Source organism: Muntiacus reevesi, chromosome 2 (assembly GCF_963930625.1).
Source record: "Muntiacus reevesi chromosome 2, mMunRee1.1, whole genome shotgun sequence".
Taxonomy (NCBI): Eukaryota; Metazoa; Chordata; class Mammalia; order Artiodactyla; family Cervidae; genus Muntiacus; species Muntiacus reevesi.
In genome coordinates, this window is record NC_089250.1 from 161725164 (window position 1) to 161797252 (window position 72089).

The following is a 72089-nucleotide window of genomic DNA, read 5'->3' on the forward strand; positions in this document are numbered from 1 at the left end:
AGATATTTTTTCCCAGTTTGCTTTTTATGTTTTGACTTCGAGAATTTAAAATTGTGCCTGTGAAAATAACCCAGGTCTCCCCCATTGCAGGCGGATTCTTTACCAGCTGAGCTACATGGGAAGCCTAGTATTTATTTTTACAGGGTCAATTGTATACATTTTTTTTTTTTTAGTTTTACTTTTCCTATTCAGCTTGAGAAGAGACTTTCTAATTCTAGAAAGATAAGATCATTCTAAATCAAGAATGATTGCAACCTTGATTTTTTTCTAGTTACTTTTAGTGACTTCAAGTCTTTAAGTAGTTAATTTACCTGAACATGTTTTGATAGAAGGTAGAGGTTTACCTGAAACTTTTTTCTATCTATCATAATCTTTCCTCCCCCCGTGGTTGTAAGAACTTTGAAGATAGGGAGCTGGAAGGAGGGAACTAACATTAAATTGGGGAGCTATTTTCCAGATGTGTGATGTTTGCTGTATAGATTTCTGACCTAGCTGCACAAGGTAGATGTGAGCTTCAGCTTGCAGACGAGGAGACAAGGCAAGAGGTAGGATGTTTGTAAACGTAGTAATGTGAGTTCACTTAATAAACTCATTCTCTCGGCCCTGAGCCCCTGCTCTTTCCAAAGCATTCAGCTGTTTCATCTGTGCTTCCTTCCTTTCAGCCCCTGTGTGTCAGAGTACCCAAGTATTCTGCCCGGTAGTGGGGCCACAGTCACTTAATAATGCTAAAGCTGACCTGCTAAGCCATTTAAAAAATGAAATTCTCAAGTTAAGAAGTTTACAGAAAAGTAGTATTTTGGTGGAGGAAACAAAGATGTATTTATAGCCTCCCTTTCTATCCCTAAAACCTGGCTGAGTCCTTCAAACATATTTTTCTTGCCTTCTAAACTTGATGTTGCCAAAGACAAGTGCAGTAATTGGTAGCAGAGAGTTTGAATTTTAAGTACTTAACATGGAATGAAGGTTACCATGTAGAAAATGAGGATAATTATTATTTCAGATGGTAAAATACATTCAAAGTCATAAATGTTTGGCAATTCTAGGATGGCAACCATTATTATTTTATTGTTACAACACAATTTGCTACATTGAGTTGAGGCCCAGCACTTAGGGTGATGCTATTAAAGAGTGATGTTTTGTTCAATAGTTGTGCTTTGTGTGTATTTTTTGTGTAACAACAGTATTTGATCATAATGCTTTTTTCTAAACTGTGAGCTAAAGGTGAGCAAGCACTTGAGTATACTTTTAATGATGCTTAGAATTTAAATTCTGCAGCAATGTTAATCTGACAAGGCAACACGCTAACACCTAAAGCAATGAAAAACAATCATACATTTTTAGAGGCTTGTATTCATGCATATTGGCACATGAATTTGCATTTCTATATCCATTTATCTTAATGATTGGGCACAGTTAATTTGAGACATAAACTTGTACAAAAATAATAATTTTGGCTTTATGATAATAAAATGTTATACATTATATATCTTATTTTATAATTATAAATAATATATAATAAAAACAAAATAAATCATATATAATGGATAGTAGGAAACAATACTACATAAATATCTATATTATATATCATATAGTACCTATATAATACATATCTATAATATATTTGTATATAATATATCTATAATATATATCATATATTAAGTAATTATGTCATTATTATTATTATGCCAGGGATTCTCCTGGCATGAATACTGGAGTGGGTTGCTAACCTGAGTCTCCTGCATTGACAGGTGGCTTCTAGTGCCACCTGGGAAGCTCAATTATTATTATGAAAAGTGAAAGTCGTGTCTGACTCTTAGTGACCCCCATGGACTGTAGCCCACTGGGCTCCTCTGTCCATAGAATTCTCCAGGCAAGAATACTGGAGTGGATACCCATTCTCTTCTCTAGGGATCTTCCCAGCCCAGGGATTGACCGTGGGTTTCCTGCAATCCAGGTGGATTCTTTACCATCTGAGCCACCAGGAAAGCCCCAGTTATTATTGTAAATCTTGATATAAACAACCAATTCCAAGAAACATAACTATGAAGAAAAAAAATGATAAACTGACTTCATCAAAATTAAAACGTATACTTTTAGAAAGACACTGTCGAGAAAATGGAAAGCAAGTCATGCCAGGAGAAAATATTTGCAAAACATGACACCATATCATCTTTTAATTCTAAACTGTAATTATTATTGATAGTCTATTTGACATAATTTATAATTATTAACTTCTAAATTTAGAACATTAAATTTGTAACATTTAAAAATGTTAAATTATAAAAATTTTAAAAATTATAAAAATAATTATTATTACTCTTGAGAGTAACAATCACATTGCCACCGAACCTCCAACACAGTTGGTACACTAATATAATCTCAGGAGAATCCACTTCATCTTTAAGGTTTTTTAAAAATTTTTAAAAAAATCATTTATTGGGGTATGGTTGATTTACAATGTTGCACAGCAAACTGAATCAGTTATGCATGTAATATATCCACTCCTTTTAAGATGATTTTCCCATATAGGTCATTCCAGAATATTGAGTAGAGCTTCCTGTACTGTACAGTAGGTCTTCATTAATTATCATATTTTATATATGGTAGTGTGCATACATCAATCCATCTTTACGATTGATAACAACAGTGTTATAGACCTGGGGCAGAGAGACCTCTGAACAGACACTAAGTGGTTTATGTAAATGAATGTCCATAAGCACACAACATTTTTGCACTGGTGAACCAGGTAGCATATGGGATTCATCCTCAGACTTTTTGTATCAGTTCACTTATCCTTTTATCAGTTTTGTTTTGCAACCTTTTATTTATTTTCATTACTTTCTTCTGGATGCTTTCCATATCTCTTCAACATCTTGCTCCAAACTTTGTTGGTATTCCGCTGATAATAGTCTGAATTCAATCAGAAGAGAAACATTCTACATTCAAAGGGGGGAAAAAAAGGTTTCTTGGGATGCGATTGGCACCTGAGCAAAATACTGGATCATTTCTTCAGAAGTGTGAAGGTAAACAAGTCACTTAATAACTTCGGGCAGAAAGCTCAGCTCGCCATTAAGCAGGCCGTGCGTGTGAAGTGGAAGATAAGGGCTCTACCTAGAGCGTGAATCTCAAGATGTGTCACTGATGGGAGTTAAACGGACTGGAGCGATGCTGTTCATCCTTATAGTAAAGAAGGCGGCACGGTGAATACAGGACTGTTTAGAGCTCTTGAGCGGTTTATGAATTTTTCTACAACAGGAGGTGAGGTAGGGAGTTAAAATTACTGAGGTATATCCTAACCAATTATGGAATCCTCCAGTGAGAAACCCTGATCAGTTGCATTTGGAAGAAGAGCTGACAATTAAACTGTCAGGCCAGGCAAATGAAAGACAGAAGCTTAGAGCTGCATCAGTCAAAAATATAATGCACCAACCAGCTTTGAAAGAATGTTGTCCTGATATAAAATATCTGAATATAAAATATCTCAGCACAGAGAACAGACCCAATAGGATCTCCTCACTGGAAAGCTAATGAGGATTTTAAAAGATACAGTAGGACATGGAGAATGGTCAGTGGTGATTTGAACATAAGTTGAAATATGGTAAGGAGGGCTCAGGGAAGCCAAGGTCTAGAGAAACAGCAACTGCATTTGTTAAGAGTGCCAATGATGTTTTCTTGAAGTGTAACATGTCATCAGGCTTCCCAGGTGGCACTAGTGGTAAAGAATCCCCCTGCCATGCAGGAGGCATAAGAAACGTGGGTTTAATCCCTGGGTCGGGAAGATCCCCTGGAGGAGGGCATGGCAACCCACTCCAGTACTCTTGCCTAGAGAATCCCATGGACAGAGGAGCCTGGTGGGCTACAGTCCATGGGATCGCAAAGAGTCGGACATAATTGGAGCAACTTAGCATGCAACATGTCATCAGGGGTCCTTTTCAAGCTACTTTCTGCAAGACTTCATCCAGTATAGAGGAGGGAAGTAGTCCTTTCTACCTGGACTTTAAGTTCCATGAAGAACACATTGACTAACCTTCTCTAAATGCATAATCAGTTTTTTTTTTTTTTTTTTTTTTTTTTTTTAATATTATTTTATTAGTTGGAGGCCAATCACTTTACAACATTTCAGTGGGTTTTGTCATACATTGACATGAATCAGCCATATAGTTACATGTATTCCCCATCCCGATCCCCCCTCCCACCTCCCTCCCCACCCGACTCCTCAGGGTCCTCCCAGTGCACCAGGCCCGAGCACCTGACTCTTGTATCCCACCTGGGCTGGTGGTCCGTTTCACCATAGATAATATACATGCTGTTCTTTCAAAACATCCCACCCTCACGTTCTCCCCCAGAGTTCAAAAGTCTGTTCTGTATTTCTGTGTCTCTTTTTCTGTTTTGCATATAGGGTTATCGCCACCATCTATCTAAATTCCGTATATATGTGTTAGTATATTGTAATGTTCTTTATCTTTCTGACTTACTTCACTCTGTATAATGGGCTCCAGTTTCATCCATCTCATTAGAACTGATTCAAATGAATTCTTTTTAACGGCTGAGTAATATTCCATGGTGTATATGTACCACAGCTTCCTTATCCATTCATCTGCTGATGGGCATCTAGGTTGCTTCCATGTCCTGGCTATTATAAACAGTGCTGCGATGAACATTGGGGTGCACGTGTCTCTTTCAGATCTGGATTCCTCAGTGTGTATGCCCAGAAGTGGTATTGCTGGGTCATATGGCAGTTCTATTTCCAGTTTTTTAAGAAATCTCCACACTGTTTTCCATAGTGGCTGTACTAGTTTGCATTCCCACCAACAGTGTAAGAGGGTTCCCTTTTCTCCACACCCTCTCCAGCATTTATTGCTTGTAGACTTTTGGATAGCAGCCATCCTGACTGGCGTGTAATGGTACCTCATTGTGGTTTTGATTTGCATTTCTCTGATGATGAGTGATGTTGAGCATCTTTTCATGTGTTTGTTAGCCATCTGTATGTCTTCTTTGGAGAAATGTCTGTTTAGTTCTTTGGCCCATTTTTTGATTGGGTCGTTTATTTTTCTGGAATTGAGCTTCAGGAGTTGCTTGTATATTTTTGAGATTAATCCTTTGTCTGTTTCCTCATTTGTTATTATTTTCTCCCAATCTGAGGGCTGTCTTTTCACCTTACTTATAGTTTCCTTTGTTGTGCAAAAGCTTTTAATTTTCATTAGGTCCCATTTGTTTATTTTTGCTTTTATTTCCAATATTCTGGGAGGTGGGTCATAGAAGATCTTGCTGTGATTTATGTCGGAGAGTGTTTTGCCTATGTTCTCCTCTAGGAGTTTTATAGTTTCTGGTCTTACATTTAGATCTTTAATCCATTTTGAGTTTATTTTTGTGTATGGTGTTAGGAAGTGTTCTAGTTTCATTCTTTTACAAGTGGTTAACCAGTTTTCCCAGCACCACTTGTTAAAGAGATTGTCTTTTTTCCATTGTATATCCTTGCCTCCTTTGTCAAAGATAAGCTGTCCATAGGTTCGTGGATTTATCTCTGGGCTTTCTATTCTGTTCCATTGATCTATATTTCTGTCTTTGTGCCAGTACCATACTGTCTTGATGACTGTGGCTTTGTAGTAGAGTCTGAAGTCAGGCAGGTTGATTCCTCCAGTTCCATTCTTCTTTCTCAAGATTACTTTGGCTATTCGAGGTTTTTTGTATTTCCATACAAATTGTGAAATTATTTGTTCTAGTTCTGTGAAAAATACTGTTGGTAGCTTGATAGGGATTGCATTGAATCTATAGATTGCTTTGGGTAGAATAGCCATTTTGACAATATTGATTCTTCCAATCCATGAACACGGTATGTTTCTCCAACTGTTTGTGTCCTCTTTGATTTCTTTCATCAGTGTTTTATAGTTTTCTATGTATAGGTCTTTTGTTTCTTTAGGTAGATATACTCCTAAGTATTTTATTCTTTTTGTTGCAATGGTGAATGGTATTGTTTCCTTAATTTCTCTTTCTGTTTTTTCATTGTTAGTGTATAGGAATGCAAGGGATTTCTGTGTGTTAATTTTATATCCTGCAACTTTACTATATTCATTAATTAGCTCTAGTAATTTTCTGGTAGAGTCTTTAGGGTTTTCTATGTAGAGGATCATGTCATCTGCAAACAGCGAGAGTTTCACTTCTTCTTTTCCTATCTGGATTCCTTTTATGTCTTTTTCTGCTCTGATTGCTGTGGCCAAAACTTCCAACACTATGTTGAATAGTAGTGGTGAGAGTGGGCATCCTTGTCTTGTTCCTGATTTCAGAGGAAATGCTTTCAATTTTTCACCATTGAGGGTGATGCTTGCTGTGGGTTTGTCATATATAGCTTTTATTATGTTGAGGTATGTTCCTTCTATTCCTGCTTTCTGGAGAGTTTTAATCATAAATGAGTGTTGAATTTTGTCAAAGGCTTTCTCTGCATCTATTGAGATAATCATATGTTTTTTATCTTTCAATTTGTTAATGTGGTGTATTACGTTGATCGATTTGCGGATATTAAAGAATCCTTGCATTCCTGGGATAAAGCCCACTTGGTCATGGTGTATGATTTTTTTAATATGTTGTTGGATTCTGTTTGCTAGAATTTTGTTAAGGATTTTTGCATCTATGTTCATCAGTGATATTGGCCTGTAGTTTTCTTTTTTTGTGGCATCTTTGTCTGGTTTTGGAATTAGGGTGATGGTGGCCTCATAGAATGAGTTTGGAAGTTTACCTTCTTCTGCAATTTTCTGGAAGAGTTTGAGTAAGATAGGTGTTAGCTCTTCTCTAAATTTTTGGTAGAATTCAGCTGTGAAGCCATCTGGTCCTGGGCTTTTGTTTGCTGGAAGATTTCTGATTACAGTTTCGATTTCCTTGCTTGTGATGGCTCTGTTAAGATCTTCTATTTCTTCCTGGTTCAGTTTTGGAAAGTTATACTTTTCTAAGAATTTGTCCATTTCATCCAAGTTGTCCATTTTATTGGCATAGAGCTGCTGGTAGTAGTCTCTTATGATCCTTTGTATTTCAGTGTTGTCTGTTGTGATCTCACCCTTTTCATTTCTTATTTTGTTAATTTGGTTCTTCTCTCTTTGTTTCTTAATGAGTCTTGCTAATGGTTTGTCAATTTTGTTTATTTTTTCAAAAAACCAGCTTTTAGCTTTGTTGATTTTTGCTATGGTCTCTTTAGTTTCTTTTGCATTTATTTCTGCCCTAATTTTTAAGATTTCTTTCCTTCTGCTAACCCTGGGGTTCTTCATTTCTTCCTTCTCTAATTGTTTTAGGTGTAGAGTTAGGTTATTTATTTGGCTTTTTTCTTGTTTCTTGATGTGTGCCTGTAATGCTATGAACCTTCCCCTTAGCACTGCTTTTACAGTGTCCCATAGGTTTTGGGTTGTTGTGTTTTCATTTTCATTTATTTCTATACATACTTTGATTTCTTTTTTGATTTCTTCTATGATTTGTTGGTTATTCAGAAGCGTGTTATTTAGCCTCCATATGTTGGAATTTTTAACAATTTTTTTCCTGTAATTGAGATCTAATCTTACTGCACTGTGGTCAGAAAAGATGACTGGAATGATTTCAATTTTTTTGAATTTTCCAAGACCGGATTTATGGCCCAGGATGTGATCTATTCTGGAGAAGGTTCCGTGTGCACTTGAGAAAAAGGTGAAGTTGATTGTTTTGGGGTGAAATGTCCTATAGATATCAATTAGGTCTAGCTGGTCCATTGTATCATTTAAGGTTTGTGTTTCCTTGTTGATTTTCTGTTTAGTTGATCTATCCATGGTTGTGAGTGGGGTATTAAAGTCTCCCACTATTATTGTGTTACTATTAATTTCCTCTTTCATACTCGTTAGTGTTTCCCGTACATATTGCGGTGCTCCTATGTTGGGTGCATATATATTTATAATTGTTATATCTTCTTCTTGGATTGATCCTTTGATCATTATGTAGTGACCTTCTTTGTCTCTTTTCACATCCTTTATTTGAAAGTCTATTTTATCTGATATGAGTATTGCGACTCCTGCTTTCTTTTGGTCTCCGTTTGCGTGAAATATTTTTTTCCAGCCCTTCACTTTGAGTCTGTATGTGTCCCTTGTTTTGAGGTGGGTCTCTTGTAGACAGCATATATAGGGGTCTTGTTTTTGTATCCATTCAGCCAATCTTTGTCTTTTGGTTGGGGCATTCAACCCATTTACATTTAAGGTAATTATTGATAGGTGTGGTCCCGTTGTCATTTACTTTGGTGTTTTGGGTTCACGTTTATACAACCTTTCTGCATTTCCTGTCTAGAGAAGATCCTTTAGCATTTGTTGAAGAGCTGGTTTGGTGGTGCTGAATTCTCTTAGCTTTTGCTTGTCTGTAAAGCTTTTGAATTCTCCTTCATATCTGAATGAGATCCTTGCTGGGTACAGTAATCTAGGTTGTAGGTTATTCTCTTTCATTACTTTCAGTATGTCCTGCCATTCCCTTCTGGCCTGGAGGGTTTCTATTGATAGATCAGCTGTTATCCTTATAGGAATCCCTTTGTGTGTTATTTGTTGTTTCTCCCTTGCTGCTTTTAGTATTTGTTCTTTGTGTTTGATCTTTGTTAATTTGATTAATATGTGTCTTGGGGTGTTTCGCCTTGGGTTTATCCTGTTTGGGACTCTCTGTGTTTCTTGGACTTGGGTGGCTATTTCCTTCCCCATTTTAGGGAAGTTTTCAGCTATTATCTCCTCGAGTATTTTCTCATGGCCTTTCTTTTTGTCTTCTTCTTCTGGAACTCCTATGATTCGAATGTTGGGGCGTTTCACATTGTCCCAGAGGTCCCTGAGGTTGTCCTCATTTCTTTTGATCCTTTTTTCTTTTTTCCTCTCTGCTTCATTTATTTCCACCATTTTATCTTCTACCTCACTTATCCTATCTTCTGTCTCCGTTATTCTACTCTTGGTTCCCTCCAGAGTGTTTTTGATCTCATTCATTGCATTATTCATTTTCAATTGACTCTTTTTTATTTCTTCTAGATCTTTATTAAACATTTCTTGCATCTTTTCAATCTTTGTCTCCAGGCTATTTATCTGTACCTCCATTTTGCTTTCAAGATTTTGGATCATTTTTATTATCATTATTCTAAATTCTTTTTCAGGTAGATTCCCTATCTCCTCCTCTTTTGTTTGACTTGGTGGGCCCTTTTCATGTTCCTTTACCTGTTGGGTATTTCTCTGCCTTTTCATCTTGTTTAGATTGCTGTGTCTGGAGTGGGCTTTCTGTATTCTGGAGGTCTGTGGTTCCTTTTTATTGTGGAGGTTTTACCCAGTGGGTGGGGTCAGACGATTGGCTTGTCAAGGTTTCCTGATTAGCGAAGCTTGCGTCAGTGTTCTGGTGTGCGGATCTTGATTTCTTCTCTTTGGATAGCAATGGAGTGCCCAGTAATGAGTTTTGAGACGGGTCTATGTGTTAGGTGTGACCTTGGGCAGTCTGTATGTTGACGTTCAGGGCAATGTTCCTGCGTTGCTGGAGAATTTGCGTGGTATGTCGTGCTCTAAAACTTATTGGCTCTTGGGTGGTGGTTGGTTTCGTTGCAGGTATGGAGGCTTTTGTAGGGTCACTTATTACTTAAAGATTCATGTAGTCAGGAGTTTTCTGGTGTTCTCAGGTTTTGGGCTTAAGTCTCCTGCTTCTGGATTTCAGTTTTATTCTTCCTATAGTCTCAGGACTTCTCCAACTATACAGCACTGATAATAAAACTTCTATGTTAATGGTGGAAAGTTTCTCCCCCGTTAGGGATACCCAGAGAGGTTCACCGAGTTACATGGAGAAGAGGAGAGGGAGGAGGGAGATAGAGATGGGCAGGAGGAGAAAGAGGGGGACTCAAGAGGAGAGAGACAGATCTACGAAGTTGTCTGATCCCAGAGTGTTCTCCGTAGCCCAGACACCCACAAAGATTCACAGAATTGGATTGGGAAGAGAAGGGGAAAGGAGGAAATAGAGGTGTTCTGAGGTAGAAAACAGAGTCAAGATTGGGAGAGAATAATCAACACACTCGTGAATAAAAATGGGAGCTGAATATTGGATTCTTAAATGTTCACAATTTATATCATATACTGAAAAACAAAAATTAAAAATCTAGAGTAGAGGTTAGACTCTTAAAAATACTATATTAAAAACAAAAACCAAAACACACAAAAGAAATTTTAGAAATATATATGAAGTTTGGTATAGAAATAGGGCTTCTCTTCTTTTTTTTTTTTTTTTTCTTCCCTTTCTCCTTCTTCTGTAAGGTTATAGTGGATTGAAAATGAAAATTAAGGCGTAGTAAAAGGAGTGCTAGAGGGCTTTAAAAGAAATAAGAGAAAAAGAAAAAGAAAATAGAAGAGAAGAAAAAAGAAAAGAAAAAAAGAAGAAAAAAAAAGAAAAAAGAAAGAGAAAAAAAATTGTTTTGCCTAATTAAAAAAAATCGTAAAAATCTATGAAAATGAAAGTTAAGGAGTAATGGGGGAGTAATAAGGAATTTTTAAAGGAAAATAAAAGAGAACCAAGAAAAAAGAAAGAAAAAAAATTTTTTTTTTTTCCTTACTTAAAAAAAAAAAAAAGAAAAAAAGAAAAAAAAAAGAAAAAGAAAAAATATATCTAGGAGTTTCCCTGGAGCTGTTGCGGTCAGTGTGGGTTCGGCTCAGCTTCAGATAGCTCCTCGTTCCAGCTTACACTTCTCGATATCTACAGGCCCTTCCGGTGTAGTCAGTCCGTGGTTTCTTCAGGGATTTTAATCTGTTACACCGGTCCCTTCTGAAGCGGTTCCCTTTGTTTATTTGGGTTCTGTTGCCGGTCTCTCTTCCGTGCCTAATTTCCGCCCTGACACAGGGGGCGGAGGTGGATTCTTATTCAGGTAGCTAGTTCCGTCGCGCTGCGGCGAGGGGCTGTGCGGGGAGGGACCGGCGCTCCCGGGAGAGGCTTGCGCTCTTTTCTCGGTCTGCGCTGCTCAGGCTCCGGGCTGCTCCGTCTGAAGCGCGCGCCACGCTGCGCGCGGCTCCAGCCCTCGGGCGATTCACAAAAGCGCGGCACACAAAGCCGGGCCCGCGCTCCGTCCCCACGCCGCCCGAGCGGCCCAGGCAGCCAGGCGCTTGACGGGCGCTCTCTCCCCGGGTGCGGCGCGTCTTCTGCCCTGCGCGGTCCCAGTCTCAGATTCCGCCGGCGCCAGTCGGGCGTGTGCGCCCTCCGCCCTCCGCGTCCCCAGCCGCAGCTCCCGCCCGCGCCGGTCGGGCGCCCGCGCCCTCCGTCTCGCCACGACCCTCCCGGCGGGCTTCGGCCGCCCAGAATCTCGGTCCCTTTGTTCTGCGAACGGCCGGCAGTGTGTTCGGGCCGGTTAATTTTCTGTCTCTTTTGCTGTCCCACAGTTCAAGTTGGCAACTCACAAAAGCTCCCTCTGATTGTCCTCAGGGCGCTCAGGCCCGGACCCTGCCCCAAGTAATGCCGCCCGCTCCTCTCCGTTCCGTCCCCACTTGCTGGTGGCGGATGCGGGCGTCTGGGGTACTTTTCTGCTGGGAGTTGCTTTTAGGCTCTTAATCTGTGGGTTTTATTTATTGTATCCCTCCCAGTCAGATTCAAACTCTTGAGATTCCAACACTTCCCCCAGGCCCGCCAGAGCGAGGGTTTCCCGGTGTCTGGGAACGTCCTCTATTAAGTCCCTTCCCCGGGACGGATCTCCGTCCTTAGCTCTTTTGTTTCGCTTTTTATCTTTTATATTTTGTCCTACCTCCTTTCGAAGACAATGGGCTGCTTTTCTGGGCGCCTGATGACCTCAGCTAGCGATCAGAAGTTGTTTTGTGAAGTTTGCTCTGCGTTCAGTTATTTTTTTGATGAATTTCTAGGAGAGAAAGTGGTCTCTCCGTCCTACTCCTCCGCCATCTTGGCTCCTCCCCTCCAGTTTTTTCTTTTCAATCTTCTAGAGCTGTCACTCTTGTTCTTCCTGTCTCTGATATGTGCATTTTGCTTCACTATACTGAGACCCTCCTTGAATTACAATGGCAAAGACGTTTAAATCCTCAACAAATGTCATTTGAGCACGTGGGTCAGTTTTCCATGGATTATTTATAATAGCTTACATTTTGGAACAAGTGCTGCAAGCTGAAGGAGATTTATGCTGCACTTGACCTCTGAAGAGCTCTCATTTTATGAAGTCTCCAGGTCCCTGAGATGCCTGAAGATAATATTACAATGTTCATAGCTACAGCCAAAGATGTTTATAATCAAGCCTGGAGTAGCCGTAAGTTCTGGATCTCAGAGTTAATTACTCCTCTCCCAGGAAAGACCCTTGGAAACTCATTCTTCAGGTAGGAAATGCTGCACTAGGAAACTGGCGATGGGCGTGACTTTTGTTGGCTGTTGTCCTATTTTTCCAGCGACATCACGGATACTGGGGGCAGATGGCCAAATGCATTCTGAAAAAGTGTACGAGAAACAAGCAGTCATTTTATTTCATGGTGTTTCATTACTGTGTACAGCTTGGAATTATATCTGTAGCTTTGTATTAGCTCAGAAAATTACTATCACCTTGCAATTGAACAGGTTTGTGGTGGTATTGTTTTATAGATTCCCTTATGTATCTCTTAGTAGGTATGAAATGAAATTCTTTTTTAAAAAAAATTATTTATTTATGGTTGCGCTGGGTCTTCTTGCTATGCTTGGGCTCTCTTTAGTTGCAAGGAAGTCTTCACTGTACAGCGTGATTCTTGCAGCTCCCAGGCTCTAGAGCACTGGCTGAGTTGTGGTGCATGGGCTGAGTTGCCCTGCTGCATGTGGGATCTTCCTGGACCAGAGATGAAACCCATGTCTCCTGCGTCAGTCGGTGGATTCTTAACCTCTGGACCATGAGGGAAGTTCTCAGTGGAATTCTTATTTGAAAAATAATCTCAATTGCAGTCTGAAGATTAATGTGTATTGGATTTATCTATTGATTTTACTATATATGGACCCGGTTTTGTCTACTTTAAAAAAATGCAATTGTTTAAAGTTCTTCCCCCCACACTAGATATAACTTTTAAGTTTCCTAATATTTGCATCTATAAAATCAATACTTTTCATCATTTCTTCAGTTTACCTGGCTGCTCATAGTCTGTCTCTGTGCCTGCTGCATGAAGGCTTTCTGGCCTCATGTCTGACTTGGGGTTAACAAAGAACAGGAGTTTGGCAACCACAGCAGTTTATGGAAAATTCTGGACATTGTGATAGGCAGGACCTATTTCATTTTATTCCTGTTTACATTCCAGAGGCGTCAGTTGGGTATCTTTCTTAAAAATTAAGATTATTTTTGTTCAGTCTCTCAGTTGTGTCTGAATCTTTGCATCCCCATAGACTGCAGCGTGCCAGGTTTCCCTGTCCTTCACCATCTCCTGGATCTTGTTCAAACTCATGTCTATTTGAATAGGTGATGCCATCCAACCATTTCATCCTCTGTTGTCCCCTGCTCCTGTCTTCAATCTTTCCCACCATCAGGGTCTTTTCCAATGAGTCAGTTCTTTGCATTAGGTGGCCAAAGTATTGGAGCTTCAGCTTCAGCATCAGTCCTTCCAAGGAATATTCAGGACTGATTTCCTTTAGGATTGACTGGTTTGATCTCCTGGCAGTCCAAGGGATTCTCAAGAGCCTTCTCCAACACCACAGTTCAAAAGTATCAATTCTTTTTTTTTTTTTTAATTTTTTTTTGTTAGTTGAAGGCTAATCACTTCACAACATTTCAGTGGGTTTTGTCATACATTGATATGAATCAGCCATAGAGTTACACGTATTCCCCATCCCGATCCCCCCTCCCACCTCCCTCTCTACCCGATTCCTCTGGGTCTTCCCAGTGCACCAGGCCCGAGCACTTGACTCATGCATCCCACCTGGGCTGGTGATCTGTTTCACCATAGATAATATACATGCTGTTCTTTCGAAACATCCCACCCTCACCTTGTCCCACAGAGTTCAAAAGTCTGTTCTGTACTTCTGTGTCTCTTTTTCTGTTTTGCATTATAGTTCAACTCTCACATCCATACATGACTACTGGAAAAACCATAGCTTTGACTAGACGGACTTTTGCTGGCAAAGTAATGTCTCTGCTTTTTAATATGCTGTCTTGGTTGGTTATAACGTTTCTTCCAAGGAGTAAGTGTCTTTCACTTTCATGGCTGCGGTCACCATCTGCAGTGATTTTGGAGCCCAAGAAAATAAAATCTCTCACTGTTTCCATTGTTTCCCCATCTATTTGCCATGAAGTGATGGGACAGGATGCCATGATCTTTGTTTTTTGAATGCTGAGTTTTAAGCCAACTTTTTCATTTTCCTCTTTCACTTTTATCCAGAGGTTCTTCAGTTTCTCTTCATTTTCTGCCATAAGAGTGGTGTCATCTGCATATCTGAGGTTATTGATATTTCTCCCAGCAATCTGGATTCCAGCTTGTGCTTCATCCAGCCCAGCATTTCTCATGATGTACTCTGCATATAAGTTAAATAAGCAGGGTGACAATATACAGCCTTGAAGTACTCCTTTCCCAATTTGGAACCAGTCTGTTGTTCCATGTCCAGTTCTAATTGTTGCTTCTTGACCTGCATACAGGTTTTTTAGAAGGCAGGTGAGATGGTCTGGTATTCCCGTCTCTTTAAGTATTTTCCACAGTTTGTTGTGATCTACACAGTCAAAGACTTTGACGCAGCCAATAAAACAGAAGTAGATGTTTTTCTGGAACTCTCTTGCTTTTTCTGTGATCCAGCAGATGTTGGCAATGTGGTCTCTGGTCTCATATGGAAATACCTTCACAAACCCACCCAGAAATATTGTTTAACCTGGACACCCCATGGCCAGTGAAGTTGACACAGAAAATTAGCCATCACATCTTTTTGCTGGTCTAAAGTAGTGTTTTGATTTCAGCTTAATTTTTTAGAGGAAGTTTTCTTTTGTAAGCCTCTCTTGGTGCTGAATTTCCATTACATGGTAATTGGCAAATGCTTGCTAGTTATTTCAGGTAGATCATAATGAAAACCTTCTTCATCTCAGGCTAAAAATTGGATCTAGGCTGAGTACACCTGGCATATAGAGAAGTAAGGTGCTGAATACTTACTCAGTTAAACAGGTCACTGTAGACAGCTAATGTGAATAATGGAGTATGGTGCTGAGGGAGAGAGGGGAAAGGATTGAAGGTTCCCTGGGATCAAGAGAGGGGCAGTAAATGCAAAGTGATCTTAGTGTAAGGCCGTGTTTTAAGTCTCCCAGACTACTCACTTCAGCAGGTCTATCTGTCTGCAGATCTAGGTCAGCCATGTCCTAGGAAGGAAGAGATTTTTGGACCAGGATGGATTTCTTGAAAAATGTTGCCCTCCTCCATGCTGGTGACTCACACTGGCTCTCCAAGTATTTTGTCTTAGTCCTGAAACTTGTGGGGAACTGTTGCTATCTCCTTCCTGCCCAATTCTGATCGAATGTGCCTTTGCTGTTTCACACCCATCACCCTGGGCTGTTGCTCAACTTCATTTTTTGCTCATTTGGGTTCTGACTTATTTCCTCCGGGAGGCGTGAGTGTGTTCATGTGCATGCCCATTAGGGCCACTTATTGTCTATTTGATAACTACCCAATTTAGTCCGAACAACCAGTTTCCATATTTCCTGGTACCCTGTTTTGTGCCTTTCAGGCACCCCAAAATTCCAGTGCAGATGATGTCAATGGTGAGAAGTTGCCTGTAGTTATGACATCTCTCCCAGGCCAGTGTCCTTCCTAAGTTCTTGCATTATTTGCAAGGCTTGTGTCGGAAACATCTCCCTCTCCTTCCTAATTGGACCTAGCTCCTTCTCTGTCACTAGGCTACATCTTCACTCTTAACCACTGGACATCTGAGTAAAGTGAGACACTCCAAATCACATGTTGTCATTTGCCTTCTGGTGACAAGTCAGGGAGTCCCTGTCCTGTCTGATGAGAAGCAGGTGCAGGGAAGCTGCTTTGATCAAAGCTAAAAGCACATGTCTTACTAAAACCCTAGTGGGCCATGCTTTATAATACCATGGTTTGATGGTAAGTACAAATAATAAAAGAAAATATTGTATGTACTCATTTAAAATGTGGTGTAGCTCACTCTTAACTAATGATAATGAAGTGTCAGCTAAACACCAAGTGCTAATATCTTATTGAACTGGAGCGCTCCAGCTGTGTCCATGATATTCTGGGTACAAGTAAAAATAGAAGAGAATTTCCCCCAACTGTGTTAGAACTCCATACTAGAAACACTTTGTTGAGATACATGTGACAATATTCTTGGAATGGTATAAGTTACACCTTGGTTTGATATGTTAGTACTGAAATGTGCATGACTGTCAATTTTGATAATGTTTTCTGAGGTATGAATGGTATGGGGGTTTACATTTCTTGGTATACTTTATTTTTGTTTAAGTGATTAGAAGATTCCATTTTGGTTGGATTAGACAATTATGAAAAAAGATTATAGTACTATATCCTAAAGGAAATCAACCCTGAATATTCATTGGAAGGACTGATACTGAAGCCAAAGCTCCAATACTTTGGCTACCTGAAGCAAAGTGTTGACTCTTTGGAAAAGACCCAAATGCTGGGAAAGATTGAAGGCAGGAGGAGAATGAGGCGACAGAGGATGAGATGGTTGGATGGCTTCACCGACTCAAAGGACATGAGTTTGAGCAAACTCTGGGAGGTAGTGGAGGACAGAGGAGCCTGGAGTGCTACAATCCATGGGATTGCAAAGAGTCGGAGACGGCTGAGCAACTGAACAATAACTATAGGGTAGGGGTTGAAATATGGAGGCTGGGAATGTCTTCCTTGTCAGTATAGTGGTGAGTGTGCCTGCTTGTCACCCAGGAGCCCAGAGTTTAATTTCCCCAGTGGTAAGGCTGCATTCCTAATTTCTAATATAACATTGTAAACAAACTCTACTTCAATGAGAAAAAGAAAATGGAAGATATGGAGGATGGGGATCAGAATTGCTGGGGTGTGAAATGCAGCCCTGCTACTTTTTGGTTGTGTGAGTTTGCCCTTCTGTAAAATTGGGATAATAACAAAACCTTCCTTCTCCGGCTGTCATGAAGATTAAATTAGACAATGCATCATTGCTGGAATGACTACAGGAGAACTGTACCTCCAAAACTGGTTATTCTGTTTTATCTAAATATGACCCGAGGAAAATAAACCCGAAACTTCTGCATTGGACATTTAAATCTGGGTTGATTTTGTAATGGTGTCAATGCCCCCAATGAAGTCCAGTCCAGCTGAAGGTGATAATAACACTTAAGATTCAATTAGTTCTTTAGACTCTAGACTCCACTGTTTTTGCTTGTGTTGCATCCTTAAGACCTAGCATAGTACTTGAAAGTGAAAGTCGCTCAGTCGTGTCCAAGTCTTTGTGACCGCAGGGACTGTAGCCCGCCAGGCTCCTCTGTCCATGGGGATCCTCCAGGCAAGAATGCTGGAGTGGGTAGCTGTTCCATTCTCCAGCAAATCCTCCCAACCTAGAGAATGAGCCCAGGCCTCCCACATTGCAGACGGATTCTTTACCATCTGAGCCACCCTGTAGCATATACTGGACCTGTGTGAAAGTGTTAGTGACTCAGTTGTGTCCGACTTTTTGTGACCCCATGAACTATTATAGCCCGCTAGGCTCTTCTGTCCATGGAATTTTCCAGGTAAGAATACTGGAGTGGGTAGCCATTCCCTTCTCCAGGGGATCTTCCCAACCCAGAGATCAAACCTGTGTCTCCTGCATTACAGGCAGATTCTTTATCTGAGCTACCAAGGAAGCCAACTTGGCCTGTAGCCATAAAAAAAAAAACACACAAAACAAAAACTAGTCCTTCTGTCTCTAGTTTTGTCTTCTTCCTAATCTTCCTATACTTTCTTACTACAGTTTTCTTCCAAAATGTGATCCAAACCTGTTTATTACTTCTTACAGTAGTCAAGAGAGAGTCTGTCTCTTTACTAGGAGCCCCAACTGTTTGAATGATCTTGCTCTAGAACTTCCAGGGCTTAGCCCATTGGTGAAGCTGGAAGGGGAGGATCAAGGATGTTAGCCAGGGACCTGGCAGGAAATGGATGGCTCATCAATGGATCATTTGTGGTGGTCTAGGGCAGGGTGTAGGGAAATCAGCAAGGGATGACACAGTACCCCAGGCTGCTGTCCTTGTCCCTATGCCTGCAGAGAAAGGAGAGGAGCTGGGAGCACCTCCTGATAGGAGATGGGGACTTTGGCTGTGGCACCTGATGGAGAATAAACTCTTTGACTTCACTTTCATCCTACTGATACTGATGACTCCTGTGGGGCCCGGCCAACTGGAAGCCAGAGTGTCGGGAGCTGTTAACACAGGCGAGACTAGTCAGCTTCCCAGGGCTCAGAGTAGGGTAGGGAAGGGTGGCGATGAGGGCCCAGTGTGAGATACCCAGCATCTTATGCAAGTAAGTAGGGGTTAACTTTACTTGAACCCCATGGATGGACTTCTCTCAAGGGGGAGTCAGAATAGCATGCTGGGCAAACAAAAAGCTGTCCAGTGTTCTACTGGAGTTTCCTGAGGTTTAGGACTTATCACATGACACTGATATCAAATTTTATCAGAGACTCATCAAAACTTACATCTGAAATTTTGTGTAAGTCTGGCTTTTGTGAGTGCTCAGAAGCTATAAATAATTCAGCTTTTTAAATTTAAAGTGCCATATATATCTCAGAGTATATTTTTAGCTATTTTTTTCATGTCTTCCACCTCCTATAGGTAATTTATAGTACTTAGTATTAAAAAATTACCTATTGAGTACTATGGTTCTTCAATCAATCTCAGATAAACCTCTGGGTATAATTTTATGTCTCTGATGTCAGATTTATATTTTTCTCTTTGGGTCCTTGTGTGCCCTTTTCTATGAAGTTTTCAGGTCACAACTGATGGACTTTTATAGATATCCAGTTCACTCAATCATTTCTCCTTGTATAGAGAGAATTAATCTGCTGAGTTTTCTAGACATTAGCAATACATAAGAATCCTATAATAAAGCATGCTATCATCTCTTTTTGAAAATGAGTAATGAGGCATGACAGTTTCTTTCTAAAGCAATAATCAAGAAAGAGAGCCCTGCATTTAATTCATTGTGTGAACCCAATAGAAAGAGCAAAGGAAAAATAAATATTTTCGCCCAGTTGAGTCAACCTCAAGCCTAAAATTATAGGTTCTTGCTACTTGCACTTAATTGCCATCACAAAGAAATGCACATTGCTGTGATCAGGTATCTCATGGGATACAAAAGCATGAATCTTTGACATTTTGGAAAGTAATAGAATTACCTTTAACTCAACCTGAACTGATTTGTATTCACAGTGAAGTTTTTCTTTTTTTAAATATCAGAAATGGAGGCAAACCCAACCTCAGGAAATTTAAATGAAAGTCTTGTTTCTGGAAGGCAGTCTGTAATGAATGATAACAACTTAGGTCATGCCCTTTCCAAGTGTCTGCATTTATCATAAGTAATGAATATTCTTATTAACATAAGAACTTGGTTAATGTGAAAGTAACACATTAATACCCAAAATTTTAAACTTCAGTCTTTCTGGCCTGTTGTCAGAGTCAGTACAGTTGGGACATGAGTTGTGGGTCCCCAAACTGGCCCTAGACGGGGCAGGAGTCATGAGTAACCCAGCAATGAAGCAAGGTATAGGGCTACTGGAGTGGGGAGGGGAGGCTGACTCCGCCCACCGCTTCCCAGGTCTGTGCCCCAAGGGAATTGCTTTTGCATCCTGGTGTCCTCTTCTGACTCCATCCTTGTTTTTAATGTCATCATTTCATTCATTTTTCGTCATTTATGAGCTATACAAAAATTGTAAAATGTTTCAAGCATGCAAAAAAAAAAAAAAAATCAGAAAGTAACATACATGTGCCCACCACATAAGTTTCTTAAATACTATGTTTTACCATGGTTGCTTCAGGCTTCCCAGGTGGCGCTAGTGGTAAAGAACCTACCTGTTAATGCAGGACACGTAAGAGACCTGGGTTGGGAAGATCCCCTGGAGAAGGGCATGGCAACCTACTCTAGTGTTCTTGCCTGGAGAATCCCATGGACAGAGGAGCCTGGCGGGCTACAGTCCATGGGGTTGCAAAGAGTTGGAAACGACTGAAGGGACTTATCGTGCACCATGGCTGGTCAGATTTTTTTCTGTTTAAAAGAAAGAAAATCTCATTATATCCTTGAAGAGGCATCTGCAGGGGAGTAGGGAGGCCTTCCTTCCTGCACTTCCTGAGATTATACATAAGCACATGAGGGGTATTTCTCCTGCTCAGTCCATTGTTATTATTTCTGGGGCTTAGCCAGCACAAGTTCTTAACCACCCTCTACCTCCTGATATCACTTGCTGAGCTCTTGAGTATTAAAGGGGCTGAGCATCATTTCATGTATTTTTTGGCACTTCAGGCCCCCTGTTCTGGGTTATGCAAGTGGGTGTGTTTGAATCATTGATTTGTAAGGGTTTGTAAGGATAAGGATAAAAATTTTTTAAGGATAAAACCTTTATCCTCACCAATCACCATCTATGAGCCACAGGTATTGACCGTTTGTCAGTGAAATAAGTTGCAATTATCTTTAACTGTGGCTTGCTTTCTAACTATATTTATAGTCTCTTTTTTCATAGAGACCTTTAAAGTTGTAATGCATTGGGCTGGCCAAAGCGTTCATTTTGGTCTTCGAACTTTGGTCAGATGAACTTTTTGGTCAACTCACTATTTAACTGTATAGTCTTTCCTCTTATGACTTATTGTCTGTGTGTGCTTTTAATTACATGCTAGACAGGGAACCACTGCAGAGGTGCTGAGTCCACGGTCTGTACCTTTCTGGCTGGGAGATGGTCACTGAGGTGCCAGGCTCCTCTGGACAGCACCGCAGGCTGTCACATGCCACCCTCAGAGCTCCAGGACAGGTAGAGATGGCAGGCGCCCAGCTGTCTAACCTCAGCACAGAGCCCTTGAATGAGGGCCCTGCCCTCCTGAGCAGCTGAGGACCACTCACCTCCTTCTCTGCCCACCTCTCCTGTGTCCCCATTGTCCCTGGTTTACCAGCACCTGAGCAGGAGTTCAAAGCCACTGAATGACCCAGAATTGTAATTCTAATCTGCTTCAGCACACAGAGGTGGGCATGGATTGGGGGCCAAACTTGTCTTTTGTGGGTTCCTCTAGTCCTAAGCCAGTTAAAGACAAGGCACACTTCACTTTTTGGAAGCAGTAAGGTAGAACCAAGTGTCCTTGGGAGAAAGTCTTTATAAAAAAACAAGCCAAGAATCTCTATTGCTAATATGACTTTGTAAGGCAGTTCCAAGAAATACATTTATGTAATCAGCAGACAACACCCAGTTGTGGATGTGACCAGTGAGGGAATTAAGTCCGATGCTATAAAGAGCAATACTGCATAGGAACCTGGAATGTTAGTTCCATGAATCAAGGCAAATTGGAAGTGGTCAAACAGGAGATGGCAAGACTGAATGTGAACATTTTAGGAATTAGCAAACTAAAAGGAACTGGAATGGGTAAATTTAACTCAGATGACCATTGTATCTACTACTGTGGGCAAGAATCCCTTAGAAGAAATGGAGTAGCCATCATAGTCAACAATAGTCTGGAATACAGTACTTGGATACAATCTCAAAAACAACAGAATGATCTCTGTTAGTTTCCAAGGCAAACCATTCAATATCACAGTAATCGAAGTCTTGCCCTGACCAGTAACGCTGAAGAAGCTGAAGTTGAATGGTTCTATGAAGACCTACAAGACCTTCTAGAACTAACACCCAAAAAAGATGTCCTTTTCATTATTGGGGACTGGAATGCAAAAGTAGGAATTCAAGAAATACCTGGAGTAACAGGCACATTTGGCCTTGGAGTACAGAATGAAGCAGGGCAAAGGCTAATAGAGTTTTGCAAGAGAATGTACTTGTCATAGCAAACACCCTCTTCCAACAACACTAGAGAAGACTCTACACATGGATATCACCAGATGGTCAATACAGAAATCAGATTGATTATATTCTTTGCAGCCAAAGATGGAGAAGCTCTATACAGTCAGCAAAAACAAGACCAGGAGCTGTCTGTGGCTCAAATCATGAACTCCTTATTGCCAAATTCAAACTTCAATTGAAGAAAGTAGGGAAAACCACTAGATCATTCAGGTATGACCTAAATAAAATCCCTTACAATTATACAGTGGAAGTGACAAATAGATTGAAGGGATTAGATCTGATAGACAGAGTCCCTGAAGAACTATGGATGGAGGTTTGTGACATTGTACAGGAGGCAGGGATCAAGACCATCCCCAAGAAAAAGAAATGCAAAAAGGTAAAATAATTGTCTGAGGAGGCCTTACAAATAGTTGTCAAAAGAACAGAAGTGAAAGGCAAAGGAGAAAAGGAAAGATATTCCCATTTGAATGCAGAGTTCTAAAGAATAGCAAGGAGAGATGAGAAAGACTTCCTCAGGGATCAATGCAAAGAAATAGAGGAAAACAACAGAATGGGAAAGACTAGAGATCTCTTCAAGAAAATCAGAGATACCAAGGGAACATTTCATGCAAAGATGAACACAATAAAGGACAGAAACAGTATGGACCTAACAGAAGCAGAAACTATTAAGAAGAGGTGGCAAGAATACACAGAAGGACTGTATAAAAAGGATCTTCATGACCCAGATAATCACGATGGTGTGATCACTCACCTAGAGCCAAACATCCTGGAATGTGAAGTCAAGTGGGCCTTAGGGAGCATCACTATGAACAAAGCTAGTGGAGGTGATGGAATTCCAGTTGAGCTATTTCAAATCCTGAAAGATGATGCTGTGAAAGTGCTGCACTCAATATGCCAGCAAATTTGGAAAACTCAGCAGTGGCCACAGGACTGGAAAAGGTCAGTTTTCATCCCAATCCCAAAGAAAGGCAATGCCAAAGAATGCTCGAACTACTGCACAGTTGCACACATCTCACACACTACTAAAGTAATGCTCAAAATTCTCCAAGCCAGGCTTCAGCAATACATGAACTGTGAACTTCCAGATGTTCAAGCTGGTTTTAGAAAAGGCAGAGGAACCAGAGATCAAATTTCCAACATCTGTTAGGTCATTGAAAAAGCAAGGGAGTTCCAGAAAACATCTGTTTGTGCTTTATTGACTACATAAAGCCTTTGACTGTGTGGATCACAACAAACTGTGGGAAATTCTTCAAGAGATGGGAATACCAGGCCACCTGACCTGCCTCTTGAGAAATCTGTATGCTGGTCAGGAAACAACAGTTAGAACTGAACATGGAACAACAGACTGGTTCCAAATTGGGAAAGGAGTACTTCATGGCTGTATATTGTCACCCTGCTTATTTAACTTATATGCAGAGTACATCATGCGAAATGCTGGGCTGGATGAAGCACAAGCTGGAATTAAGATTGCAGGGGGAAATATCAATAACCTCAGATATGCAGATGACACCACCCTTATGGAAGAAAGTGAAGAACTCTAGAGCCTCTTGGTGAAAGTGAAAGAGGAGAGTGAAAAAGTTGGCTTAAAGCTCAACATTCAGAAAACAAAGATCATGGCTTCTGGTCGCATCGCTTCATGGCAAATAGATGGGGAAACAGTGAAAACACTGACAGACTATTTTTTTGGGCTCCAAAATCACTGCAGATAGTGACTGCAGCCATGAAATTAAAAGACTCTTGCTCCTTGAAGAAAAGTTGTGATAAACCTAGTCAGCATATTAAAAAGCAGAGATATTACTTTACTAACAAAGGTCTATCTACTCAAAGCTACGGTTTTCCAGTAGTCATGTATGGATGTGAGAGTTGGACTTAAAGACAGCCGAGTGCCGAAGAATAGATGCTTTTGATCTGTGGTGTTGGAGAAGACTCTTAGAAGTCCCTTGAATTGCAAGGAGATCCAACCAGTCCATCCTAAAGTAAATCAGTCCTGAATATTCATTCATTGGAAGGACTGATGCTGAGGCTGAAGCTCCAATACTTTGGTCACTTGATGGGAAGAACTGACTCATTTGAAAAGACCCTGATGCTGGAAAGATTGAGCGGAGGAGAAGGGGGTGACAGAGGATGAGATGGTTGAATGGCATCACTAAGTCAATGTTCTTGGGTTTGAGTAGACTCTGGGAGTTGGTGATGGACAGTAAGGCCTGGTGTGCTGCAGTCCATGAGATCGCAAAGAGTCGGACATGGCTGAGTGACTGAACTGAACCAAATCAACAGATCATTTTTCCTTTTCTCCTTAATGGTTCTGGGCTCAATGCTGTCTGCCCACTCGACAGAGAAACAAAATCCTCAAATCAGTGCTTTGAGCTGAGGGTCCTGGGCCATCGCTCTGTCTTCTCAAGCATTCATGTAACCTTACCTGTAACCTTCATGTAAGCCCATCAGAAAGCCCATTAAAAGCACTGATGGGCTTTCTCTCCTACACTTGCTCTGTGGCAGATCTTTGCAAAGAGAAGGATTTCATTTATCACTTGGCTTGTCCCCACAGGCCCAGTACAGGCCCGGGTTGGAGGTGTCGTAGCCACAGCCCTTCTCTGGGCTGACTTGTTTCTGGTCAGGCTCCCTGTTGTGTTTAAGAGGACAAGCAGCTCATCCCTGCTGGTAAATAAAATGTGGCCTGGCTCTAGTATCCGACTGGTCTTGGGCATTTGGGAGGCTCTTTGCTCCCATGTCTGTGAACGACCCTGAATTATTCCTGAACGCAATTGTGAGACAGTTTGGGCTGGAGGTATGAGATAGTCACACCCTGTGATTTGCTTTTGCTTCAACAAGTAAAAGGAACCTAACCTTTGTTTACTTGTTCATTTTTCAATTTTTATTATCACTTAGTGTTAAGGAGACTTCTGGAAATTAACTTAAAAATGGGTGCTGGTAGCTGTTGTTCAGTTGTTTGGTTGTGTTCGACTCTTTGCAACCCCATGGACTGCAGCACACCAGGCTTCCCTGTCCTTCACCATCTCTTGGAATTTGCTCAAACTCGTGTCCTTTGAGTCAGTGATGCCATCCAACCATCTCATCCTCTGTCATCCCCTTCTCCTCCTGCCTCCAATCTTTCCCAGCATCAGGGTCTTTTCCAGTGAGTCAACTCTTTTCATCAGGTGACCAAATTATTGGAGCTTAGACTGGTTAAATAATGAATTTGGTGAAAGAAATGGAATCATGTGGAAATAAATAAGTATGAAGAAAAGATAGAGTAGGAAGGCCGATTGAGCTCCCATTAAACCAGAATTTATTCTTGGAACTTTCAGTTATCTTGTGGCTTCTTAAACAAGCTAATATTTATTGAGAGCATTGGGTATGTCACTTATTTCCTATAAGACATCCCTTTGAGCCTTTCAACAGCCCTGTGAAGGAGGAGGTGTACTTCCATTTATAAAATAAGCTTTTCACTTTAGAGCAGTTTTAGATTTATAGAAAAATTTCTAAGATAATACAAAGACTTCACATGTACCCTTAGACCCAGTTTCTCCTATTGTTAACATCTTACATTAGTGTGGTACATTTGTCACAATAAATGAATCAATATTGATACATTATTACTCAACCATTCTTTATTCAGATTTCTGTAGTTCTTCCCCCCCCCCCTTTCTATTCCAGGAAAGGATCTAGGACACCACATTATGGTTGACTATCATATCTCCTTGTCTTTGATAGTTTCTCAGACTTTCCTTGTTTTTGACAACTTTAATAGATTTGAGGAGTGCTGATCATGTATTTGTAGAATGTCCCTTATTTGGGAACATGAGTTTTTTTGAAAGTCCAGTAGTGCAACAAGGCATGTTGTAGGAAAAGTAGCTCAGAAGTTCCACCCCAGAAATCTCTCCTTTAACCTGTTGCTCCTGCTCATTCTTCTATCTTCTTACACACTCTGTCTGGAAGATGCTCTGGGTGTCCCAGTGACAAAACCCCCAGCTTTGCCACTTTAGCACACACAGCCTGACTCCTAACTGCCAGCACCTGGGTTTCCTTGCTAGGGGGATTTCTCTTGCCCCAAGCTTGCTTTGTCACTCACAGAACAGGTGGAAAGTTCTGGAGAGTTAATGCCCTTGGGAGCAGCCTCGCCAATGACCCATGGGCTGTTGGGTATCAATACCCCGACTCTGTAGCCTTCTGGGTGGGGTAACCTGTGCTGTCTGAGTTTACACCTGCTGCCCACGTTCCCATGGTGGTTCCTGGGGCTCCCTGGTCCTGAGTGGGAGAGATGATATTGCACCTTTATTACCACCTTCTGATGGCCACCTGGCTTCCGGCTCTGCATCTCAGTTAATTGTGTGCAAGCCTTGATTTCTTCTGAGGCCAGAAACTTGTTCGGTGCAGGGACTGTGTTTTCCCCACAGCGTCTGGTGTGATGCCGGTCATCTAAGAGCCACTTAAATGCTTGTTGAATGAAGGGTGGGTTGTATTATGAGGGTGAAGTGATTTCCTGGGCTGGTTTGTACCTGCTGGCTGATGATGCTAAACCAATGTAGGCAAGTCCAAGCTTTTCTCTATAATTGTATTTTACTTAAGTTCCTTTGATTGCAAGCCACAGGAACCTACTTTGAATAAGTTAAGAGAAAGCAATATATTGGAAGGCTGCAGTGATAGCTCACGGAACTGAAGGAAGGGCAGGAGCCCTGTCAGCTCCACAATGGAATGTTGACAACAACTGGGGTACTAGTGGCTGACATTTACTGAGCACTCCCTACGTGCCAGGCCCTGGAACAAAACTGCATCTTAGTTAATTTTCATAGCAACCCCATGAGGTTGGTCTTATTATTATCACCTCCTCTTTGCCAGTGAGCTATTTGGGGCATAGAGGCTAGAATCAGGCAGGCTGATAACAGAGCCTCTGTTCTTAACTCACAAAGATGCCTCAGCAGCAGGAGTTCGGGATCAGCTTCCTAGGCAGATCATTTGAGACTCTGCTATGATGACTTCTAGTCCCTCTCTCCTAAGTTCAAGTTATTGGGGAAAACCATTGGTGTAACTTTGACCAACTCTGAATTACAGTGGTAGAGTCCAGTGGCAGAAAACATGGCCCTTGGGGGCCCACCCTGCATATTGGGACCTGAGAAGGAAGGATAGAATCTGGAGACTAGCCCATATCCCCAAACTTGTGCCTCCCACCTCTGTGTTTAGATTTCTAATGCACAAAGGATGGTTTCCAAAGTATGGTCACTGGGCCAGGTCCACCAGCATCATCTGGGAACTTGAGAGAAATTCATATTCATCTGCCCCATCCCAGACCTACTTAATCTGAAACTCTGGGGGTGGAGGGGGTGGTTTTGATCCAGAGATCTTAGTGCTTAGGATGTATTCGACTTTGCATTTTGTGTCCCTGGATTTTGAAAACAGAGTCTCCCTTGAGGCATACTCAGAGCCTTTGTTTTAATAGATGTGCTCTTCGGTTGCATTTGTTTGGCAGGAGGTCAGCTCTGCTGTTTGCTCTGTTCCTTCCCTTTCCCTCCTGGCAGGAGGCTGACAATATTTGTTCAATAAGAACAAAACTTAAACCAGAGCCCAATGGTCTGCTTAAATTCTACTAAGAAAACTACATAGCTCAGAAAATGTTAAGTTACAAGGAATAGAAGCAAAGAACTTGAAGTCGGTCAAGCCCTGAAGGAACTTTTTCACTCATGTATCTGAAACTCCAGGAATTATCTAATTTCAGGTACAGCTGGATCAAGGTGCTCGAATGATGTCACAACTGATTCCCTCTTCCCCACGCCCCCCCATCTCTCTCATTCTGGTTTCCTTTTGTGTGGTTTTGTTTTTCAGACAGATTCCCTCCACATGAAGATTCCCCAGCAGGTCCTGGCTTAAATGTACCCCCAGGTTGCAATCTCAAAGAGAGAGAAGTCATTATTCTGCCATTATTCACACTGAACTCCTCTCCAGAGATCTCCAGTTGGCCCTGTTTGGATTGTGTGACTTTTCCCGAGCCCATCACTGTGTCTAGGAGCTAGGCCCGCTGTGAGGTGGACGCTCCTTCCTGACAGCTCTGCCCTGGAGGTAAGCCTGCTGTGTGCCTGAATGTTCAAAACCTTTTCTGGTGCAGGGTGATGGGAAGCCCCAGTATGTATCATTTTACTAATTTCTGTGGTGTAGCAATTCCCACCTGGCCGATTGCAAGCTCTCAGCATGTTGTCCCTGATACTGAACATCAGCCTCTGTACCCTTGGCCCCAAACTGAATCTCAGAGACAGGGTTTGGATGAAGTAGGAAAGAACAGCTGAATTGCTTTGCTAGGCAAAGGGGTCCATAGCTGCCTAATGCCCTCAAAACGGTGTCCCAGCCTGGAGGGGATTTGTGAGGAGTCTTAGAGTCAAGGGGTGGAGTTGCTGATAGGGATCAGGGTGCGTGCAGGGCCTGCATTTCTAGAGAGCCTCTGCCATCAGGTGGTCTCATGATGGGCTCCTGTGGTTCTCGAGATTATCGAATTGTGACCTTCTCTCTGGAATGGAGTGCTTCACCAAGTAGTTAACATCTTCCCTTTGGTGGGAGTTTTAGTTCTGCAGAAGAGCTTGAAGATCTTGCGGTGTATATGCCTTGAGGGGGAACAAGGACTCTGCCTCGAGCCTGCGGTACTGTTTCTTGACTCGTCCTCCCTTGTCTCCACATCCTCTTGCTTCACTGATCAGCAGCTGTTTGAATCTGCCCTTTGGAACTCAGGAAAGGTCATGGAGGCTGAAGGAAGCCTGTTTCCTACAAACAAGAAATAGGGGACACAGAAAAACTTTTGTGTCCAGGAGCCCTGCAGGGTCATCCCTAAGATGGAGGCTGGAAGAAATGCACTCCTTTCTAGAGCGTTTTTTCTGGGCTGATACAATCCCAAGAGCACAGATGATTGTAAAGGAGAGTAAAATAATTAGGAAGTGATGAGATTTTGGAAGTCATTGCTTTTTTTGGTAATTTGTTTAATTGTAAACTTATGTGACTTGGTTTTTAAAAAATATATTTATATTTTTTATACCAAAAGTCAGATCCACTCCAACCCCTACTATGCTGCATAAAAATTTCATTGTACATTTGTGTACTGTAGGATTCAGAGGTGGAAAAAGAATGAAGCATTATTTTGCTGGGGATATTTTAAGTAGATAAAGTTGAGCGAGTTTGTGGCTTAAAAAAATCAATGCACGCATAGTAGGTGGTATATCTTGGTAAATACAGGACCACTCGGCGGTGATTTATTGTCTGCAAGATACCCGGTAAGGTCAACATTTAGAAAGTAAATCCATTTTAGAGGTTGTAATCAAAGAGAACCCCCAGGGCAGGTTGCTTAAAATAGAATATTAATGTATCAAAACTATGTTGCTTTCCTCTTGAATTGGTTGAAGCCAACAGATCATTTCTTCTATGGAGGTTGGGTCACCTTTTCATCTGGAGAACAAAGTGGTCAGACAGGGACCGACCTAAGGTATGAACTCAAAAAGGACACCCAGTGTTTCCGCCAGAAGCAACATGGCTCCAGCTAAATAATGTTCTCGTGATCTCTATTAAAGAGAAGTTGAAGGACGAAAGAATAATCTTTGGTGCCTTTGAGAAACTGTTGAAAGTCTTTCTAATGTCAGTCAAAAGCACTACAGTGTACATCAGTATCCACCACTAGTGAATATCCTTCTGATGCACTCCAGAACTATCTTCCTGGGAATATGGAAATATACCAGCAACATCTAACAGGTAGATGACTGAATTTTTAAAAAGCGACTGGTCCATCTCTCTTTAGATCTTCTTTCTAACAGGTTAATAAATTAGTGTCAATTTTCTATTTTCAGTTTTGGCTTTGGGGTTCCAGTAAATTCTGCTTCTAAAGCAACCTAGTCAGATATTAGTGCTAGTTTATGTTTATGATAACAACTTTCCTTGGTTGTCACTGGCTGGGTCCCAGGCAATGTGTTAGAGCTTTAGAAGTATGTTGTCTGTGACATACAGGACATATTTCATATCTGAAGTCACTGAGTCTCAGAGAAGCTAGGTAAATCCCCAAATCAAGAGGCGATGGCTTTGGGCTTCAAACCTCCATGCTTCACCCTCAAATTTGTCATCTTAATTACTACCTTATATTAATTGCCCTATAAAGTATAGAATAATGCTGCTGCTGCTGCTAAGTCACTTCAGTTGTGTCTGAATCTGTGTGACCCTATAGACATCAGCACACCAGGCTCCCCCATCCCTGGGATTCTCCAGGCAAGAACACTGGAGTGGGTTGCCATTTCCTTCTCCAATGCATGAAAGTGAAAAGTGACAGTGAAGTTGCTCATTCGTGTCCGACTCTTAGCGACCTCATAGACGGCAGCCCACCAGGCTCCGCTGTCCCTGGGATTCTCCAGGCAAGAACACTGGAGTGGGTTGCCATTTCCTTCTCCAATGCATGAAAGTGAGAAGTGAAAGTGAAGCCACTCAGTCGTGTCTGACTGTTAGCGACCCCATGGATTGCAGCCTACCAGGCTCCTCCGTCCATGGGATTTTCCAGGCAAGAGTACTGGAGTGGGGTGCCATTGCCTTCTCTGATAGAATAATGCTAGTCAACACATATGGTGTATTTTGTAGTTTGCAAAATAGTTTACCAAACATTGTCTAATTTGAGCGTAATTCCATGAATGTGGTGATGTAGAATTATTCTTAATCTCTGCAGGACTCATTTTAATTACTGACCTCCTTTATCCACAGAGAGAAGGTGAAATGGTTGAGTTCCAGAGTGAAGAGCATGTGCATAGCCACCACTCAGGGATGAGAGTGGTTTCTGTGAGTGGGGGGTGAGACAGGGGTGGCTGTCTCTTTGTGTTTTCTCCTCATCTCTGTCAAGATGCTTGCCTTGTTCGGTATCACACCCAGATGTTAGTCTCCATCATTTGCTGGCTGATTGCTCTAATTTTTAAAACAGTGTCCTGGGGCGTCAATTACTCTACCTCTCATCCAATTTAACTGGGGCAGGGGTAGCTTTTTCCTATTTTATTAGAGTTGCTTTCCAGTTGTTTTAGTTTCTGCTGTTCTATGAGGTGAATCAGCAATATGTATTCATATATCCCCTCCCTCTTGGATCTTCATCCCCCTCCCTCCAACCCCCCATCCCACCCATCCAGGTCATCACAGAGCACCGAGCTGAGTTCCCTGCACTATACAGCCCTTCCCACGAGCTACCTGTTTTACGCGTGGAGGGTAGAGGCGATTTTTGAGGCCAGCCTTTGGAGTTTATTTCAAGCTCAGTAGGGCTCTTCGTGGCTCTTCTCCTGGTCCTTTCTGATGAACTAGCTGGCCTGTGGTTTGGGTTGCTGCAATTGAACACAAGAGGCTACTAGTCTCATTTTCTTATGATCAAATTACCCATTGTTTCCAAGAGCACTCATAGGCTTGAACTTTCCCACACTCCCTTTCAAATAGAATCATTTCGTTTGGGGATTGCTTCTTCCCCCAGAAAACTCTCAGCACTGTTCCCACACTGGGGGGTGGTGGGGGGCAGTAACCACTGGTCTTCTCAGCTTGCCTCTCTCGATGTGTGAAGCCTCTGCCCTCTGAGTGAGGAGGGGGAAGGGGCAGTTGGGACCCCAGTGTTCTTGGTTTGATGACCCCAGGTTAGAGCATCCATCCAATGAATGGGAGATGCTCAGAAGAAAGAAGCCCTGATCTCTTGACTGAACTCACCAAGAATTTAGCCTCTTCCCAGGTGGTGCTAATGGTAAAGAACCCGCCTGCCAAAGCAGGAGACTTAAGAGACGTGGGTTCGATCCCTAGGTCAGGAGGGTCTCCTGGAGGAGGAAATGGCACCCCACTCCAGTGTTCTTGCCTGGAGAATCCCATGGACAGAGGAGCCTGGTGGGCTACAGTCCATGGAGACACAAATGGTTGGGCATGACTGAAGCGACTTAACACACATTCGTTGGATTTGGAAGCATGAGAAAAGCGGGCAGCCTGCTCCTCCCGGTGCCCTGTACCCCTTTCTTAGGAACTGAAGGGAGAGGAAGCCCTCTTCTTGGCCACGGCTGCCCAGAGTGGATGAGGGGGGTGGGGGCCGAGCTGGGTGGGCAGGAGGGCAGGGGTTGTGACTCAGATGCCGCAGATTCTCAATGTCTTAGCAAGTTGTAGTAGTTTTTCTCTACTGAACAAGTGTTTCATTTGCTATGTGCCTTTAGGACAATTTTAATATACGTTAAATAATTGTTTGTTTTCAAATAGATTTCACAAGTTAGACTTGTTTCATTGAGAAGTGGGTCTGCAGAGCTCCTCACAGTGCTATCCCAGGAGGGAACACCTCTCTAATATTGCCAAGTTCATTTTATAGATGAGACATGTGAGGCACAGAGAGGTTAAGTGACTTGCCTGCGGTTGCACAGTAGATGCCAAAGCTGGTCTGCAAAACCATGCAGTCTGACTCCTGAGTCTGCACTGGGCTGAAAGGAAGGAGGTTTCTGCAGGAGATGGCATGCCCATGTCTTCAGATGGAGGAGAGGTTCAGGAGTAATTCTTGAGAACTATAATAAGAACATCGATGCCCAGACAGACACATTTGTGTGCTGAGGCCTGTGCCACTCACACTGACTTTCTCTGATCAGCCCCAGGGCATCCTCAGGGGAGTGCATGCATGTCCCTTCCTGGGAGGCAGTGGAAATGGATTCTGCCTAAGCCAGTATTCCTGTGCCTCTGCCTGATGACAGGCACCTCACAGGGATCTCAGGTGCTTCTCTTTAATTGACATCTTTGTCTCTGCAGTCAGGGATCTGGGCAGAACAGAAGGTGGTTTGGTACAGATCTTTCAGGCAGGCCCTAACTGGCAGTCTCCTCCTGAGATGCCTCCCTCCCGAGCCACCTCCCAGGGCCTGCCCTGGGCTGTCTCATCATCAGAAACGTCCCAACCTGTGCCTTCCTCCCTCCTCCCGGTTCACAGCCTCCTCAGGAGTGAGCTTGCAGATCTGGGGCTGTAATGTGATGTGCGTGTGCAGCATGTAATGCGATGTGCAGTAGTACCCTCCTGCAAACCCCAGATTCCCCAATGAAAGGAGGCCAGTGCTGAAATTCAAACCATAGTGACTGCTGGAAAAGTCTTTTGGGTCGGGGGCAGGATCTGTGGCCTCTGCCTGCCTCCCAGTGAATATGTTGCCTGCTTTATAGAGACCTAGATGCTGTCTCAGCAATGTGCCCAAGGCTGAACTCTTGATCTTCAGCTCCAACCCTGTTCTTCCTACTGTCTCCCCTTCTTAATCTTAACACCCTTCTCTCCTTGCCACTTGCATCCAGTCAATCAACAAGTCTTCAGATCTGCTCCTTCCCTTCAGCTCCACTGCTGCCTTTATCACAGGTCACCACCATCTTACATCTAGACCAGGAGTCCCCAGACTTTTTGGCACCAGGGACTGATTGTATGGAAGATGATTTTCCCATGAACTGGGGTGATGGTTGGGGATGATTCAAGCATATTACATTTACTGTGCACTTTATTTCTAATATAATGCTGCCACTGATCTGACAGGAGGTACCGCTCTGCAGCCTGGAGGTTGATCTAGACCACCCAGTAGCCAGCTAAGTGATCCCCACAAGTGTGTTCTTGCCCCTTCCCTATCCATTCTCTACCCAACCGCTGGTCGTTAAAAAACATGGATCAGTTCATACCCTCCCTGCTTTCATGTCTTTCCGAAACACATAGAACACAATCTCAGCTTCTTATCGTGTCTTGAAAGGCCTGTGGCCTCCAGGCCCTGGCCTCCCCTCCAGCCCAGGCTGGTCCCGCTCTTCCTTGCTTTCCCCATCTTGCTCTCTTCTGCCCACACTGGCCTTATTTTAGTTCCTCTGCCAAGACCCCTCATGTATGTTCCTTCTCAGTCACTGCGCTGTCCTTTCTCTCTCCCAGACTCATTAATGCTCTCCTGCCAGGGGATCTTGAGTTTGAACATCAAATGCCTTTTTTACTTTCTAATTAAAACTGCTTTGTGGCTGTAGTTAATAAGCTCTGTGTCCTTCTACCATTTATCGCCAGGGTCGGTACCCGAGCTGTCTGAGATGTTTCAGACATCCAGCTGGTCAAGTCATACATCGGTAGGAGCCGTGGAACACACAGTGCTTTAGTGCCCTCTGATATGAGCTTGAAATGGCCCCTTAAGGAGCTGGAAATTGCTCCTTTACAGGTCTGAATTTAGCAGCAGCCTTTGACCTGTGCTTCCGGAACGTCTTAAAGCATCTAAAGTTTTCATCAACTACGTCAGCACCTTTCTTGCAGCTGTGCTTTCAGGGCTGGACTGAGGCCTCCCATCATATTTTCAGGTTTCTATTCTCATACTCATTAATTTTTCCATGAGGGCTTCTAGAGCTTTTAATGATCAAATATATTATACTTGTGGGAAAATCAGGTTACCTTCTCAATGACGCGAAAAGACAGAGCTGATTGCTTATGGAGCTGTTTGCCACGTGGATCAGCTCTATCAGCAACAGCCTGTGTTGGGAGGTGGGGGACAGAGTCTGGGAAGGACTGTGTCTCAAGTATTCCCCCACTGATGCTGGAAAGACTGCCATTGAATAATTCCTCTGTGAGATGCACTGTTTGCTCCAGGGCCATTCCTCTGTTTCTTTTCTTGTTTTTTTTTATCTTATGCAAATGTTTCTTTGAGTGATAATCAAGTTTCAGAATTCTGTGCTTCCTTCTGGAGTGAGTTGGGAAGGTGAGGGCAGAGCTGTGAGTGTTGGGGGTCCTTAAGGATGGAGACTGTGGTTGGGAGATCACCCTGAGGGGTGCGAGACTCTTCTACAGCTTTTCTGACCCCCCACTGTTCTACTTTATCTAGGGTCAGCCTACTTATATAATCATAGTGGCCTGGTGGTGTTTTTAGGAGATGAGAACCCAGGTAGGTGTTCATGCCAATCACTCACCAAGTTTGAGCATCCACTTCGGCCTTGAGATGCCTTTTGTGTCTCAGGTGAGCTGAAGGTGGGCAGAGGAATTTCCACCTGTTATTTCCCAGGTCATCAAGCCAGAGATGTGATCTTCCTCTGGGAAGGCAGGCAGAACTTTGACCTTCTCTGTTGGTTTATCCTTTGCTTCTCAACTTTGGCAAGGATCCTAGATTGCCCTGAGTTGGTACGGGGTGGGTGAGCTGTATTAGTATTAGAATCTCAACTTGAAAACCTTCATTAACCAAACTTAGAACACTTAAAGTGTTTGCAGACACCACCTAGTTACCTTATATAAGTGAATCCACCCAAACCTTTGAGGCGTCGATTTATCTTTATGAGTAAAAAGTGGTATTTGCTTCATACAGGGATTGTGTAAATTAAATAAGTTAGTAGATAGTAAGGGCTTAGTAAATGTTCCACAAATGTTAACAGTACCACTCACACTGTTACTATAGCTTTTATTACATAATTTGATATCATGCTTTTAATTTTGTTATGGATATTTCCATGTGCTTACATTTCTGGTAGTCATTATATTTGTTTTAGTTGACTATTTCTAGTCAGATTTCTCATTATTCTAAGTAAAATTTAGAAAATTATCTTTTTTTTTCCTTTTTTTTGGTGGGTTAATTCTTTTATTTATTTATTTATTTTTTAAAAATTTTTTTCAGTGGGTTTTGTCATACATTGATATGAATCAGCCATATAAATCATAAAAGAGATTTAAAAATATTCTAGCCTGATGGATTATTAGAAGTAAAAATGGGTGCAGAAGTATAATGCTTTTGCCAGCTTGCCCTTCCAAACTTGAGAATATCTCTCTGACTATCCTTGTTCACACACACCCACACACATCCCCACACACACACACACAAAAGCAGAAATGTTGCAAGATTGGGTCACAAAATACTTTTCTTGTATTCTTAATGTGTATTTAATTTATAATAGTTGTAAGATGTCATTCCAAAGTATATTAGTTCTATTTCTTTCTGTGACTTAGGTATTTATTGTTTGTCTTTTTCTTGACTTAGAGAAATGCTTTATATATTATACATTTTATATATTTATGTTTTATAAATTTTAATTCTTTGCAGTTATTTTCTCTAGTATTTTAATGATGCTTATAGAATCTTTTGTCAAGTTTTGAATTTCTATGTGAGCAAATAAGCCAGTCTTTTTGTTTATAGTTTCTGGAATTTGTATGTTTCTTTATTGTGCCAAGGTCATAAAAGCAGTGGTCTAGAGTTTTGGCTACTGTTTTTATAGTCCATCTGAATTTTGTGCTTAGGTAGTGTGGGGTAGATATATTTTAATTTTTTTCACAGATAGATATTAGATTTCTCCAGTGACAGTTATTGAATTGTCTGTTTCATCCCCATTGCTATGAAGAGCCAACTATGTCTGATATGAAATGGATCTACTCTTCATCTGCTGTTTAGTTTCCTTATTTGTTGCCATCATTCAGTTGATAAGTCATATCTGACTCTTTGTGACCCCATGAACTTAGCACACCAGGCTCCGCTGTCCTCCACTATCTCCCAGAGCTTGCTCAAACTCATGTCCATTGAGCCAGTGATGCCATCCAACCATCTCATCCTCTGTTGCCCCCTTTACTTTTTGTCTTTAATCTTTCCCAGCATTAGGGTCTTTTCCAATGAGTTGGCTCTTCTCATTAGGTGGCCAAAGTATTGGAGCTTCAGCATCAGTACTTCCAATGAATATTCAGGGTTGATTTCCTTTAGGATTGACTGGTTTGATCCCCTTGTATATTTGTTTATTGCTGTCCTAGACTTACACAGTTGTATTTTCTGTAACTTTATTAGCATATTTGGTAAGGAAATAGATTTTAAAAGCTATTTTCTTGGAAATTCTTGGACATTTAGATGTGAATTTTAGTATTAGCTTGATGTAATTAATTATTGGGCTTTTGATTAGAATTACTTTGAGTGTATAGATGATTGTTTTTATTTTTTTATTTATTTTTTAATTTTTTTTATTTTTTATTTTTTTTTAATTTTTTTATTTTTCAGTGGGTTTTGTTATACATTGATGTGAATCAGCCATAGAGTTACACGAATTCCCCATCCCGGTCTCCCATCCCACCTCCCTCTCCACCCAATTCCTCTGGATCTTCCCAGCCCAACAGGCCCGAGCACTTGACTCATGCCTCCCACCTGGGCTGGTGGTCTGTTTCACCACAGAAAATATACATGCTGTTCTTTCGAAACATCCCACCCTCCCCTTCTCCCACAGAGTTCAAAAGTTCAGATTTTAAAAGCTATTTTCTTGGAAATTCTTGGACATTTAGATGTGAATTTTAGTATTAGCTTGATGTAATTAATTATTGGGCTTTTGATTAGAATTACTTTGAGTGTATAGATGATTGTTTTTAAACTAAAATCTTAACAGTGTTAAATCTTCTCATTCAGGATCATTGTAATTCTTTTCTCTAGTAAAAAAAAAAATTCTAATCACTTTTGTTTTATATATATTTCCTGATAAATTTATTCCTAGATATCTGATAATTTGATTTGCTCCTGAGAATGAAATCTTTCTCCAGAATTTCTTTCTCTGCTAAAATAGTTTTCTTTCTTTATTATTATTTTGGCTGTGCTGGGTCTTTGTCGCTGCCAGGGCTGCTTTCTAGCTGCGGTGCGTGGGCTTATCAGTGTGGTGGCTTCTCTTTTGCAGAGCATGGGCTCTAGATTGTAGGCTTCGGTAGTCATAGTGCATGGGCTTCATTTCTCCGAGGCATGTGGAATCTTCCCAAATCAGGGATCGAAACTGTTGTCCTCTTCATTGCAAGACTCTTAACTACTGGACCACCAGAGAAGCCCCCCATAATTTCGAATTATCTTTCTAGTGACTCCACTGGCCTTGGATATGGCCATTTTCTGAAGTGTCCTCTAGTTCTAATGCTTGTAATTAATTCTCATGTTAGTTGATTTCATTGGATTTTCTAAGTTGATGAGCACATTGTCTTCATTATGACATCTGCTCTTTCTTCCAACACTAATATTGTTTCACCCCTTAATTTTTCTTGCATTGGCAAGGACTTCAAGCACGATACTGACTAGTACAGCCAATGGTGGGTGTCTTTCTCTGATTGTTGATTTAATTAGATTTTCTCCAAAGGTGTTTTTTTTTCTTATTTCCCCTGGCCATGAGGCACAGCTTGTGGGAGTCTTAGATTCTTTGGAGTTGGGTCCAGCCATGTCGTTAGTTTGGGCCAATGAGTTGGAAGTGGAACTAATGTCACAATTTTGGGCCAAGAATTTTATTGTTACAGCAACATATCCAAGACTATTTCTTTCTACCTCTGACTTCCTGACCAGCGACATACAAAGCCAGCCTGGGCCCTTGAGTCACTGTAATGAGCATAGCCTCTTGTCGATCAGCAACAGAGCTTGAGCATTGGTGAGAAGATAAACTGTACTTGTTTATTTATTTATTTATTAAAAAAATTTTGACCGCACTCTGTGGCATATGGGATCTTAGTTCCTGGACCAGGAACTGAAGCTGTTTCCCCTGCAGTGGAAGCATGGAATCAACAACCACTGGACCACCAGGGAAGCCCCTCTGGATGCTTTCTTATTGGAATTTGGTTTCAGAGTTAACTTTGAAGAAATAATTGGGAATTTTGAGATCTTTCTATACTTTATAAATTTGTAACATTATTTATGAATGTTTAGTAGAACTCACCTAATAAACATCTTTAAAGTATATTTTTGACTGCATTTTCAAATTCCTTCATAGTGTTCAGACTTAAGTAAATTTTTCTACTTCTTAACTTTTATAATTTTTTTTCTAGAACTGTTATATATTACAGTTGTCACCAGCCATATGTAATTGTTGATTCAAATGAAGTAATATTTAGAAATTCAGTTAGTTGCAGTAACAATGTATCAATTGCTCTAGAGTTGTATCAATATATGGCCAATGCTAACATATTTGACAGTGAAGATACAAAATATTTCCATCCTTGCAAAAGTTCTATTGGACCATATTAGAAAATTTTAATTTGAATTGGATATTCCAGTCTTGGGCATATAATTATATGCAGGCTTTAAGAAAATAGCTCCAGATAAAGAGATTCAAGCTGTGTTTTCTTGTGCATTTCTAATGTTTATTTACATCTTCTCTTCCTTTTTTCACCAGTTAGAAATTAGAAATGACAAAAGTTGTTCTCTTTTATTAGTCAAAGAATGTTGGTTTTGACTAAGTCTATTGTTTAAAGCATTATATTCTAACTTTTATTACTAACCGTTTTTTACTCTTTGGAGTGTATCATTTTTTTATTCTTTTCATCAAGTTCTTGAGTCAGGTGTTTAGTTCATTTCCCATTAGTCTTTTCCTGGTTTCTAATAAATACTAGATTATTGAGCTAAAAATATTTCTTAATATTTGACTGCATCCCATGGATTTTGATATGTAGTGTTTTCATTTTCATTCCTCTCTAAATAGTTTATAATTTCAGTTTGACAGCCTTCTTAACCAAGAATTATTTAAAACAGTTTAAAATTTTCAAGAAAGATTTGTCATTAATATTTAATTGTATTGCTTTCTGGTCAGGCAAAGTAGATTGTATAAATTTCAGTTTAGAGAGTTTTTTTCCTAATAGCTTAGATGTTATCTATTGTTTGGTGACAAATTACCCCCAAAACTTAGTAGTTTAGAACAACAGACATTTATTATCTCACAGTTTCCGAGGGTCAGGAATCTAGAAGCAGCTTACCTGGGTGGTTCTATCTCAGGATCTCTTATGAGGTTTTGAGAGGCTGTTGGTAGGACTCCAGGCATCTGAAGATTTGACTGGGTTTGGGGAGCAGTTTTCATGGTTCACTCACATGACTGTTGGCAGGAGACCTCGGTTCCTCACCAGGTGGGTTTCATCATGTAGCAGCTGGCTTCTCCTAGAAGGAGTGTTCAGAGAGAGAATGATAGCAACCCAGGCAGCCTTTTATGACCTCGTGTCTGAGTTATAGCCATCACATCTTGTTCTGTTCATCAGAAGGGGCTCACTAAGTCCAGTCTGTACTCGATGGGAGCGGACCACGCAGGATGAGATTACTGGGAGGTGAAGACCACTGGTGATCATATTGGAGGCTGCCTGCCATGGTCAGGCACACACAATTTTTGGTACTGACTCATGTGGTTTGAGGGGCTTCCCTTGTGACTCAGCTGGTAAAGAATTCGCCTGCAATCTGGGAGACGTGGGTTCGATCCCTGGCTTGGGAAGATCCCCTGGAGAAGGGAAAGGCTACCCACTCCAGTATTCTGGCCTAGAGAATTTTATGGACCGTATAGTCATGGGGTCGCGAAAAGTCAGACATCAACTTCACTTCACTTCAATTCATGTGGTTTGAAAAGAATGTTTTTGACTCGTTTGCTGAGATGTGTGCCATGTAGGCAGGGACCTTACTTGTTAATTGTGTGAAGTCTTCAAAATTATTTCTGATTTTTACTTGCTTCATCAGCTGATTTTGGTCTTGGATAAGGGTCTATCTCAGTGACTATTTTATGTGTAGTTGAAAAGATTGTGCATTTTACAGTTGTCAGGTGGGATGTTCTAGAAATGTCAGTGAGGTCGAGTTGTTAGCTGGTGTTATCCAAGTCTTTATATCCTTGGTGATTTTTCTGTCCATTTTTTCCATCAGTTACTGAGAGGGGAATGACAAAATCTCCACCCATGATTGTGGATTTATTTCTCCCTTCAGCTCTGTCAATTTTTGCCGCATGTGTTTTGAAACTCTGTTATCAGATGTGTCACATTTAGAATTATGTCTTGATGAATTGGCTACCTTATCATTATGAAATGATTCTCATTTCTCTGTAATATTTCTTGCCTATTTTTGCAGATTCTTATACTCCCTGTTAGCATGGCATATACTTTTCCATCTTGTTATTTTCTACCTGTTTGCATTTTTAAAACTTAAATTCCATTTCTAATAGCATGTAGTTGGGAGTATGCTTTTTTAATCCAGACTGATAATTTTTGCATTTTAATTCTAATGTTTAAAGTCAGTTGATTTTAGAAACAGGTGTATTAAAATCAATCACTGATTGTTGACTTGCTAGTTGTTTTCCTCTATCAGATTTTGTTTTACATATTTGAAAGCTAAGTAGTCCTGTACCGTTTGAGTTAGAAACTGTATTTAGCTTCAGGTTTTAGACTAAGGATTTATTTTTACTTTACAAAAAAGCAGTCTGAAGATGGTTATCCAGGCTTGATATCTGTTGTTGTTTTAGTCACTTCAGTCATGTCTGACTCTTTGTGACCCCATGGATGGTAGCCTTCCAGGCTCCTCTGTACATGGAATTCTCCAGGCAAGAATGCTGGAGTGGGTTACCATATCCTTCTCCAAGGGATCTTCCTGTCCCAGGGATGAAACCTGAATCTCCTGCATTGCAGGAGACTGATTCTTTACCTTCTGAGCCACCAGGGAAACCTGAGCTAGGGGATAATCTATCTCAACTCTAGAGGTAGTGTCTTCTCTCTATATCTGCTAGTCCTATGCTCTTTAAAGTCCTTTTCACTTCTTATTAGCTGGTCTCTTGTAAATCTAATCCACATTTATAGTTAATACGCCCTCATGTTAACCATTTACTGTTCAAATTAATGCATAATTTCTCTCTCCTGACTGTTCTCGGCTGATTGAATCTTTGATGGTTGTGATACAGATCTCTGGCCCTGTGGAAAGAAGAGAGAAAGTGACAAGCACATGGAATGGGAAGAAAACAAAGACCTGGCCTCTTTATTTCTCAAAGTCAGCTTCTGAATTCAAGTCGTTTATCACAGGATCCTGTAAGCCACTCTTATTGATTTCAGATCTGTAATGGAAACCAAAACAGAGGGCCAGTCAAAGCTCGGCCCCCAGCTTCCACCTCCACTCTCTATTCTCTCGTCCCAGGCTGCTGCTATTACTCCCAACTTTCGGTTTCCAGCTCTCATTATTCTACTAGGTCTCTGCCCCACATACCAGTCTCCTGTTGGAAACATGAAAGTTCAATGCAAAACCATGGTCTGGGTTCAGGTCTCAACTCAGTCACTCACTCCCCGCAAGACACTGGCCTCAGTTCTCTGGTTTGTAAAAGGGGAATAATATACCTGACTCATGGAGCTTCCATGACAGTTCCATGAGCTGACCCGTGGCAAGCTCTGAATAAGTGGTGTTCTTTTAATCGTGGACATTTTTCATCTAAAATCAGCAGCCATCATATTTACTCTCCTTGAATTTGTGGGTGGTTTGATTAATGATCCCAGTTATTTGGATGTAAAAATAGTGTGTTTTCTGTCTCTGTCCTCCCTATTCAATTAGCCTCTGAACCAAAACATTCTTTTCAGCAGCTCTTACCTTCCTCCTTCCTTCCTATTCCCTCTTGCAGCAGCCTGGCTTATACCTGATCTATTTCAGTAACTTACACTGGTTATCCATCATTTACTCCCCTCCCCCGCCCCCGTCCCCCATTTTGCCCGACACAGGGACATTAATCTTTCACATCTTCCCACGCTCAGCCATCTCTGTTGTCTCTCAGTTGCCTCAAGGAAACTACCTAGATTCTTCAGCTTGGCATCCAAGGTCCTGATTCATTCCCTGGCCTCTGCTTTTATCTCTAATTGTATCTCTACCGAAGTCTTCCACTTTGAGTAACACTTTGCTGTCTGCTTCTCCATGAAGGCATGGTGCTATCTTTTTCTTTTCTTAAGCTGTCTCCTCTTTCTTCAGCCTAGCTAGAAAGTCCTTTTCCTACCTCCTCTTTCCAGCTCCTGAGCTTTCCTATTCCTGTGCATTCTGTCCCATCCAGCCACAGTCTACCAGCCTCCTGATCACCTGAGAGGAGAAAGAGTGTTGTTCGTCCATGGTGGAGTTTTCCATGGGTACCCTTTTACACAGCTGTCCATTTTCCTGATGCATTTCATAGAACATTCATATTGACAGCAGAAATAGTGTTTCAACTTTGTGTCTTCCACAGCACCTCACTTGGTTTTGGTGTGCTATACAAATTAGGTTGAATGGAAATCCAACCAGTCCATCCTAAAGGAGATCAGTCCTGGGTGTTCATTGGAAGGACTGATGCTAAAGCTGAAACTCCAATACTTTGGCCACCTCATGCGAAGAGTTGACTCATTGGAAAAGACCCTGATGCTGGGAGGGATTGGGGGCAGGAGGAGAAGGGGATGACAGAGGATGAGATGGCTGGATGGCATCACCAACTCGATGGGCATGAGTTTGAGTAAACTCCAGGGGAGGCCTGGCGTGCTGTGACTCATGGAGTTGCAAAGAGTCGGACACGACTGAGTGACTGAACTGAACTGACTGAAAATGTTCTCTGCGTCACATTGATTTTTAATCATTTGATTGAAACATTGTTTCCCTCAGTATTTGTTTATTAGTAATTCAGTAATTTGCTGTCTTTTAAGCGGTAGCACTTCTGATAATCTTGAATGAAAATATAAAATTGGGGAAACTGTGCCTGATTTTGTTCTCCCTTTTGTGAATTAGGAAGTTTGTTAACCTTTAAAGCATTTAAGTCAGAATCACAAAATGCCTGGGCTCTAAAAGGCAAAATTTGATGAAAGTCAGTGGTATAGATATAGATTAAAAGTAAAAAGGGATTGGTAATTGCAGAAAATATATTTAACAGTATGAGGTAAAATGCATGTGTGCGTGCTCAGTCACTTCAGTTGTGTCTGACTCTTTGCGACCCTATGGACTGTAGTCCTCCAGGCTTCTCTGTCCATGGGATTCTCCAGGCAAGAAGACTGGAGTGGGTTGCTATTTCCTTCTGCAGGGGATCTTCTGGACCCAGGGATCGAACCCGGATCTCTTATGTCTCTCCTGCATTGGCAGGTGGGTTCTTTACTATTAACACCATCTGGGAATCCCTGGGTAAAATGAATTGGTATCAAAGAATTTTGGACTTCTGGCAGCAGAGTCCTTTGAATTGCTACAGAGACATTCAGAAAATTGCATATTTGTTGTTGTTGTTGTTCAAGTCGTGTCTGACTCTTTGTGAGTGGGACTGCATGTGGTGCAGACCCCATGGACTGCAGTGCACCAGGCTGTCTGTCCTCCATTATCTCCCAGGAGTTTTCTCAGATTCATGTCCACTGAGTCAGTGATGCTATCTAACCTTGTCATCCTCTGATACGAACTTCTTCTGCCCTCAATCTTTCCCAGCATCAGTGTCTTTACCAGTGAGTTAGCTCTTCATATCAGGTGGTCATCTAGAGGGCTATGTATTTATGTCTAATGATCCATTTACTTAAGGAAGATCCTAAAGGAGATTAGTCCTGAAAATTCACTGGAAAAACTGATGTTGAAGCTGAAACTCCAATAATTTGGCCACCTGATGCGAATGGCTGACTCATTTGAAAAGACCCTGATGCTGGGAAAGATTGAGGGCAGGAGGAGAAGGGGATGACAGGGGATGAGATGGTTGGATGGCATCACCGAATCAATGGACATGGGTTTGAGTAAACTATGGGAGTTGGTGATGGACAGGGAGGCCTGGCGTGCTGAGGTTCATGGGGTTGCAAAGAGTCGGACAATGACTGAGTGACTGAACTGAACTGAACTGAAGGAAGTTTTACATCTAGATGGTTACCATTTGTAAACATGAAAATTACCATTTGCAAATGAGAAGCAATTCCAAGGCTCAGCATCTTTAGCAATGTTACTATAGGCAGGAGGAGAGGGCCCTGGGTTCCTGCTGACTAAGAATGCATCCTGATTGAAAGTGTACATGGTTTTCATCTCAGAAGAGATAAGGCTGGGTAAATCTCATCTCCATCAGGCCTTTGAATCTACTCTTAGTCTGACTTTCCAGATTGATCTTTACCTTCTGAGATGAATAGAAAGGTACCTGTGGTGATTTTGATTAGTAAAATAACACCAGATAACTTGGCAAATTTAATTTTATTAGAAGCATATAGATTTTCATAAAGTCTGGATTTGAGTGATTATTTTAGAAACCCAAATCAGATTCCATAATTCTTGTTATAAATGGCTTCTGTGCTCAGTGGGCTTCCCAAATGGCACAGTGGTAAAAAGCCCACCTGTCAATACAGGAGACACAGGTTCAATCCCTGTGTTGGGACGATTCCCTGGAGAAGCGAATGGCAGCCCCCTGCAGTATTCTTGCCTGGAAGTTCCCATGGACAGAGGAGGCTGGCGGCTGGGGTTGCAAAGAGTTGGACGTGACTGAGCACGAGCATGAATGAGTGAATGTGCTCAGTACCAACTATGATGCTGATGACTGGCCTTAGAAAAGTCTTTAAATTATATTGAGATCCAGCCAAAGATGGGAATGCTTCAGTCAAAATCTCAGCAGGTTGAATTTGTTTACTGGACTACGGCAAGTCTCCTTGAGGCTTATGGCAACTGGGGCATCTACCACCATGATGAACCCTTCACTTCTATCCAAAGAAGAGACCAAAACCAACAGAAGGGAGAGTATAAACCAGGCTCCATGGAAAATCCTTTCCTGTACAATTTTTTGGGGTATTATCATTGAATTTATACCAGTGGAGATGGGAGTTATGGATATAAATGGCAAGATTTTTAGGAAAGTCTTTGTAAAACCTTGATGAGCCAAGAAAAAAAAGAATCTCTAGGAGCCATTTGAAATGTTGAAGTATGTATCAGTAAATATTGAGCATAATTATAAAATTCAAACATATAAGTTACCAAAACTGGCTTTTGTATTATGACTGAAGCTCATTCAATAGATCAACAAGACAAGTCTACACTGATGAAAACACATAAAACTCTCATAAAATGCAGTCTGGGTGCCAGAACTTAGTCAATGAATGGCTCCCATGAGAGAGCTGCTTGGGCTCCAGGAATTTCATGCACAGCCCTATCCTGGGACATTTTCATCAGTCATCTGTGTAAGATGAGAAGTCATTATTATACTTCATAACAACTCAGTTTCTTTGCCCATTCATTACCCAACTGGGCACTGGAGAGGTGAGCAAAACGTGACTCCTGCCCTCCAGCAATACATGTCTAGTGGGAGGATGGTATGGAGGCAAATCTCTATAGCACAGCGCAAGAAATACTGAAATGATGTGTTCCAAGAGACCCTGGAGTGTAGACAAGAGAGGTGAGTCAGAGCGGGCTTCCCAGTGGAGGGGGCACTTAAGCAGGTGACATTAAGTCAGCAATTGCCTAGGGACCTCCATGAAATTAGTGGAAAGTTGAGTCAAAAGCCATGAAGATTTATAGAATCATCACCTCGGAGGTTATTTATTCATTTTATAAATGGGAAGAAGTGACTCAGAGAGTGATTGATGCCAGTTCATGAGGCTCAGTCTCAAACCCCTAACATGGTCCTTCTCTCCATAGTCTGTGCTTTGTTGTTGTTGATCAGTTGCTCAGTTGCATCCCGCTCTTTTCTGGACCCCGTGGACCGTAGCCCACCAGGCTCCTCTGTCCACGGGATGTCCCAGGCAAGAACACTGGAGTGGGTTGCTGTTTCCTTCTCCAGAGCATCTTCCTGACTCAGGGATCAAACCCATGTCTCCTGCATTGCAGGCAGATTCTTTACCATCTGAGTCACCAGGGAAGTCTCAGTCTGTGCTTAGGAATCCAATAAAATAAGACCTTTTCTTCTTAACTGCTCTACTTTATTTATTTTTTTGAAACTGATAATTGATTTAAATTCAGCAAGTTGGCATCATGGACAGAGAACAAAAGGAAAACAAATGCAGTTGAGTTGTATGTTAGTTTCCTATTGCTGCTGTGACAAATTATGACAGACCTGATGGCGTAAAACAGTAGGAATTCATTTTCCCATAGAGGCCCTGCGAAGTTCTGGGAGGCCAGAACTCTGAAATTGGTATTGCTGGGCTGAAGTCAAGGTGTCTGTGCGGCTGGGCTCCCTCCTAAGACTTCGGGCTCATGCTGGTTCTAGCTTTTTGGTGACTGTCTCCATTCTTGGATGAGAACTGAATTCTAGGAACTTTGGGATGCCAAGGGATTTTCACTTGCTCTGGAAGAATTTGGGGGCATCACAGAATTTTTTGGGGAAAAATGACAGGATTCAGTATGTTTTCCACAAAAGTCTGCTTGACCATTTAAATAAATGTTATCACTGAACAGGAGACCTGGGTTCGATCCCTGGGTTGGGAAGGTCCGTTAGAGAAGGGAATGGCTACCAACTCCAGTATTCTTGCCTGGAGAATTCCATGGACAGGAGAGCCTGGTGGGCTACAGCCCATGGGATTGCAAAGAGTCGGACACGGCTGAGCGACTAACACACATACACACACATACACAGTCACTGAGCAAATGATTGATACAAAAATATTAAGTATATTTGGAAGTACTAAGAATTGCCTGTTATCAAAACAATTTTTTTTTTTAGTGTCACAAGAGGACTTTCAAAAAACTGATTTCCTGAGGCCATGAACAATTTCAAATTGAAAATCCATTTATGTAGAAAGAACTATTTAAAACAATATAGGCATACCTCAGAGATAGTGAACTATCTCTGTTCAGTTCAATTCAGTTCAGTTCAGTTCCAGACCACCACGAAAAAGCAAATATCACAATAAAGTGAGTCATATCAATACTTTGGTTTTCCAGGTCATATAGAAGTTATGTTTATACTATATGGTAGTCTGTGCAGTAGCAAGTCTATCTAAGAAAACAGTATGCATACCATAATTTTAAAATATTTTATTGCTAAAATATGCTAACCATTATCTGACCATGTGCATGCTCATTGGCTCAGTCATGTCTGACTGTTTGTGACTCCATAGATTGTAGCCCACCAGGCTCCTCTGTCCATGGGATTCTTCAGGCAAGAATACTGGAGTGGGTTGCCATTTCCTCCTCCAGGAGATCTTCCCAACCCAGGGATTGAACTGGCATCTCCTGTGTCTGCTGCATCTGCAGGAGAATTCTTTTACCACTGAGCCACCTGGGGAGTTGCCACAGACCTTTGATTTAAAAAAAGAAAAAGGATTTGCAAAGCACAGTAAAGGAAAAGTGCAATTAAAGGAGATATGCCTGTATATGTCTAGATATAAACTATATATAACTCTATATAACTTCATCTATTAAAAGCTATACATATATACATTTGTTATTACAGAAGATCTCAAATCTAGTCTTCTGTATGGAACACCTCACTGCTGTTTCCATCTTATCCAAATAAAATGACTCATACACCATATGCCCGGGGCTCTGTAGGACACAGTGTCCCTTAAACCGATGATTTGGAATAATCTGTGTTGTCCCTCGGGCCACACATCTGGAGGGCAATGGGAAAGTGAGAGGACTTGGATCTTGGCTGAGAGACAGTTCTTAAGTGTCCCTAGTCCTGGTCTAGAGACCAGTGTCCTGGCCACAGTGTATTCATACAATTGTGTCTGGTTAGAGTTGGATTTCAGCTGTAGAATGGTCAACAGTGAGGACCAGCTGTGGGCAGTTGTTAGACAGCCTACTAGCATCACCCAGGTCCCCAGTGATGCTCTACTGGCATTACTCTATCTGTGCAGAAATCAGCCATGCTTTGGGAAGGCAGAGCTCCTGAGCCCAAGGGGTGCAGTCCGCTTTCTTGTTGAACTTTTTACCAAAGTATCACGTACTTACAGGTAAGAGCACACATTCTAAACGTCCAACTCAAAATTTTTTACTAAATGTATCACCCTTTTTTGAGCACCTGGCTCAAATAAGACAACATTACTGTCACCAAAAGTGACTCTTTTGGTCCCTTCCAGTGACTTTCCCCCAATAGGAACTTCTCTCCTGATTCTTGATGGTGCAGATTAGAACAGATTGACCTGTTTCTGTACAGCATGCAAACACGATCATGCCCAGGTCTCCTGCATTGCAGTCAGACTCTTAACCAACTGAGCTACAAGGGAAGCCCTGCCATCGTGTATGACTAGGGTCAACTTCAGTAGATGCTTGCTCCTGAAGTTCATGGGAGCACAAATGCGACCTCTCAGCAGCATTAAATATAAAGGGAATGAAGATGAGAAGTAAGCCTGAAGAATGAATTCTTTCCTCCTTTCTTATTGTGCAGAAGTTTCCATCCCTTTTACTAACAATTCCTGAGCACTTACCACGTGCCTGGACTCCACATGCCGTTATCTTGTTCAGTCTTCACAATAACCCCATGATTCAGGTACTACTTCTTTTTTTAAAAAAAGTATTATTTATTTATTTGGCTGCACCAGGTCTTAGTTGTATCACGAGGGATCTTTGATCTTTGTTGTAGTGTGCAGGGCGCTTTAACTGAGGTGTGTGAACCCTTAGTTGTGGCTTCTGGGATCTAGTTCCCTGACCAGGAATCAAACCCCAGGCCCCGCTGTGTTGGGAGTGTGGAGCCTTAGCCACTGGACCACCAGGGAAGTCCCTCAGATGCTATTTCAAGCCTCCACTTGCTAATGGTGCCAGATTCAAACTTGGCTGTTAACTCTTCTGTTTATGATGTTGCCTCTCATTCCATCTATGCTACTTAACAAGCTCAGGAGTCTCATTCCTTGGAAGAGTCCAGGGTGTATATACACCAGTGAGCCTTCCTCATTATGTGTCCTCCCAATATCCTTAAATGTGTCCATGTGAAGATGAAATGGAAGACAGGGTAGGTTTAATTTAGTCCCTCATTTAGCATATGTCAATTTTTAAAAATAAAGAATTAAAACTATGACGTGATCCCACGGAACTTTTCTTTCCAGTTTTCAGTCTGTTTTCCATTACAGCCACTATTCAGTTTTCAGCATGTACACTCTAGGATGATGGATCTTAAATTGTCCTGCCAGTTTTATTACTCAGTAGCACATGGGTGAAAGGAAGCCTTCACCTGCCCTCTGCCCTCTTTGGGAAAATTTGCCTTATGATATTTCGAGCTGGAAAGTGAAAATAGAGCTGCCTATTAGAGTTGATTAAAATGAGTGCAAATATTTCAGTGGTGCCTGTTTAATAAACAAGCCACTGAGGAGCTTTCCAGAGTTGGGCAAAAGTCACACTTTCCTTGATGCAATTAAAGTGGAATTATGCTTTAGGCTTGTTCATTAAAAGCTTACAAGGTCTAACAGGTTGTAGTAGGCTGCAATATCTCCTATTGCACAATACTGTCTAGATGGTTCTTGCAAATGTAACACAAAATTGATGTTTAAAAGAGGCAGTAGTTTCATAGGTGTATCGTGGGATAGACTAGCCTAGTTAAGGACCCTAGGAGTCCTGTAAGAGAGTGGAAAGACAGATGTGGCAAGAGCCCATAAAATGTGTGCCGTTAAGCAGGTTGATGCCATGAGAGTCTGGACTTGATTCTACTGGGCAGTTCTGACCCCACATCATTATCGGCACAAAGCCCCGAGCTGGGTCATTTACCAGCTCTCATTAGTCATTGGTTGAGAGTTTTGAGGGAGCATCAGCTCCCCAGCACTTCTGACCTTCTGTGTGAGGCAGCCAGAGAAAGCCCCCAGGGGAGCGCTTCAGGTGCAGACAGGTGGATGCCTTTGGGCTGGTGTGTGCAGGAACCCACAGCCCCCATAGACCTGGGCAGATGGACTTGTTTCCGGACACCCAGCAGCCACAGTTGACTGGACCAAGGGTGCCCTGACCCAGGAGGAGGCAACACTGGTGGCTGAGAAAATGGAATTCTTCGGGACTTTGAATAAGTGACAGAGAGACATGGTCAGGTGGTGCTGGACAGGGGTCTCCCGGGGGAGGGGGAGCCGGACTGGGGACCACAGGAAGACAAAGCCCCTCATACCTGCTTTCAGGTGGAGGTTACAAATTGTGAATAAATGGGGTACTCTTGTGTTTGCGGTGTCAAGCTTTTGCGTGCTTGCAGTTTTAGAGCACATATCTATTGGCATGTCAGCCCAGTATTCTGGCTTGGGTTCCTCTCAGGGACTTTCTTGCATGTTCCTGTTCAGGATTTTGCACAGATTCTCTGAAAGGTCCTGGCTTTACAGAGGTCAGCAGGAACAGAATAGATCCTCTGGGGATATATCTGTCCCATACTGAGCTGTTCCCTTGATGTAAGTGGAGCTGTGGTGTGGGCTTTTGAGAACGGTCTGAGTGCTTCATGTGTGCTCATAAACCATTATCTGGCACCAGAATGGTCTGAAAAAGAGACTCTACTTTCTAAAGATCAGGGAATAATTTGTTTTCAGTGGTTGAAGTCCAAAGAACCCTGAATGAGGACTCCAAAGGTATGACCTTAGCCCCGATTTTATCACTGACCACTTACTGGTGTGGCAAGACCCTCCAACTCTCTGCGTCCACTTTTCCTAATGTGAAACAACAGTAGTGAACTAGATTTTTAGTGTCTTTTCTAGCTCTCATGTGTGATGATTCTTTAATTCTGATGCTTTCCTTAGTCATAAAAACCTCACCCAGGAGAACTGAGTGCTGAGTAAATGCAAGATATGGGCTGTTGGATACACATACCATCGAAAAAGAACAAAAGGATTTTATGGAAAGACACAACCCTTAGGTTCCTCCAGGAGTTAATGGTGCAGCAAAATTACTGTGTCTGTATCTATTTAAAAATAAATACATTCACTGGCCAAGGAGCTAATGGGTCTGAAACAAATTTACGCACATGAGAGCATGTTATTTATTCCCGAGGACATGGAAAAGTGCCCATTACTGAACAGTGATGAAGGAATTATTACTAGTATGAAATCCATCAGGAGATCACATTTTGATGCAATATGATTACAGTCTTGTTAAATTGCTCAAATTTCAAAGATGTTATGAAAAAAACAGTCTCTTGGGATGTTTACTCTTCCCTGTTTTTTGGTTATTACATGGCTCCTGAGTAGGGAAGATCTCTGATAGGGTCATTACACACCTAATTTGGATCTTATCAAGATGGGCATGAAATAGTTAATGGTAAAAGCATAGATTGTTGCACCCCTGGTCATGATCAAACAACGTGATCAAACTAAGGGCATTATTGAGTCCATGAATTCTTTTGTTGAGGTTATATATAATTTGGATGTTCACGCCTGCCAAAGACCAAGGATATAGAGAATAGGTCTTTAGTCAGATAGAGAAGCTGATTTCAATGAGAAGCACGTGTTTCATAAAGCTCCCATGAACAGATTCAGTAGTTGTAGAGATCCTTCAAGTGGGGATGCTAAAGCTAGAGAAAAGTTAGTTCATAATGAGTTTGTACTTGAAGTCTGAACTTTGAGCAACTGAAATCAGAGATGAAGCATTTCTGACAACGGTTGTGAAAAAGTCCAGCTACAAGGAAGAAACTACACAGACCAGAAAGGTGACATGGATCTTTTTCTCCCTTCCTTCCTTCTTTCCATTCATCCATCCTATTTGATGATTCATTTTCAGACATGTTAGGTCTGAGTTTCCTCTGACACATTCAAGTAGAGATGACAAGTAGCTATAAAACAGCTACTACTGCCCTTGGTGAGGGCCTGTCAAACGGTGCGGTGAGGTCTAAGCTTGAAAGTTTACTCTTGACAGAGCCACATTATCCCCACTTCTTAGAAAAAGGGGCAGAAACTCACAGAGGTTAGATAGCTTGCTTCAGTCACACAATCAGGAAGGTGGCAAACCCAGGTACTTTTTAAAGAAGGATTTTTGTGACATTTTATTGTGTGTGCGTGCTAAGTTGCTTCTGTTGTGTCCGACTCTTTACAACCCTATGAACAAGTCCCCCAGGTTCCTCTGTCCATAGGATTCACCAGGCAAGAATCTTGGAGTGGGTTACTCTGCCCTGCTCCAGGGGATCTTCCCAACTCAGGGATCGAACCCACGTCTCTCACTTCTCCTGCATTGGCAAGCGGGTTCTTTACCACTAGTGCCAACTGGGAATTTTATTGTAGAGGCTTCAAGCATACACAAAATAGAAAAATAATATAATGTGTAGTGTCGCCCACCTTGAACAATTATCAGGTTATCTTGTTTTTTCTATACCTGCCATTATATTACTTTGGTAGCAGATACCACTTCATATGTAAATATTTCAATGTGTCTCTAAAAGATAAGTGTTTATAAACTAACTCCAATCCATTATCATCTCTCTCCAGATTAACAATAATTCCTTATCAACAAATGTCCACTAAATGGATTTCCCATTATCTCATACTTAAAATTTTTGTTAAAATCAGGGTCTAAATAGGGTCTGCATGTTGCAATAAATTGATATGTCTCTTGTATGTTTTAATCCATGTTTTTTCATCTCTTTTTCTCTTACAAATTGTTGAAGAAGCACATAAAAATTCGCTTCTCTAGTTTTCTTCCTTTTTTCTCCTCACAAGGAACTACTTTCAAGTATTTACTCTTTTGCATCTAAGAACTTTTAATCATATAGAGACACACACACACAAAATACATATAGCTCATGTGTATTTATGTGTTCACTGTTGCTCTCTATATGTTGGAGAATAAAGATCCACGTAATTGCCATATGGTGCCCGGAGAATCCCAGGGACGGGGGAGCCTGGTGGGCTGCCGTCTATGGGGTCGCACAGAGTCGGACACGACTGAAGAGACTTAGCAGCAGCAGCGGCAGCAATTCCATGGCAGGGATTGCTATATTACAGTGTATCCCAGTGATGTGCATTTAGGTTTTATTTGTTTCTCTGACCTTGACTTTGGAACATAGTTGGAAAGGTAGGCTTAAGATCTTTCTGTTCCAGTAGAAATAATAGCCATTAGTATTTGTCAAGTGCTTTATTCTTTACTCGGTATTTTTATCCTTCATTTCTGATAGAATTTTGTGACTTAGGAGTTAAAAAATATTTCTCTTAGTTATTGGAGAGTAGACTTGGTATAGGAATGAAAATTCTATCTTGGATTTATCATTGTCCCAGTTTATTTTAAAGCATTTATCTATCCAACCTGCAATGGTATCAGTAGTTCGCGGGTGTGACTATCCTGTGGGAGGGATGTACTGCCATCCAAGGGCACAGAGGGTAGGTAAGGATCAGGCAGTGAGATGTTGGCCCAGCAACACGGGGCAAGGCAAAGGCTGGTCATGTTTGGCAAGAGCCAAGGAAGGAGATGGTTTACCCTTGGGGAGCTAAAGGACACACAGGTCTAATCAGTTCAGGAACCAAAGCTGGGAAGGCTGGGACTCTGCCTCTCTGAAACTCCTACTGCATTCCACCCCCACCCCACAGCCAGGGTCTCAGAAGCTGTTCGCATGATCCAGCTTAGCCCACCGGATGGTCCCTGCAGTGTGCAAGGAAGAACAAGAGTTAGTCTAAAGTGCCAGCAAGCCTGACTGGTATCATGACAATATAATGTTGTGTTAGAGTGAACCATATGCGATTGCCAGCATGTCTACTTTTGACCTACAAAAATATCATTTGTTGTTGGTCAGTTACTCAGTCATGTCCGACTCTTTGCAACCCCATGGACTGTACAGGCTTCCCTGTCCTGCACCATCTCCCGGAATTTGCTCAAATTGATGTCCATTCAGTCGGTGATGCCATCCAACCATCTCATCCTCCCATCATCTCCTTCTCCTCCTGCCTTCAATCTTTCCCAGCATCAAAGTCTTTTCCAACAAGTCTGTTCTTCACATACATATGTATGGATGTATACACACAGTGGGGTGTTTGTTATTCAGCCTTAAAAAGAAAGGAAATGCTGACACATACTACTACATGGTTGAACCTTGAGGACATTATGCTGAGTGAAATAAGCCACTCACAAAAAGACAACTCTTCTATGATTCCACTTAAGTGAGATTCTTAGAGTAATCAAAATCACGGAGACAGAAGGTAGAATGGTAGTTGCTGTGGGAGAGGGGAATGGGGAGTTACTGTTTAAGGGCTCATAGTCTTAATTTTACAAGATGAAGAGTTAAGGAGATGGACAGTGGTAATGGTTGTACAACATTTTAAATGTATTTAACACCACTGAACCATGTGCTTATATCATTAAGACGGTAACTTTTTTTTCCATGTATTTTACAATAAAAATTGGAAAATGTCCCAGATTTCATATTTAGTATATTTCTAAGTAGAAGGAATTACTTAAACTATGGCCTGGTCTTTTTTCCCTAGGTATAAATAGGCTAACTGTTTACCTAATGAATAGACTGAATTTAATGAATGGAAAAGACTGAGTTGTCACATTTATTCTCTGGTGTTAATAATTCTGAAGTGCTGGAGATGCTTACAAATAACTGGTCCTTGAGTAGTTTATTCTTTCTGTAACTACGACCTTGCTAAAGGAAAACCTGCTTAGCTGTCGTCTGTAAAATGGGAATAACACCTACCTTGTATGTGCTGACAGAGTCTGACAACAGTAACATCGTGAATATATCAGTAATGGAAAAATAGTTTAAATCGGAATTGCTCATTAAAGAGACTCTGCCATAAAGGACATTATTAAACCAAACTCTCTGGGCAGGTGATGGTAACAGCACTTAAAAAACCCTTTGAATAGATGAAATTCTTGAAAGATGATGGAAACATGCTAAGTGTATTAGTCATACACTTCTAGAGACATGATTAAAGTGTTTCAGGTGATACTAATGTTGCGGGCTGAAATGGCACAAGAGGTAAGAGGTCAAAATGGACCGTATTTGTGTTGCAGAACACATTTATGTCTTAATGAAGTCTCAGAGGTTATATGAGAAAATCTACCAGCCTGTGGTGCCTTTTTGTTTTCTTTTAGGCTCTGAGTTTCTGGGCGATTTTTCTCCTCCGATTGACCCATCCAATCTCTGTCTTCTGTGTATGGAATAGAATCATTTCCCTGCCTCTGTCTCTTTCTCTTTCAAACTATTGTCTACACTAAAGTCAGAATGACTTTAAATACTATGGTTCTGATTATTACTCCCGGATAATGTGGTTCATCAACACCCACACAGCTCACCTAAAGCCTTTACCTCTGAATTGGACCTTCTCTCCTTTTGCAGTAGAGAGAGGGGATGAAAGAGCCTGGTCTGCAGAGCCAGACTGGCTGTGTTACACATGTGAAGAGCTCATGCCTGGCATGAGGGAAGGATGCTGTATGATTTAGCTGTCACAAGGGTCTGGTTCTGGCCTATTTCCAGCCTCATTTCCATACTTGACACCCTCCACATAATCCACTGTCATCTTTATACCTCCTAGACATTTATTATTTCATTTAACCTTTGTGACAACCCTTGGGGCTAGATCTTAAAAATTAACTTCTTTTTACAGTGAGTTCTGAGGTTCATACCACATGGGAACCAGTTGGGACGTTTTACACTTGATCTTAGCCAAAAGGCTAAGAAGTGATGGGAATGCTTTAAAAATTGCTGATGTTTGGACTGGACCATGAAGCGAGAGATTCCAGTATAACTGGGTTGGAGGGGGACCCAAGCATTGGTTTTTATTTTTCAAGCTTCTTTGTTGAGGCTAACGTGCAGGCAGAGGTGCGGACAACTGAGTTTGGCAATTGGCCTGAACTTCTCATATAGATGTAAACTGGTGGTGGCTATAGATGATTTGTCCAAACTTGTCGGAGATCATAAACCAATAGTGGCTCTAGGATGGATTCAGAGCCTGCGTTCCTCTCTCTGCTGAGCTGCTGATTGTTCTGCCCTTGTGCTGCCTGTCAGGTATGGCCCTTTCCACTCCATGGAAACCCCATTCCCTCACTTCTTTTCCTAATGAACTATTTTCAAATCCCAGCCCATGAGTTTCTGGCATTTCAAGTTGCAATAGTCATCCCTGGTTTTCTGCTCTCCACTCCTGGGCACACATCACATTGTCCTGTGACTTGTTGGCTAGTTTGACCCTCCTCTGAGACTGTGAGCTCTTTGCAGACAGGCCTGTCTCATGCTTTTTGGGGCTCAGTGACTGGCATAGAATGGATGTCAAGGAGCGTTGAGTGACTGAATGAGGGGCTTTAAGTCAGGCTTTTCCCGTAGAGGGACTGGATACCTGGATAACTTTTTCCTCTAAGTGATTAATTTTTCCTCTCCTTTTCTTTGTAAGTAACTGGCCCTGTTCTCTTCTTCTCACTGTATGGAACTTTTGGGAAGAGGAAAACTAAGGGCTTGCTTTGGATAACATCGGATACGTTCTCTCCACTGTAGTATTTTGTAGGTCAGATCCTTTGATGGGCTCTTAGGAAATAAGTCTGAGTCTGCAATTTTTCCTTTGGGTCTGCGGGAGGAAGACTAGAAATGAAATTTCTTACCATGCCATTTAAGAAAAAGTCTGACCATGTTTCTTTCCTGAGAATTCCAGGGTCTCAGAAAGGACTATTGAACCTGTGAAAAAAAGGCAGTGGTTGGGAGCAGGGACTGGATTTTCATCCTTGAGAACTGAGGACTGTGTTGGGGCTTTGGTGTATACTCCCTGGGGTCCTTACTCTCTGACTTCTGCTGAGCAGTGCCCTGGGGGGTCTCCCAACTCTGGGAGGGTTGCTGACTTAAGGACCTCTGATGAAGGGGGATCCTTGAAAAGTTAAGATGCCAACTCTCTTTAATCCAGTTAAAATACTCCGTATATCTGAAATCAAATTTCTCCAAATCAATGGGACATTTTTCTCTTAATTGCAAGATTTATTGTTGCTATTTTTTTCAAGGAAGAGTTGAAACAGGGACACGCAATAATAATGATTGTTGGCTATATGTATCTCTGGAAGAGAAATTACATTGTGTTCAAGTTTTTATCAAGAAAAGTTGATTCTTTTTTTCATGTACCTGAAACCATTAAGGATTATAGTTTTGACATGGTAAAGAATATTTTCTTACTGTGTTAAATATTCAGCTTACAAAATTACCATAGACTATTGAATAAACATTAATGGGATGTTAGAATGGTTATTCTCTCAAATCCTCAGGGTGTGTTTGTGGAAAGCTGATTATTCTGTCTTAATAAGTTTTAATTCTTCTAATGAAACAAGGTTGTTGAGAAATAGTGGCTTGAGACAGGTTCTAAATAAATGAATTGATTTTTCTATGATGGTTTTAAAGGATAATTTTGTGGGGTTCAAATTTTGAAAGCTTGTTAGAGCTCTCCAGTGCCACCATGGGTTTCTTTTTCTGCAGTAAGACACTTTGGATGATTTCATAAAGCACATTGGAGAGGTTTGTAGAGTGGAGAGACATACAGATTATATTGATGTGTCTCTACAGATGAAATTAAATATCTCTAGTAGGTGAGTGTGTGTGCATGCTAAGATGCTTCAGTCATGTCTGACTCTTTGTGACTGTAGCCCACCAGACTCCTCTGTTCATAGGGATTCTCCAGGCAAGAATACTGGAGTGGGTTGCCATGCCCTCCTCCAGGAGATCTTCCCAACCCAGGGATTGAACCTGCATCTCTTATGTCTCCTGCATTGACAGGTGGATTCTTTACCATCTGAGCCACCAGGGAAGCCCCCTTATAGGTGTCAGTCAGTCAGTTCAGTCGCTCAGTCATGTCTGACTGTTTGCGACCCTCATGAATCGCAGCACGCCGGGCCTCCCTGTGTTATAGAAGAGGCCAAATTTTGTGTACCTAGCCTCCTTCCCCATACTTTTCATGGGCCCATTTCCAGCTGTGAGATGTAGGCTTGGGTGGACATATTCGGTCTGAAAATTTCTCCATGACCTATTTTGTATTGATTTTTCTTTTATTTCTTATAGGGGAGTTGACAGTTATTCTTTGGTGGGTACATTTACTCCCAAACATCTGCCTCTTGAATTCCAGTGAGTTAATGTTTTACCACTTGCACATTGGGGCCAATTTTATTTCAACTTTACTGCTAAAGCAGAGTGGTTATACTTGAATCTCCTGAAAGACATAAGAAAAAACTACTCTAGAAAGAGCAAATTTGGCAGATGGATTTTCCACAAGTCATAAATAGTGATCCAAAAAGTATATCTTAAACCAGAACACTGCTACCTTCTCCTGCCCAGTGACTAATGTGCTTGTCAGAAAAGAGAATTTCAGAGTGAGCATCTTGAATTTCTCTCATTCATAAATTGTTGTAGTTCTTTTGGTAATCTTTGTCACACCACACTTCTATATCTTTTTTTTTTCTTTTAAGGCCAGACACCTAATCAAATCCCCTTTTACACATTCATTACTTCTAAGATGATAGTTGCAATAGCATCTAGAATCACTTTCTAGAATTTTCTAATCTTTTATCAGCACTGTAGTAACAATGTTTAGTGAGATTTTCAATTGTAGAAAGTTTTGACTCCTGACTGTAAACTTATTGGGTGCAGCCCTGCCCTGTTTATCTTTGATTTCCCTATATTTCACAGTTTCTGAAATCGTTTAGGTGCTTCACAGGTGGTTGTTGAATACAGCAAATCTTATTGCACAGCTGATGTTGTAGGGGAAAAAATTAATTACTTTAAAAAGAGAAAAGTAATATTCCATGGTGTATATGTACCACAGCTTCCTTATCCATTCATCTGCTGATGGGCATCTAGGTTGCTTCCATGTCCTGGCTATTATAAACAGTGCTGCGATGAACATTGGGGTGCACGTGTCTCTTTCAGATCTGGATTCCTCAGTGTGTATGCCCAGAAGTGGTATTGCTGGGTCATATGGCAGTTCTATTTCCAGTTTTTTAAGAAATCTCCACACTGTTTTCCATAGTGGCTGTACTAGTTTGCATTCCCACCAACAGTGTAAGAGGGTTCCCTTTTCTCCACACCCTCTCCAGCATTTATTGCTTGTAGACTTTTGGATAGCAGCCATCCTGACTGGCGTGTAATGGTACCTCATTGTGGTTTTGATTTGCATTTCTCTGATGATGAGTGATGTTGAGCATCTTTTCATGTGTTTGTTAGCCATCTGTATGTCTTCTTTGGAGAAATGTCTGTTTAGTTCTTTGGCCCATTTTTTGATTGGGTCGTTTATTTTTCTGGAATTGAGCTTCAGGAGTTGCTTGTATATTTTTGAGATTAATCCTTTGTCTGTTTCCTCATTTGTTATTATTTTCTCCCAATCTGAGGGCTGTCTTTTCACCTTACTTATAGTTTCCTTTGTTGTGCAAAAGCTTTTAATTTTCATTAAGTCCCATTTGTTTATTTTTGCTTTTATTCTGGGAGGTGGGTCATAGAAGATCTTGCTGTGATTTATGTCGGAGAGTGTTTTGCCTATGTTCTCCTCTAGGAGTTTTATAGTTTCTGGTCTTACATTTAGATCTTTAATCCATTTTGAGTTTATTTTTGTGTATGGTGTTAGGAAGTGTTCTAGTTTCATTCTTTTACAAGTGGTTAACCAGTTTTCCCAGCACCACTTGTTAAAGAGATTGTCTTTTTTCCATTGTATATCCTTGCCTCCTTTGTCAAAGATAAGCTGTCCATAGGTTCGTGGATTTATCTCTGGGCTTTCTATTCTGTTCCATTGATCTATATTTCTGTCTTTGTGCCAGTACCATACTGTCTTGATGACTGTGGCTTTGTAGTAGAGTCTGAAGTCAGGCAGGTTGATTCCTCCAGTTCCATTCTTCTTTCTCAAGATTACTTAAAAAGAATTCATTTGAATCAGTTCTAATGAGATGGATGAAACTGGAGCCCATTATACAGAGTGAAGTAAGTCAGAAAGATAAAGAACATTACAGTATACTAACACATATATACGGAATTTAGATAGATGGTGGCGATAACCCTATATGCAAAACAGAAAAAGAGACACAGAAATACAGAACAGACTTTTGAACTCTGGGGGAGAACGTGAGGGTGGGATGTTTTGAAAGAACAGCATGTATATTATCTATGGTGAAACGGACCACCAGCCCAGGTGGGATACATGAGTCAGGTGCTCGGGCCTGGTGCACTGGGAGGACCCTGAGGAGTCGGGTGGGGAGGGAGGTGGGAGGGGGGATCGGGATGGGGAATACATGTAACTATATGGCTGATTCATGTCAATGTATGACAAAACCCACTGAAATGTTGTAAAGTGATTGGCCTCCAACTAATAAAATAATATTAAAAAAAAAAAAAAAAAAAAAAAAAAATAAAAAGAGAAAAGTAGAACTGAAATAGAAATGTGAATATGGAGATTTTCTTTTGTCTGCAGCATGATAGAATCTGTGACAGAAAATGTGAGGCACTTTATATGAGGTTTCATGCTTCTTCTTCCAACAGCATATCTCTTAAATTCTCTGATAAAGAAGAGAATTATTGCATAAAATCAGCCAGAGATTGACCTGTTCACCTCCACACTGTGTTCCTGTGAAAGGCAGGCATATGACTAATTGTCACTGCTTCAGATTCAGCATGTTTCAAATTATATTCCTGAAACAGAAAAAACCCAAGAATGTGGCAGGGACCCCAGGGGTGTGTGTGTTCCCATGTGCGGTACTCACCTCTGTAATCAGGGGTTTGTGGGAACTACAGGGGAGGTAGAATCCCTTATTCTTCAGTGGTTTAAAAATAATGTGACTTTTGTCAGTCAGAATGGCTATCATCAAAAAATCCACAAACAATAAATGCTATAGAGGGTGTGGAGAGAAGGGAGCCTTCTTACTTGGTTGATGGGATTGTAAATTGGTGTAGCTATTGTGGAGAACAGTATGGAGGTTCCTTAAAAAACTAAAAATAGAGCTACCATATGACCCTGTAATCCCACTCCAGGGCATATATCCAGAGAAAAACATGATCCGAAAGGATACATGCACCCCAATTGTTCATTGCAGCTCTATTTACAATAGCCAAGACATGGAAGCAACCTAAATGTCCATCAACAGAGGAATGAAATAAGATGCAGTACATATATACAGTGGAATATTACTCAGCCATTAAAAAGAACAAAATAATGCCATTCGCAGCAACATGGATGGACCCTGAGATTGTCATACTGAGTGAAGTAAGTCAGGCAGAGAAGGAGAAACACCACATGACATTCCTTATATGGGGAATCTAAAAAGAAATGAGACAAATGAATTTACTTACAAGACAGAAAGAGACTCACAGACTTATTAGAGAATGAACTTATAGTTGCTAAGGGGAAGGAGGGGGGGAAAGGATAGTTAGAAAGTTTGGGATGGACGTGTACACACTGCTATTTTAAAATGGATAACCAACCAGGACCTACTGTATAGCACATGCAATTCTGCTCAACGTTATCTGGCAGCCTGGATGGGAGGGGAGTCTGCGGGAGAGTGGATACATGTGTATGTGTGGCTGAGTCTCTTTGCTGTTTACCTGAAACTGTCACCACATTGTTAATCAGCTATACCCCAATACAGAATAAAAAGTTAGAATAATGTGACTTCATTGTTTTGTAAAAATTATAGGAACTCATTAAATTAAAAAGTCAGATAATACAGAAAAATACAAAGATGAAAGCTAATAAATCATTAAAAAATCTCACCACCTAGAGATAACCAACTTTCATTAATATCTGATGGACATCATAGGTGCAAACACATGGATAAAATAGCTTGGGAAAATGGGGTAATAGTATATTTGCTTTTTATTTGAAAAACTTTGAAATTTCAGTTTGCTTAAATTTAACTGAAAAAAGTGAAATAAAATGGAAGGGGCTTGTTGGAGTTCAGAAAAATATCTCCGTGCCATTGGTGATGGATTCTGATAGTCGTGTCACACCTTGTAATACCTTGTCCAAAGTGGTAGCATTACAAATATTTGTTAATTGAATATACAAATAAGTTTCTGTATTATTTGTTTTCCAGAATTGATTTTTCTCAAACTGAGGTAATAATTCAGCCTTACTTTCATGGCTTTGAACTCAAAGTCAATTTTGTGTGTGTTCATAGATTATCAATTCTTTGGCAAACATTTACTGAGACATTATTTCTCAGGCATCACACATACTAAGGACTGGAATACATGTCAGTAGGTCAACCCTGCCCCCTATGACCTGATCCAGGCCTAAAATCTCCTAGTTAGACATACCTCTGCCCCTTTGCAGCCTCATCTGCGGTTGCCCAGCTCCTTGCTCTGGGATCCCAGGCATGCTTGCCTTCTGTTTTTCTCTTTAAATAGTCCTCCTTGCCTTGAGGCCTTCAAGTGAAGTCATGGTAGTAAACTTTGTTGCAGAAGGTGAAATTATAATTAAACCTGTGGATAAGGGATTTAGAAATCACATTTAGATAACTAGCCTTAGAGACAACATGGATACTCAGATAAAAGGCAAAAGTAGAGGTTAAAGATGATTATTTTTTTCATGTAGGAATCTTAAGAAAAAAATTTCCTTTTTGTGTCAAGTGAATTCTTGCTGGTGATTATTTAGAGGCTTATAGCATTATTCTGTGAAAAAACTGGCAAAATGGAGCAGTTGGAGTCCAGACAGGTAACTAGAAAGTGAAAGTTGCTCAGTCGTGTCAGACTCTTTGTGACCTCATGGACATTACACAGTCCATGGAATTCTCCAGGCCAGAATACTGGAGTATGTAGCCGTTCCCTTCTCCAGGGGATTTTCCCAACCCAGGGATCGAACCCAGGTCTCCCACATTGCAGGCAGATTCTTTACTAGCTGAGCCACCAGGGAAGCCCAAGAATACTGGAGTGGGTGAGTGAAAACTTTTGTATAAAGGAACATCACCCAGGAAAGTGATGGCCTGTAGTGCATGCTTATAGTTCATTAGTTGTAACTGGTGGACTGTTAAACCACACTTTACGCTTCTTCTGTTGACTGAGAGAGTAAGTTTCAGGGAGGTATTAAATTGCTCCCCAGTATTTTCTGCCGCTAACATTCTTTTAGGAAATACAGCTTCTCATCCTGGCTCCATAATAACTAGGATAACTGGACCCAGAGAACGTGATAAGTAGATTTCTGGGTCCCACATTCAGAATTTTGTTTCAGAAGGTCTAAAATGGAGCTTAAGAATTTTTAAAAGCTCTTGACTACGGTGGGGTTTTAACACTTAGGAGTTGAAGGTCTGAGACAAGGTCTCAGGCCCCATGAAAAATAAAGCAGTTAGTAAAATGCTGGGAGCCATGAGAAATTCCATTCACTTGTATGGGGAAGTGGCAAGAAAAGTGGGCCTCTATTTGGCGTGGTAGAAGGGAAAAGAAATATCTGTGAGAAAATGGACACTGCCCAGAGCCTTAGGATACTCATGGAAAATGATGTCATCATCGATAGGCTTCCTATTTAAAAATAAAAAATAAAAATTTCACACAAGAAAACACCATGAAGGAGAATTATCACGCTGGAGAATTCACACTGCAAGAACTAGAGATGATAGCACAATCAAATATCTAAAAAGGTAAAAGAAGAGCCAGAAACCTTAAAGGCAAGATTAGAACAGTATGATAAATGAATAGACAGAATTAAAAAAGAACAAAGTAGAGATTAGAAAATAACATAAAGCCATGGCAGGGTGAAAAGTTTCTCAAATGATGAGTCTAAATGTAGGTTAGACACAGCTGAAAAGAGACTTAGGAAGTTGGATAAAGAGCTGAGGAAATTCCCCAGGATGTAGCACAGAGAGATAGAAGTATGGAAGAGAAATGCTAAGACATGAAGCAGAGATGGAAGGTATATGTTGAATCTCTGCCAGAACAAGTAAAAAAAATGTACACAAGTAGACATCAACATAGTGAAACAGCAAAATGTGAATATCAAAACAGGAGTCATAAAAAGCTGCTAGAGATAAAATATAGATTATCTAAAAGGAATAACAGTAAACTAATAGCAAGTTTCTTGTCAGCAATAAGACTCCAGGAGACAATAGAATGACAGCCATCCATCATTCCTAATGATGAAAACAGAGCCCAACCTAGAATTTTATATTCAAATTACTATTCAAGAGAGATAATGAACTAAAGATACCCATAGGCATACAAAGACTGAGAGAGCTTGCTGCTCATAAACTCCTCTGAAGCAAATATATGACATATACATTGCTAAAGCACAATGCAGATGGAAAGAGAAGGATGTAAGGAGCAGTAGATGCGGAAATTGATAAGGATGTTGGCATATCTAAATATGAGTTGACTTAGACAAGACCAATTTGTGGGTATTTTAAAATAAGAGTAATCTAATAGCAGATATTAGCAACAAATATATCATAGAAGAACAGGCTTGGGTGTTTGCAGTTAAAACATCCTACCTTTGTATTAAATGTGAACAGGGTTGTTACTTACTAACTCTAAATCTGTTGAATTAAATGTTTATTAAAAAATTTATAGAGTACCTACTGAAAGAATAAAAATAGAAAGCATGACTTCTGAACCAGTATATGGGAAGAAGAAGAAATTAAATGCAAAACTGTATAAGACAAGGTAGCAAAACAAAACAAAACCAAAAACCAAAACCAAACCCAAAACCCATGGTAAATAAAAAACACAAAATAAGAGAGTAGGTGTAAATTAATTATGTTAGCAGTCACAACAAACGTAAGTAGATTAAAATTCTTCATTCAGAGACTCAAAAGGACATAAAGTAAAAAAAAAAAAAGAAAAAAAAAAGATGTGGCTTAAAAGAAATACATCAAAAATACGACTGTGGGAGTGAAAATGAAATGCATCTTCATGTATCAGTGTGGATAGATCTAAAATGTCGAGTGAAAAATCCCAGTTACAGAATAGGTACAGTAATGTATCATTTGTGTATATTTTAAAACAGAAAACAACACAGTGTGTTGTTTATAGACACACATTATATGCTAAAACTCTAAAAATGCACATGGGAAGGGAACATATTATCTTTAAGAGACTAGTTATCTTTGGATAATGAGACTGGGAGGAGTGCAAAACAGTTGAAATGTATCTGTAGTGAGTTTTTATGTAAAAAAAAAATCCAGATAAAATCTGGAAAAATGGCAAAAATGATCTATGCTGGGTACTTGTTATTTAGATATATTGTACTTCTCCATGTTTGGCATTTATAGGAATATTTCCAAGCTCTGGAGTGATTCTTTGTGCTACTAGATTTGGGGATGAATACAGCAGATGACCTTCTTCTAGTTCAAATCTTGTTCGAATCCATATTTTATTTGAAAAGTGCCCTGTTGGCACTTCTGTAGACCCAAATCTCTTTGTGTTCCTGGAGAAGTTAATAAGGATTGGGCCACAAAACTGCTGAAGACTTAAAGGGAGCAGTTTAATCTTGGGCTGTCATGTTGAATTCGTGGCTTCTGTTTGAGCCATCTGTTCCAGTCATAGCTCACCGCATCCCATCCTGCCTGCTTGGCAGGGTCTGGTTCTCATCATTATCCTTCAAAGAGCTCTAGATTAGAATTTAAAAAAAAATTTCAAATCAGATGTGAGAGAAAAATTGTAGTGGGGGGTGGCAGTGAAGGGCTTTAGATGACATGTTTTCACCTCTGGCATTTTTCATGGGGAATAAGGGGGTGTAAAAGTGTAATTAGATGATAACTTCAGAGTTTCGCCCAATACAGCTCTGTGGGCAACTCCCCCCCGCCTCAAGCTGAATTTTCTGCATTTCTTGCCAATATGTTCTTTTCAGCCACTCTTAATATTCCATCCAGAATTAGAGATGGAGGACGTAATTAGGTCAACTCATCTTTGCTTTGCCAGTGCAGGTGTTTTCCAACAACATGTTTTCCATGGTGGTGCCCAGTTCTTAATAATGAGGCTCTGCACTGTGCAATTATTTTGATAGTAGAGAGAAGATGATGAGCAGGGCCTGATTCATACTATGAGGGCCCTTTCATCACAGCTGTTATGCACAGCATTTTTGGGGAAACTGGTGGATTTCCACATCTGCACTGAAGACTCAAGAAACTCCCCTGCAAATCAGGAGTGAGACAGATCTGGATGTTTCTGGGGAATAAGCAAAGCTTTGGGCTGCCTTGTTTGTGAAGGCTTAGCTCTGGCCAGATGTGCTGCCGCCACAGGAAGCAGTATAACCATAGAATTTTCAGGGACGCCTTGATTAGACAGGGTTTATCTTGTAATTGTCATAATAGTCAATTGGTAATGGTCACTGTAAGTATAATTCCTTCTGAAACAGAACCAGCCCTCTGGAGTTGTAGATTATGTGCCTCTTAACATCTATACTTATTCTTCCTTAGTTGCTCAGTCATGTCCGACTCTACGCGACCCCATGGACTGTAGCCTGCCAGGCTCCTCTGTCCATGGGGATTCTCCAGGCAAGAATATTGAAATGGGTAGCCTATCCTTTCTCCAGAGGATCTTTCCAGCCCAGGAATCGAACCAGGGTCTCCTGTAATTACAGGTAACTCCTTTCCCACTATATTGAGCCTCTTGAGAACAGAGATGGTGTCTTTTTTGTTCATATTTCCCCAGAATGGTAACGTGGTACTTGGTACATTTTTGAGGGATTCCCTGGTGGCTCAGAGGTAAAGAATCCACTTGCAATGCAGGAGCTACAGGAGAGTGGCTTCAGTCCCTGGGTTGGAAAGATCCCTAGGAGGAGGGCATGGCAATCCACTCCAGTATTCTTGCCTGGAGAACTCCATGGGCAGAGGAGCCTCGCAGGCTACAGTTCATGGGATCACAAAAGAATTGGACATGACTCAGCAACCAAACAACAACAGCCCAAGAGAGAGGCTGAGAATGTTTCTCTAACTGATGTCGCTCCACATGGAAATTAAAAGATCCTTGCTCCTGGGAAGGAAAGCTGTGACAAACCTAGACAGCATATTCAAAAGCAGAGACATCACTTTGCTGACAAAAGTGCATATACTCAAAGCTATGGTTTTTTCACTAATCATGTGTGGATGTGAGAGTTGGACCATAAAGAAGGCTGAGTGCTGAAAAATTGGTGCTTTCGAATTGTGGTGCTGGAGAAGACTCTTGAGTCCCCTGGACAGCAGGGAGATCAAACCATTCAATCCTAAAGGAAATCAACCCTGAATATTCATTGGAAGAACTTATGCTGAAGCTGAAGCTCCGATACTTTGTTTACCTGATACGAAGAGCTGACGCAGTGGAAAAGACCCTGATGATAGGAAAGATTGAGGACAGGAGGTGAAGGGGGCAACAGAGGATGAGATGCTTGTATGGCATCATGGACTCCATGGGCACGAATTTGAGCAAACTCTGGGAGATGGTGAAGGACAGGGAAGCCGGGTGTGCTGCAGTCCATGGGGTGGCAAAGGGTTGGATACAGACACGACTTAGTGACTAAACAACAATGGTAAAACCCAGAAATCTCAGAGACTGCCCTTCATATATTCAGTTGAGTGGCTTGAAGAAACTCTGTACCATTTCCATTTGCTTGGGTTATGTGGTATCATTTATGATTTTAAGTTCTGGATTATCTCCTGGGAAGGTGTAAAGTGGGGATGGAACAGCCGTGTGGGCATTACTGTGCTAGAGGCTCTGTTCCTACTTACATGCTGGGTGTCTACCGTGATCTTGGGGAGGACTCATTAGTTTGCACAAAGGTTCTATTGGAAATGTCCTGCTCTGTGAGTGGGCAGGTGGGGAGCAGGAGGGCCCATACTCTCTCTTGTCCATACTGTTGGTGAGGTATGCAGAACATGGGGCAGGGACTGTTTTTGGTTTAAATTCTCCAGAGGCAGTTTGGCAAATATCTATGCTTTTAAATATTTTGCATAAAGGAGGGCAGTGCTTTGAGTTGTCAAGTTAGTACGTTTAAGAATTCCAGACTCCAAAAGAGTTTAAAGAGAATATTTCCATGTTTTCCTCTAGATTGGAATATTATTAGAAATTAAACATTTTCAAGAATGTCTCATTGCAAATATGAAAAAAGTCATACCCAGAACCTGATGAGGAGATTTTGGATTTCTGTGAAATTTTGTCTTGAAATATATGATTTTTCTCTACTTATATTATGAAAGTGAAAACCCTAGAGAAATGTGTAAAGGAGAAAGTGGGAGTTCAACATAGTCCCAAACCTCAGAGATAATCTTTTAGATAGTTTGGTATACAGCCGCTCAACTTTTATTCCTATTTTCTTTCTGGTTGTTCTTTTATTACAGTTGAATTGCTCAGTCACATTCCTTTTCCTTGGGTTGTAAGACTTAATAACTTCTCCTTTTTTGTCTCAACCTAGTTTTAATTGTATTTCTTGCCGTTTATACTCAAAAGTGTCTTTACTAACACATATTTTTATGCAAATAAATGTTATTCATTTGTTTAATTGGATACATTTCATTGATGTACAAACTCATATATAGCTTTTAAATCTTCTATTTATAATCATTTATATTTTGAAATTTTGAATTTAGATAATGCTGCTGTACCATTCTTGAACACTTGCACTAGTAGTTGAAAATATCTCTAGAGAAAAAGATCCTAGTAGAAAAACTGAAAAAGTTCAGACATCTTTATTTTAGTAGATTGTATACAATTATTGTGCAAAAACTGTACCAGTTTATACTATCACTAATAGTGGCATATAGTGAGTCTGTACTCACAACTAGATGCTATCAATACTTTAAATCTTTATGAACATAATAGAAAAATAGTATTTTGTAATTTTAACTAGTATTTTAAAGTTATTCCTGTGAAGGAACACCTTTAGGTATACTTACGACATACAGAGTAACAAAGGTGAGGATGATAGCAGATTTCTTGTTGGAAATGATATAAACCAGAAGACAGTAAAGCAACATCTTAAGAGTACTGTGAGAAAACCCTTTAGTCTAGAATATATCCAATGAAACTATTCTTCAGAAATGGAAGTGAAGAGTTTTTGAGATAGATGTAAGAATTCATCAGCAGTAGATATGCACTATAAAAATGCTGCAGGAAGTCCAGTGGGCAGAAGGAAACTAATACCAGAGGAAAATCTGGATCTACACAAAGTAATGAAGAGTGTGAAAAATAGTAGCAATATGGGTAAGTACTCTGAATTGAATAAAAATGCAAATACAACATATCAGTGTCTGATATGTTGAAACCATATGGTGAAACCACTTTGGAAACGTCTGACAGTTTCTTAAAAGTTAATTGCACACTTGTGACACAGCCACCTCTCATGTAGGCATTTACCCAAGAGAAATGAGAGCACATGTCTGTACAAATACTTGTACATAGTATTTATAGCAACTTTATGTGTGACACCCCAAGTTTGGAGTCCCAATGTTTATCAGTAGGTAAATGAATGAACATTTGTGTGTGTGTTCCATTGTGTCTGACTCTTTATGACGCCATAGCCTGCCAAGCTCCTCTGTCCATGGAATTTCTCAGGCAAGAATACTGAAATGGGTTGCTATTTCTTCCTCCAGGGGATCTTCCTGACCTAGGATCGAACCCGAGGCTCTTGCACCTCCTGCCCTGGCAGGTGTATTCTTTACCACTATCTCCACCTGGGAAGTTCTCTGTGGTTTATTTTTGTAATGCTCAGTTCACTTCAGTCACTCAGTCGTGTCTGACTCTTTGCGACCACATGGACTGCAGCACACCAGGCCTCTCTGTCCATCAAAAACTCCCAGAGTTTCCTCAAACTCATGTCCACTGAGTCGGTGATGCCATCCAACCATCTCATCCTCTGTCGTCTGCTTCTCCTCCCACCTTCAGTCTTTCCCAGCATCAGGGTCTTTTCCAGTGAGTCAGTTCTTCACATCAGGTGGCCAAAGTTGGAGTCTCAGCTTCAGCAGCAATCCTTCCAATGAATATTCAGGACTGATTTCCTCTGGGATGGACTAGCTGAATCTCCTTGCTGTTCAAGGGACTCTCTAGAGTCTTCTCCAACACCACAGTTCAAAAGCATCAATTCTTCAGTGCTCAGCTTTCTTTATAGTCCAACTCTCACATCCATACATGACTACTGGAAAAACCGTAGCTTTGACTAGACAGACCTTTGTTGGCAAAGTAATGTCTCTGCTTTTTAATATGCTGTCTAGGTTAGTCATAACTTTTCTTCCAAGGAGCAAGTGTGTTTTAATTTCATGGCTGCAGTCACCATCTGCAGTGGTTTTGGAGCCTCCCAAAATAAAGTCTCTCACTGTTTCCTCATCTATTTGCTAGGAAGTGATGGGACCAGATGCCATGATCTTAGTTTTCTGAATGTTGAGCTTTAAGCCAACTCTTACACTCTCTTCTTTCACTTTCATCAAGAGGCTCTTTAGTTCTTCACTTTCTGCCATAAGGCTGGTGTCATCTGCAAATCTGAGGTTATTGATATTTCTCCTGGCAATCTTGATTCCAGCTTGTGCTTCTTCCAGCCCAGCGTTTCTCATGATGTACTCTGCATATAAGTTAAATAAGCAGGGTGACAATATACAGCCTTGATGTACTCCTTTCCCTATTTGGAACCAGTCTGTTGTTCCATGTCCAGTTTTAGCTGTTGCTTCCTGAACTGCATACAGATTTCTCAGGAGGCAGGTCAGGTGGTCTGGTATTCCCATCTCTTAAAGTGTTTTCCACAGTTTGTTGTGATCCACACAGTCAAAGATTTTGGCATAGTCAATAAAGCAGAAATTGATGTTTTTCTGGAAGTCTCTTGCTTTTTTGATGATCCAATGGATATTGGAAATTTGATCTCTGGTACCTCCTTCTTTTCTAAAACCAGCTTGAACATCTGGAAGTTCATGGTTCATGTTCTGTTGAAGCTTGGCTTGGAGAATTTTGAGCATTACTTTGCTAGCATGTAAGATGAGTGCAATTGTGCAGTACTTTGAGCATTCTTTGGCATTGCCTTTCTTTGGGATTGGGATGAAAACTGACCTTTTCCAGTCCTGTGACCACTGCTGAGTTTTCCAAATTTGCTGGCATATTGAGTGCAGCACTTTCACAGCATCATCTTTCAAGATTTGAAATAGCTCAACTGGAATTCCATCACCTCCACTAGCTTTGTTCATAGTGATGCTTCCTAAGGCCCACTTGACTTCACATTCCAGGATGTCTGGCTCTAGGTGAGTGATCATACCATCATGATTATCTGGGTCATGAAGATCTTTTTTGTACAGTTCTGTGTATTCTTGCCACCTCTTCTTAATATCTTCTGCTTCTGTTAGGTCCATACCATTTCTGTCCTTTATTGTGACCATCTTTGCATGAAATGTTCCCTTGGTATCTCTAATTTTTTTGAAGAGATCTCTAGTCTTTCCCATTCTATTGTTTTCCTCTATTTCTTTGCATTGATCACTGAGGAAGGCTTTCTTATCTCTCCTTGCTAGTCTTTGGAACTCTGCATGAAAAGGGGCATATCCTTCCTTTTCTCCTTTGCCTTGGCTTCTCTTCTTTTCACAACTATTTGTAAGGCCTCTTTAGATAGCCATTTTGCCTTTTTGCATTTCTTTTTCTTGAGGACGGTCTTGATCCCTGCCTCCTGTACAATGTCACGAACCTCCATCCATAGTTCTTCAGGCACTCTGTCTATCAGATCTAACCCGTTGAATCTATTTCTTACTTCCACTGTACAATGGTAAGGAATTTGATTTAGGTCATACCTGAATGATCTAGTGGTTTTC